Genomic DNA, 71,041 nt, shown 5'->3' on the forward strand with positions numbered 1-71,041 from the left:
TGGCATTAGTTGTAATCTCTCTTCTTTCATTCATGATTTTATCTATTTGGGTTCTCTCTCTTTTCTTTTTGAGAAGTCTAGCTAGGGGTTTATCCAGTTTGTTTATTCTTTCAAAAAAAAAAACTCTTAGATTCATTGCTCTGTAATACTGTGTTTTTTTTTTATTCTATATTATTTCTGCTCTAATCTTTATTTTTTCTCTTCTCCTGTTGGCTTTGGGCTTTCTTTGCTGCTCTGCTACTAATTCCCTTAGGTGTGAGGCTAGGTTTGTATTTGGGATTTTTCTTATTTCTTGAGATAGGCCTGGATTGCAACGTATTTACCTCTTAGCACTGCCTTTGCTGCATCCCAAAGGGTTTGGACTGTCATGTTTTCATTTTCATTTTTTGTGACCCAGTATGTGATCTATCTTGGAGAATGTTCCATGTGCACTCAAGAATGTGTATTTGGCTGCTCTTGGATGAAAGGTTCTGAATATATCTATCAAGTCCATCTGGTCCAGTGTACCATTCAAGGCCACTGTTTCTTTATGATTTCCTGCCTAGAGGATCTGTCCATTGTTGTAAGTGGAGTATTAAAGTCACCTACAATTACGGTATTCATATCAATAAGATTACTTGTTTGTGATTAATTGATTTATATATTTGGGTGCTCTCAAGTTGGGGGCATAAACATTTACAGTTGGATGGATAGACCCCGTAACTATGATATAATGCCCTTCTTCATCTCTTGTTACAGTCTTCAGTTTAAAACCTAGTTTGGGGGCGCCTGGGTGGCGCAGTCGGTTAAGCGTCCGACTTCAGCCAGGTCACGATCTCGCGGTCCGTGAGTTCGAGCCCCGCGTCGGGCTCTGGGCTGATGGCTCGGAGCCTGGAGCCTGTTTCCGATTCTGTGTCTCCCTCTCTCTCTGCCCCTCCCCCGTTCATGCTCTGTCTCTCTCTGTCCCAAAAATAAATAAAAACGTTGAAAAAAAAAATTAAAAAAAAAAAAACAAAAAAAACCTAGTTTGTCTGATATAAGTATGCCTACTCCAGCATTCTTTTGACTTCTAGTAGAATGATAGATGGTGTTTCATCCCCTTACTTCAATCTGAAGGTGTCCTCAGGTCTAAAATGAGTCTCTTGTAGACAGCATATAGGTGGATCTTTTTTTTTTTAATCCATTCTGATACCCTATGTTTTTTGATTGGAGCATTGAGTCCATGCACATTCAAAGTTATTACTGAACGATAGGGACTTAATGTCACTGTGTTATCTGTGGGTTTCATGTTTGTGGTGATGTCTCTGGTCCTTTGTAGTCTTTACAGCATTCCACTCAGAGTGTCCTTTAGGATCTCTTGCAAGGCTGGTTTAGTGGTAATGAACTCCTTCAGTTCTTGTCTGGGAAAGCCTTAATCTCTCCTTCTATTCTAAATGATGGCCTTGCTGGATAAAGGATTCTTGGCTGTATATTTTTCCTATTCAGCACATTGAATATTTCCTGGCAGTCCCTTCTGGCTTGCCAAGTTTCAGTGGACAGGTCTGCTACTACCTTTATGTGTCTATCCTTATAGGTTAAGGCCTGTTTTTCCCCAACTGCTTCCAGAATTCTCTTTATCTTTGTTTTTGCCAGTTTAGCTATGTTATGCCGTGTTGAAGACCTATTTTTGTTGATTCTGAAGAATTCTCTGTGCCTCCTGGATTGGGATTTATGCTCCCTTACCCAGATTAGGTTAGTTCCCAACTATAATTTGTTCAAGTAAACCTTTTGCCCCTTTCTCTCTCTCCTTCTTCTTCTGAACTCCTATGATATGGGTATTATTACATTTCACTGAATCAGTTAGTTCTCTAATTCTCCCTTCATGGTCTAGCATTTTCTTATCTTTTTCTCAGCTTCATCATTTTCCATACTTCATCTTCTATTTCACTTATTCTCCCCTCTGATTCCTCCATCCTTGCTGTCATTGCATTGTTTATTTTGCACCTCATTTACAACATTTCTTAATTTGTCGTGACTATGCCTTAGTTCCTTGATCTCTGCAGCAATAAATTCTCTGCTGTCTTCTATGCTTTTTCAAGCCCAGCTATTAATCTTATGACTATTATTCTAAATTCTTGATCAGTTATATTGTTTTTATCTGTTTTGAGCAATTCTCTAGCTGCCATTTCTTCCCGGAATTTTTAGTGAGAGTTACGTTTTGTCATTTGGGCTAGTTTTCTATCCTTCATGTGTTTTAATAGCTTGTTATGTGTCCTGCACCTACAAGCACTACTATATTAAAAAGGGGTCATACACTGTCCAGGGCCTGACCCTTCAGGAGGTGTTTTTGGAGTGTGTTGCGTGCTGTTGTTGTGACTCTGGTTGCTTTCTCTTCTTACTCATAGTGGCGGTTTGGATCTTCCACCAGTTGTGGTTTGACTTGTTCATTGAAGTAACCCTGGAAAAATTTTAAAAAGGAGGGTGGTGGTGGAAGAAGCCTTATCTCATAGAAAGAGAGAAATGATGGTGGTGAGGAAAAGAAAAGAAAACAAAAATTGACCAGGCAGAGAATCAGAGAAACTACATGGTTTAATCCAGAGAGAGAGAAGAAAATAAAGGAGATACAGAATACGTGTAAAAAGACTAGATTAAAAGTGTCTGCTTAAACAAATGGACAACCAGAAAAGAGAACGGAAGAAATGAGGAAGAAAGAAATGAGGAAGAAATGTGTGTGTGTGTGTGTATAGACACATACATATACATATATACACATATATATGTACACACACACACACATATACATGATATATGTGTATACATATAATAAAAATATATATGTATATAATCTATAATAAGAATTGACCAATAATCATATCAGAAAATGCAAAACCACTGGACCAATATATGACAGTGCCTTGGAGTCAGTGGCTGTGCTGGTCTGGAGGAGAGGCTGTCTGATTTGTCAGCATCAATCCCGCTCTTGTAGATACGCAGTTACCAGGCATGGAGGGGCACAATTTGTAGAGGTGAGTCCCGCCTCCACTGTGGGCCTGCTGTCCCTTCCCTGAAGCCCCACCTTGTTGGATGGGGAGAAAAATGGTGAAACCCCAGTCTCTCCTTCCCGGACTGGGTGTCCCAGACCACTCTGTTCAGGTAGTTCTCACAGTGCTGCGGGGGCACAAACAGGCCAGTTTGTCCCACTCCACAGTCTCCCACACCTCCCAGGCACTCGGCTGGGATTCAAACCCTGATGTCTTAAGGGATCCCACTCCACAAGCCCCGGTTCTGGGGTCGTGCCACTCCACCCAGCCAGATGACAAAGGGCTTCTGGCTGGTGGGCACCTGCAGGGTCTTTTGTCCTTGGAGGCTATATACCTTCTTCCCACAGCACTCAAGGGACAGGACTCCTCTCTCTGACTGCACCTCTGAGCTGGCTACTGAGCCCAGGGCTGGGCTCTGCCTCCCCCTTCCCCCAGGGCACGTGTGTAGGGCAGCAGACCCCAGTCCAGAGAAAGCCCTGCAACCCTGGATTGTGTTAGGAATTTGTTCCTTCTCTGTTTCTGTTCCCTAGTTTATGGTCTGGACGTTTTTCTTTTGTCCAAATACAATCCTACACAGTCTCTTCCTTTTGTCTCTCCACCGAAGGGGATTCCTCCCCTCCATGCCTACACTGTCCATTTTCTCTCTCCCAATTCACAGTCATGCACCTATGGCCTGCCAAGCTATCCTCATGGGCCCCTGGAGATGTTTTTGTCACTCTGTAGCCTGGAATTCCAAGTCTTCTGGCCTCAATACTGCTATGTTTGAGGGACAAGGGAACTTTGGGTCCCCCTAATTCTCCACCATGTTGACTCCTCCCCCTGTAGGGTAATACTTAATTATGGTGGTGACCAATGTCACGCTTACCTTGTTTCTAGCATCAGTGGAAACATTTCTGACTACTCATCATTAAGCATATTTGCTCTTTTGTATCCCCTTTATCCAGTTAAGAAAATTATCTTCCATTCTTATTTTGTTATTTTGTACTTTCTACTTAACCCATCAATTACTTAAAAGTGAATTTTAGGGGCACCTGGGTGGCTCAATCAGTTAAGCACCTGACTCTTGGTTTCAGCTCAGGTCATGATCTCACAGTTTGTGTGTCCAAGCCTTGTGTCAGACTCTGCACTGACAGCATGGAGCTGGCTTGCGATTCTCTCTTCCTCTCTCAAAATAAATAAAAATAAACTTTAAAAAATAAAAGTGAATTTTAAGAGTGATTGTGTTTGTGGTAACTTTTTAAAAAGGCATTATTATAGTTAGTAATTAATATTTTAGAAATTGTTAAGACGTCACCTGTGGCCAAAAACTAGGGAAATTTTTTCAGTATTTTCTGTACTTATACAGAATATCTTGGGCGTTGCACCTGCAGTAACAGAGGCTCTGAGGAAGGCTGAGATTTACCTGCTGACAGGAATCAGAGGTGCTGCTAAGGCCCTCATGCTCCCCGGCAGCATCAGCCCTCAAAGGGAAAGAAGCCTCAGAACTTGGATTTAGAGTACCTGGGAGCAGGAGACACTTCCTGTGTTTCCCCCAGGCTGTGGCATCACACCTCATAGATGTTGCTTTTCCCTGAGGAGCCCATCTGCCAGACTCAACACATGGTTTCTCCAAGAGTCTCCTGTGCTCGAGTTAGGGCAACTCTCTCCCTAAGCCTCCCGCACCACAGAGCTGTCCTTGGGCAGGGCCACCACACCCAGACGTGACACCATTTAATGCTGCTGCCAGCACACATGAGGCCCTGGTGGGCTGCCTTCCCTAAGAACTGACCACACTGCTTCCCCAGCTATCATATGTCCACGCCTCTCGGGTGGCTTGTACCCTCACCAGTCCCTTATCGGACCTCCCCTCTTTTGCCAACATTCCAACCCCTTTCCCGTGTCTTCAGCAAAAACTCCTCTATCTCAACTTACCTGAATCTTCCCTTTATCTTCTGAACAGCTATTTCCTTTCTTGCTGTGTCATGTGTGTGTGTTTTTCAGCGAATTTTTTGCCTCCTCTCCCTTCCCCCATGGCTGTAAGCAGGATGCACTAGGACCGCTGAACACCTGGTAGGACTGTGATGGGACAAACAGAGACTTCTGACTTCAAGCTGACAAAGACTTTGGGTTTCCAAATGCCCACCTTATGTAAGGTATTCACACGAGGGGAGGCTGAGCAAAAGATATATGGGGATCCACTGCCCTGTTTTTGCAACTTTTCTGTAAATGTAGAATTATCCCCCAAAAAACCTTAGATTTTAAAAGGGGGGGGGACACAGATCTTCTCCTCTTGGGTAAATAACTGCATCTGGGCTTATATGGGACACAGGTGCTATGTTGGGTATAAAGTGCAAGTACTGGGCAAGGGGGTATCGGTACTGGACAGCTGAAGTGGCAGGCTGCGGTAGCGAGCTCTTCATCCTCATTGTCTGTTTCTCAGGAACTTTTCCTAGTTTTGAAGAATTTCTCACAGTGTGAGTCTGGACTGGGAGCTGCTCTATTGAAGCTTAAAGGGTCAGACTCTCCCATCCTGGCCTGGATGGTGGGGGCTTGCGGCAAAGTCAGAAAATCACACTCACATCCTGGTGTTCCTAGCCTTGAAGTCACCCTTCCCCAGAAGCAGCTGGTAAGTTTTCAGACGGTGTCAGTGCCACAGATGCAGTGGCAGCAGCGTGCAAGTGTTGGGGAAAACAGGGACGGTAGGCCAGACACTGCTGGAACAGGCCCTGCTTCCTATGGTTCCAGATCTGTTTCTCCAGCCCCCCCCCCACTGACCCGGCACACTTCTCTATCTCCTTCCAGTAAATTGCTTTCTTGGTGTTAGTTCGCTAGCTTTCTGTCCCTGCTGCCTGTAGCTGAGAACCCCAGTGACCCACCCACCAAAGCAGCCAGGGCCTCCCTGTGGACCAACTCCAGGGATGCCATCTGTGCAAGACACAGAATGGCATCCCTAGAGCTGGGCAGCGTGGTGCCACACAACCATTTATTAACGTGTGCCTGAAGCACATAACAGAATGGGGGGGAAAACCATTTCCTTACTTCGTTACATATCTAACAACAAAATAATCATGGTACAAGCCCAGCCCCTTGTACTTGGGCCTTCTGGCATCCGCTCCTCTCTACCCCTTACTATCTGAACAAGCTCAGGCAGGTGGCGTGGCAGCTGGACAACAGGCCAATAACGGGTTACTCTCCCATTACTGGTCCTGTTCCTCATGTGAAAAACAGAGACATCATACCTCTTTAACTGGTTCGTGAGGATTAAAAAAAAGTCACATAGCACAGTGCCTGGTCCATAACAGGTATCTGAGAATTGCTCATTTCTGTCTCAATGGTGGTAAGTCATCATTTAGTCTGTATGTAGACAAGCTCTTCACCAAAGTGAGATTATCTTCAATTGATGCAGTCATCTGAGCCACGCTGCACTTTGAAGCAATAGGACCTCAGAATACTCGTCCCAATGTTTCTGGCTTCCACACCTACAATGCTCATACTGTCGCCTTCCACATGGGTGAATCCACTGCGAAAGGAAGGGACAGGTTGCACGTTAACTTGAGGAAGAGACATGTGGTTAAGTAGCTAAGCCTTTACACAGAGAATGGAGTGCAACGTCCTGACCGTCTCCAGCCAGCGCACCCCATCTGTGTTGAGACCTGTGTTCACTCTAACAGATAGCAAGATGATCACAGTCCGGAGTGGGGATAACAGCTTGGGGCCCTCCTGACAGTAGCTGCCTGAATCACAACGATTCCAGCTGGTCTAGAAACATCTCCTGATAGAGAAGAACTGGTATCTAATCCAATCTTGGCGGGGTAGAGTCATTTCCCTGGAAGTGAGAATCAGCCCATCAATCCCTGACCAGTCTCAGTGAAAGATAAATGCAGGAGCTAATGGGGCCATCATTTTCTACAGTGTTCTCTTCACCTAGAAAGACCAGACAGTGCTGCTCTGAGCATGACAGAGAATGAGCCGGTGAGAGAACCAAACCAACCGAACCACAGAAGGGATTGGAGTTTCCTGCAGAAGCTGTTTCTGGCTATAGATTGCTTCTAAAAACACTGCCACTCTGACTTTTATGAAATGCCTTTTAGCTTGGAGTAAATTCCACACTCACTTACTGAGTTTAAGTAGCAACTGAAGTTCTACTTAACTTAGAAATTAGTATCAAGAATGCAAGGTGGCATCTCCAGACTCAGAAAACTGCAGCATTGGACAGTCTACACTGGGGCTGGGCAGGAAGCAGGCAGCATAGTCAGTCAGCCAGTGGTCCTCACGGTTTGTTGGCAAGAAAAGTCGAACCAGCATCTGCTTCCTTTCTTATTCTCTTTAGAGAATTCCTTAGTCTTTTTTCGTCCATTGATTTTTAGTAAGTGTGCAGAGCTGTGCAACCATCACCACTATCCAGTTTGGATTTCCATCACTCAGAGGATCCGTGGGGCGCGTTGGCAGTGAATCCCCTCCCACGCCCAGCCCCAGGCAGCCTTGTTTCTACAGACTCGTCTTTTCTAGAAGGGTCATGTAAATGGAATCACACAACGTGGTCTCACACATCTGGCTTCTTTCATGTAGCACGTTTTTGTGGTTCACCCACGGTGTCCGTGTCAAAAAGCTGTTCCCTGTCACTGTAGAGTCAGATTCCCGACTGAATCTATCCATTTACCAGCAGGTGGGCACTCACAGTATTTGCACTGTGGGGGTATGTTGAATAAAGCTAAGAACATTCATGTACAAATCTCTGTGTAGACATAAGTTTTATTTCTCTTGGGTAGATTCCTGGGAGTATGCAACTAGGTTGCTGGTAAATTTATATTTAACATACTTGTCTTCCCTGTTTTCTGTAGAGAATCAGTAGGTATTCACAGATGATAACATTTTGGGAAACTGAAAAGCTCTCAGGAAGTACTGGTTATGTCTTGCAGCATTCAAAAGATGCTGGAAAAAATTTATGGGGAACAGCATGAAACAAGATGGCAGGATTTCTTGTTGTCAAATGAAGCTCCCCAAGAGAAATTACCACTCAACTAAGGATTTCCTGAGGAATCTGTTTTCAATTAGGAATGGGGCATAATTCATTATCATGATTCATTCCAGGGTCCTGATTAAAGCACATTTTTTATTTTTATTTTTTAATTTATATTTATTTTCTAATTTTTTAAATATTTACTTATTTTTAAATTTTTTTTAATGTTTATTTGTTTTGAAGGGGAGAGAGGGAGATGGAGCATGAGTGGGGGAGGGGCAGAGAGAGAGGGAGATACAGAATCCAAAGCAGGCTCCAGGATTCGAGCTGTCAGCACAGAGCCCAACATGGGGCTCGAACCCACAAGCCGTGAGATCATGACCTGAGCCGAAATTGGACACTTACCACTGAGCCACCCAGGTGCCCCAACATTTATTTATTTTTGAGAGAGAGAGACAGAGCACAAGTGGGGAAGGGGCAGAGAGAGAGAGGGAGACACGGAATCTGAAGCAGCCTCGAGGCTCTGAGCTGTCAGCTGGTGCAGGGCTCAAACCCACCAACTGCGAGATCATGGCCTGAGCCAAAGTCGGATGCTCAACCAACTGAGCCACCCAGGTACCCCTAAAGCACATTTTTAAAAAGATATTTCTTAGTGTCCTACTTACTTGTCACATTGAGAATGGTGTCATTTCAGTGAAGGATGTATTCACCATTCTACATCCATGTAATTCAGTGTGTAAAAACACATATGACAAAGAAGATTCTAAGAGTGCTACGTGCTCAGCATGAAGGAACAGGGTCATGTCAGTGAATGGATGTGTTGTGTAATGCATGGGTATGTGTTTTAAAAGACGTGCAAAAAAGAAATTTCTAAAAGTGCCACTTGCCTGCTAAGTTGAGAACAGTGTTATTTCAGTGAGAGGCTGTTCTAACCACTCAGTAATGATGTAGAGAATTCTTTAAAGACGCGTACAGAAAAGAGAGGACAAAAAGTGTATTTTGCGGCTGACATGGGAGCACAATGCCTGGCAGGCAGCCTCCCCACCCAGCCTCTTTTCAGCGACCATGAGGACAAGTGTGTGTGCTGTGTGTCCCTCAGAAGACAGAGGCTTTCCTGCCGCTGCAGAAGGAAGCCATCACCGACAGTCCGAGTGTTTGCGGCCTATAAATCGGGACTTCCCCCACCTGAGAGGCTTGTCGCAAAGGCCTCTGGTCACTCGCAGACTCAGCACCACAAGGCCGCAAGACCCCCACGCTGAGGGCAGGGGCCTGAAGGGGTAACAGCACTGGGGCATTAACTAGCAAAAATACAGCACCTACAGATGTGAACGTGGCCTCGAACTTCAAAGGAATTTGAGGAGGAATCCTGAGTGAAGAAGCAAATGTGAAGATGCCAAGTCCTTCTCAGAATGAGAGCGTCTGGTGGAGGGGGGGCGGGGGGGCGCAGTGGGCCTGGGTGGCTCAGTCGGTTGAGTGTCCAACTCTTGCTTTCACCTCAGGCCATGATCTCACGATTTCATGGGATGGAGTCCTGCATCAGGCTCTGTGCTGACAGCACGGAGCCTGCTTGGGATTCTCTCTCTCTCTCACTGCCCCTCCTCCACTCATTCATACTCTCTTTCTCAAAATAGATAAATCAACTTTAAAAAACAATAAGAAAGAGAGCATCAGGCTGTCTAGTACAGTTTGTTTAGAAATTTAAGAGAGAGGGTTAAAACCGACTTACAGGCCAGTTGTCATTAAGATTTAAGTTGACTCTCTAGTTAATTCTTTACCGTATCAGAAAGTTGAGTTGTTTACTAAAAATGAAGATTCTTCTGTGTTAATTAGGAGTTTGCTTTAATAATTATCTTCGAATGACAACTAACTGAAAACTCAGAAACGAAGTAGGTTATAGAAATCTAGTTTTTAAAATATTTGGTTTTGGGCTTAGTGTCTTTTCATTTACGAAGGTAAGATGTTTGCCCCAGGAGGTCGCATTTACCCCAGACCTCATACCAAGTAACTGATGGCTGTCAGCGCTCTTGTCATGAGCAGGCCAGGGGAGTAAGATCCACGGCCTGTCTACTTTGCAGAACTCACTGTGGCAAGAAGAAACATAAGTGATTCCAAACACTACTTTTAGAACCCAAAGCAAAACTGCCTTCTTCGGGACTTTCACCATCTCACCCCCACTGACTCCACCACCACCCGTACGTGGTATATGGTTTCAGAATCACGTGAGAGCTGGACTGCAGGGCGGTGCTGGGCCCCCCTGGGCCTCACCACACGTCCCTGGGGGACTGTGAGCAAAGTATCCACATCCCAGAGCCTCTGTTTCATCTGGAAAAGTGGGTAACACCAACTTCAGGTGGTGGCTTTGTACATTAGAGGAGATAATGTACGTGATGCTTAGCATCTTTTTTTTTTTTTTAAGCAGAGTAGGAAATAGCATCTGAGCAGTGACTTGCCTCGGGTGCCCAGACAGTGAGGGAATGGCGGAGCTAAGACCCAAGCCGCAGTCTCACCCTTTCCAGTGGCCATCTTACAGATGCCGCTGGCAGGCTGGGTGAGGCCACTGTGAAGGAAAGTGGAAGCAGTTACCTGGCCCATCTGTGGGAGCCCCCAAGCAGGTGATAGCAGCTCTTGAGGACGGGAGGCTTCGTTTCTTTATTCCACACATAGACTCGCAGGGATAGGTCAAAGGAAGCGGTGATGACTCGGCTCTGGTCCTTGAAATGAAAAGCCAGGTGAGGTGGGGCCACGGGCTCTTCAGGTGGGGGTGCAACACAGGCAAGCCCACACTCACCACCCACATGGACGTGATGGGCCTCTGGTGGTCCTGGAAGGCTGCCAGCTGCACCCCGTGGATGGTGAAGAGCGCCAGCTCCGACCCGGACACCAGCAGGATCACCTGAGAGCCGTGGCCCTTCATGAGGTGAGGAGGTGTCATGGAGTTGGGCAGGAGGAAACTTGCCATCTGTTGTACTTTGTGAAAGAAAAACACACAGACTGTCATCTTGTGATAGCAGCTGGGGGTCCGGAGCACACGGGCCTCACCGAATGTGCCGTGCATGGCACTGAAAAGAGCGGCACTTTTGTGGTCACGCCTACGTTCAATCCCAACCCAAGCGTTTACCCCCTGGAGCCTCCCGTTCACCAGCTCTCCAACACCGATGCCAACACCCTAGTTACGGGCGCTACAAAGATTTGAGGCAATATGCATGTGGAAGTGACAATATCTGCACACATACCCTCCAGGGAATGGGGCCCCCCGCGCTTCCCCATCTACGGCAGGGTGAGGTAAGAAGTGGCTACATGAGAACTATGACATTCACAACATCTGTGAAAAACTGCTGTTGACAATACTATCTTTTACACTGGGTGGCATTCCTCATTTAAAAACAATTAATTGGATCATTTCCTTATGGTGTTTAGCACCAGGAAAAAAATTACCTCTTTTTTTTTTTTAACGTTTATGTATTTTTGAGAGAGAGAGAGAGAGAGAGAGAGAGAGAGCAAGCATGAGCAGGGGAGGGGCAGAGAGAGAGGGAGACACAGAATCTGAAACAGGCTCCAGGCTCTGAGCTGTCAGCACAGAGCCCGATGCGGGGCTCAAACCCATGAACTGTGAGATCACGACCTGAGCCAAAGCTGGACGCTCAACCAACTGAGCCACCCAGGCACCCCAAAAATTACCTTTCTTGAAGAATTCATGCTTGTATCAGACAAGGGATTATATTACACATCCCATTTCCCTTTTTTCCTCGGGTGCTAGGAAGCTCAGAGTAAAGTTTATTGTCAAATGATGATATGAAAACAAATGAACATAATATAAAAGAAAAAATGCTAAGGGCCACAGGGCTGGCCAGGCACAGTGACGTGTGGTTTGGGAGACAGAGAAGGCAGAAAAGGAGATGACTGTGGGTCTTATTTGCCTGCTGGCCTAGGAGCTCCTTGGGGAAGAAATGGTTGTGGCTTTTAGTCACCTCTGTGCACACTGAGGACTGAGAAGAGTGCATTTGTCAGAGTTGTGACAAGACAGCGAGGAGGCGAGACTACGTGGCCAGCGGTTACTGTCTGGCTTCCAGGGCCACAGAGAGGGCCCTGCCCACAGCAAGTGCTCAGCCACTCGGCCAGTACATACGATCACAAACAACAAAACAATTGTTGGGCCACTGTATTCACTGAGAGGGAAGAAAAGTGGCCCGAAGGAAACCTGAGCAATCTGTGCTTGAAGCACCACAGCACAACGGTGACAGTCCTGGTACGGGGATCCTTACCCACGACGTCTACTCCTTCCCGTGACTGCTTGGTCCTGAGCTCGTAGGTGGTGATGACCAGCTGCATGCCGTTGTCATTTCTGTGCGTCACCATCAGCCTGGCTGTCTCGTCAGGGGCCCAGCAGGCTCTGGAGGTCAGCCAGGTGGGTAGAGTGGTGGAGACGGGAGGCTCATCCTCCACCAGACACAGCAGGGAGCGAGTGTGGAACACCTGGGGAAACACCATCACGTGGCCCATGCTGCTGACAACCACCCAGGAGCGCCGCAGACCACACCCAGTGACCTCACTCTGTCTCGCGGGGTCGCCGGAACCACCTGTGCACCCCCAGACTGCTGGGACCAGCCCGTCTGGTCTGGCGGGAAACGCCTTGCCCCCAGTCCCACGTTGGTCAGTGTACCAGGACAACCGAATCAACGACTCTGGTGGTTTGGGGCAGCGCCTGTCCCTGTCTTGCCTCTGCTCTCCTGTCCTATCTGCTTGCAGTCTGCTTCAGATGTCTCCTCTGTCCCTGGACCATCCCGTCAAGGTGCCGGTGCTGTTGGCGGGCTTGGTCCTGCACCGGAAGCCACCCTCCTAGACGCATCCACAAGCCTGGGCACAGGCCCCACCACCTCACGTGCACGAAGCCAGGCCCCCCGAGCAAGGGACACAGCCCACCACTGACCTTCGGGCCCAGGTCTGAGTTCTGGGTTGAAGCAAACACCCACTGGCAGTCAGGAGAGCAGAGGAGACTGGTGGGGCTGCTCGGGAACACGCGCGTCCTGGACCGCAGCTGCAGCTGGGGCACCGTGAGCGCATACAGGAAGCCCTCGGCACAGGCCACCTGCAAGGCAAGGGCCACGGTCGGCACGTGGCCTCACCCCAGGGCAGAGGTCAGCTGCCTGCCCGCCTCCCTGCTGAGGCAATGCCACCTCCTCGCACCAGAAACAGGAACGTCCGAACAGGAGGTAAGCCTCCAGAGGGAACCCTCCGCCGGCTCTTTGCAGCCTCCGGGCAGGACCTCCAGTGATTCTTCTCTGTGTGACTCAGGCGCCGTCTGCAGACGGCCTTTCTGCCTGTAATACTCCCCGGAACTATTTCTTGTCAGAGGAGACTTCCCACGACCTTCCACTTTCCCTCACTGCGGTGGAAATGTGAGCTGTTCACAATTCTGGCCACTGCAGCACCGAGCACTCCTGTGCATAAGCTTTGTGCACCGACACGAGGATTTCCTCCTGCGAGATCCCGAGAGCGGCTTTATTAGGTCAAAGAGCATCAGACTGAAAGAAAACCAACAAGCTTTTCAAAAAAGATCAACCTGGGGTGCCTGGACGGTTCAGTCGGTTGAGCACGTGACTCTTGATTTCAGTTCAGGTCATGATGCCGGGGTGGTGGGATTGAGCCACACTCAGTGTGGAGCCTGATTAGGCTCTTTCTCTCTCTCCCTCTGCCCCTTCCCCACTCATGCTTTCTCTCTCTTTCAAAGTAAATAAACATTTGTTTTTTAAAGCTCAATCTGGGGCACCTGGGTGGCTCAGTTGGTTAAACATCCGACTCTTGATTTCAGCTCAGGTCATGATCTCACGGTTTGTGGGTTCAAGCCCACATTGGGCCGACAGTGCACAAAGCCTGCTTGGAATTCTCTCTCTCCTCTCTCTCTGCCCCTCACCCTGCTCACATGTGTGCTCTCGCTCTCTCTCTCTTCACAAGATAAACTTAAAAATTTTTTGAAAAGAGCTCAATCTATGTTCTTATGCATGTACAAAAAAATACCTTTTTCTCATCCAACTTATTACAATGCTAATCTTTGAAAATGTTTGCTCACCTAATAAGTGAAAATAAAAGCCTCAACCTTTTTTTTCTATTTTTAACTTTTTTTCCTCAAATTTTTGAAAAGCCTCATCCTAATGTCACTTTCTTACCAGTTAGCAATTACATATTATTGACCATTTGTGCTGTTTTTTTCACCTACACTCTATGCTTCATATCATCTGCTACCGGTGCTTTGTTAAAGAAGATACAGTGTTTACTCACAACTTTTCATGGATCTTAATGTTATTCTCTGGTTCAGATGTTTTGGTAATCTGAACAGAATTTTAGGTAAATCAAACCTATGTAATTTTTCTTGACTCAAAACCATTTATGTATTTCCAGATACCTTTATACTCTTGCCTTCTGCATTAGTTTTTAATTATTTTAAATATATTTCTACTGAATGACATGGGAATAACTTGTTTTCTCTTCCTGACCAAGTCTTCAGTTTCTCAAATAGCTTCTCCTTCACCTATGGTTTATTTTTTTTTAATTTATTTTTTTAAAATTAACATTAGGTGCAACAATGGTTTCAGGAGTAGAATCCAGTGATTCATCGCCTACACATTACACGCAGTGCTCATCCCTGCAAGTGTCCTCCTTATTGCCCCTTGCCCATTTAGCCCATCCTCCCACCCACAAACCCTCCAGCAGCCCTGTTTGTTCTCTGTATTTAAGAGTCTCTTATGGATTTCCCCCTCTGTTTTTATATTATTTTTGCTTTCCTTCCCTTATGTTCATTTGTGTTGTATCTTAAATTCTACATGAGTGAAGGCATATTTGTCTTTCTCTAATTGTGCTTAGCATAATACACTCTAGTCCCATTCACATTGTTGCAAATGGCAAGATCTCATTCTTTTTGATTGCCGAGTAATACTCCATTGTCATACATATACCACATCTTTATCCATTCATCTGTCAATGGGCATTTGGGCTTTTTCCATACTTTGTTATTGTTGATAGCACTGCTATAAACTTTGGGGTGCATGTGCCCCTTCAAAACAGCACTCCTGTATGTGGGTCGTAGGGTAGTTCTATTTTTCATTTTTTGAGGAACCTCCATACTGTTTTCCAGAGTGGCTGTACCCGTTTGCAATCCCACCAGCAGTGCAAAAGGGTTTCTCTTTCTCCACATCCTTACCAACATCTGTTGTTGCCTGAGTTGTTAATTTTAACCATTCTGACAGGTGTGAGCTGGTATCTCATTGTGGTTTTGATTTGTATTTCCCTGATGATGAGTGATGTTGAGCATTTTGTCAGCTGGCCATCTGTATGTCTTCTTTGGAGAAGTGTCTATTCATGTCTTTTGCCCATTTCTTCACTGGATTATTTGTTTTTTGGGTGTTGAGTTTGGTAAATTCTTTATAGATTTTGGATACTAACCCTTAATCTGATATGTCATTTGCAAATATCTTCTCGGTTTTTGCAAACCATTCCATTGGTTGCCTCTTAGTTTTGCTGACTGTTTCCTTTGCCGTACAGAAGCTTTTTATCTTGATGAGGTCCAAATAGTTCATTTTTGCTTTTGTTTCCCTTGCCTCCAAAGACATGTCAGGTAAGAAGCTGCTGCAGCCGAGGTCAAAGAGGTTGTTGCCTGCTTTCTCCTCGAGGATTTTGATGGCTTCCGGTCTTACATTGAGGTCTTTCATCCATTTTGAATTTATTTTCTGTATGGTGTAAAAAAGTGGTCCAGGTTCATTCTTCTGCATGTGGCTGTCGAGTTTTCCCAGCACCACTTGCTGAGGAGACTCTCTTTATTCCACTGGATATTCTTTCCTGCTTTGTCAAAGATTAGTTGGTCATATGTTTGTGGATCCAATTCTGGGTTCTCTATTCTGTTCCTTAGATCTATGTGTCTGTTTTTGTGCCAGTACCATATTGTCTTGATGACTACAGCTTTGTAATACAGCTTCAAATCTGGAATTATGATGCCTCCAGCTTTGGTTTTCTTTTTCAGGATTGCTTTGGCTTATTCGGAGCCTTTTCTGGTTCCATACAAATTTTAGGATTGTTTGTTCTAGCTCTGTGATGAATGCTGGTGTTATTTTGGTAGGGATTGCATTGAATATGTAGATTGCTTTGGGTAGTTTTGACATTTTAACAATATTTGTTCTTCCAATCCATGAACATGGAATGTATTCCTTTTTTTTTTTTTTTTTTTTTTTTTTTTGGTGCCTTCTTCAATATATTTCAGAAGCTTTCTATAGTTATAAGTGTACAGATTTTTCACCTCTTTGGTTAGGTTCATTCCTAGGTATTTTATAGTTTTGGTGCAATTGTAAATGGAATCAGTTCCTTGATATCTCTTTCTGTTGCTTCATTATTGGTGTATAGAAATGCAACCAATTTCTGTACATTGATTTTATATCCTGCGACTTTGCTGAATTCATGGATCACTTCTAGCAGTTTTTTTTGGTGGAATATTTTGGGTTTTCCACATACAGTATCATGTCTTCTGCAAAGAGTGTAAGTTTTGACTCCCTCCTTGCCGATTTGCATGCCTTTTATTTTTTGTTGTTGTTGTCGTCTGATTGCTGAGGCTAGGATTTCCAACACTATGTTGAATAAGAATGCCAAGAGTGGACAGTGTTGTGACTTTATGCGGAAGCTCTCAGTTTCTCCCCATTGAGGATGACATTAGCGGTGAACCTTTCACATATGGCTTTTATGATCTTGAGGTATGATCCTTCTACCCCTACTGTCTTAAAGGTTTTAATCAAGAAAGGATGGGGTATTTTGTCAAATGCTTTCTCTTCATCTATTTAGAGGATCGTGTGGTTCTTATTCTTTCCTTAATGTGATGTATCTCATGGATTGATTTGCAGATATTGCCTTGCATCCCAGGAATAAATTCCACTTGATCATGGTGAATAACCCTTTAAATGTATTGATGGATCCAACTGGCTAGTATCTTGTTGAGATTTTTTGCATCCATGTTCATGAGGGAATTGGTCTGTAGTTCTCCTTTTTTTTTTTTTTTCAAAAAAATTTTTTTAACATTTTTGGGACAGAGAGAGACAGAGCATGAACGGGGGAGGGGCAGAGAGAGAGGGAGACCCAGAATCGGAAGCAAGCTCCAGGCTCTGAGCCATCAGCCCAGAGCCTGACACGGGGCTCGAACTCACGGACCGTGAGATCGTGACCTGAGCTGAAGTCTGACACTTAACCAACTGAGCCACCCAGGCGCCCCACTAATTCAATTTCTTTGCTGGTTATGGGTCTGTTCAAATTTTCTATTCCTTCCTGTTTCAGTTTTGATAGTTTATATGTTTCTAGGAATTTTCCCATTTCTTCCAGATTGCCCATTTTATTGGCATATAACTGCTCATAATATTCTCTTATTACTGTTTGTATTTCTGCTGTGTTGGTTGTGATCTCTCCTCTTTCATTCTTGATTTTATTTATTTGGGTCTTTTCCTTTTTCTTTGTGATCAAACTGGATAGGGGTTTATCAATTTTGTTAATTCTTTCAGAGAACCAAAGAACCAGCTCCTGGTTTCATTCAACTGTTCTGTTTTTTTTTTTTTTTTTTTTCTGGTTTCAATACCATTGATTTCTACTCTAATCTTTATTATTTCCTGACTTCTGCTGCCTTTGGGCTTTATTTGCTATTGTTTTTCCAGTCCTTTAAGGTGTAAGGTTAGGTTGTGTGTCTGACACCTTTCTTCCTTCTTTAGGAAGGCCTAGATTGCTCTATACTTCCCTCTTATGACTGCCTTTGCTACTTCCCAGAGGTTTTTGATTTCCTCTTTAATTTCATGGTTAACTCATTCATTCTTTAGTAGGATGTTCTTGAATCTCCAGGTATTCGTGGTTTTCCAAACTTTTTCTTGTGGTTTATTTCGAGTTTCATAATATTGTGGTCTGAAAATATGGATGGTATGATCTCGATCTTTCTGTACTTGTTGAGGGCTGATTTGTGTCCCAGTATGTGATCTACTGTGAAGAATGTTCCATGTGTACTTGAGAAGAATGTGCTTTTAGGATGAAATGTTCTATTATCTATTAAGTACATCCGGTCCGGTGTGCCACTCAAAGCCATTGTTTCCTTATTGATTTTCTGCTTACATGATCTGTCCTTTGCTGTAAGTGGGGTGTTGAAGTCCCCTATTATTATGGTATCACTATCAATGAGTTTCTTTATGTTTGTGATTAATGGATTTATATATTTGGGTGCTTCCACTTGGGGGCATAAATGTTTACAATTATTAGATCTTCGTGGATAGACCCCTTAATTATGATATAATGCCCTTCTTCATCTCTTGTTACAGTCTTTATTTTAAAATCTAAATTGTCTGATAGAAGCATGGCTACTCCAGCTTTCTTTTGTCGACCATTAGAATGATAGATGGTTCTCCACCCCCCTACTTTGAACCTGAAGGTTATCTTCAGGTCTAAAATGGGTCTCTTGGAAACAGCATATAGATGGATCTTGTTTTGTTACCCATTCTGTTACCCTGTGTCTTTTGATTGGAGCGTTTAGTCCACTGACATTTAGAGTGAGAACTGAAAGATATGAATTTAGTGCCATTATGTTGCCTGTAGAGTTAGAGTTTCTGGTGATGTTCTCTGGTCCTTTCTAGTCTTTGTTGCTTTTGGTCTTTTTAGTTTTGTTTCATCTTTCTCCACTCAGAGAGTCCCTTTTAAAATTTCTTGCAGGGCTGGTTTAGTGGTCATAAACTCCTTTAGTTTTTGTCTGGGAAACTCTTTATTTCTCCTTCTATTTTGAATGAATCCAGCCTTGCTGGATAAAGAATTCTTGACTGCATATTTCTCCGATTAAGCACACTGAATATATCCTGCCACTCCTTTTTGGCCTTCTAAGTTTCTGTGTGTAGGTCTGCTGTGAACCTGATCTGTCTTCCCTTATAGGTTAAGGATTTTTTCCCCTTGCTGCTTTCATAATTCTTTCCTTGTCTGTGTTTTTTGTGAATTTAACTATGATATGCCTTGTTGATGGTCAGTGTTTGCTGAATCTAGTGGAAGTTCTCTGTGCTTCTTGGATTTTGATGTCTGTGTCTTTCACCAGATTAGGAAAGTTTTCTGCTATAATTCTAACATAAACCTTCTATCCTTTTTCTCTCTCCATCTTCTGGGACTCCTATGATTCAGATGTTACTCCTTTTTAATGAGTCACTGAGTTCTCTAATTCTTATATTGTGCTCTTTTGCCTTAGTTTCCCTTTTTTTTGGCTTCATTATTCTCCAGAATTTTGTCTTCTATATTGCTGATTCTCTGCCCTGATTTGTCCATCCTTGCCACCATGGCATCTATTTGAGATTGTATCTCAGTTACAGCATTTTAAATTTTGTCCTGACTAGATTTTACTTCTTTTATCTCTGCAGTAAGGGATTCTATGCTTTTTTCAACCCCACCTAGTATTCTTTTATCGTGATTCTAAATTCTAGTTCAGACATCTTATATTTGTGTTGATTGTCATTTCTTCCTGTTCTTTTTGGGTGAATTCCTTCATTTTGTCATTTTGGAGGAAGAAAAAAGGTTAATAAATAAAAATTAAAAACTAAAAATTAAAAACAACACAAAAAATCAAATAATGGAAACTAGATCCTAGGTGTGTTTTAGTCTGGTTGTTGAAAGAAGCTTGATGTAATAGAGAAAAAAAGGGAAAGAAAAAAAAGAAAATTAAAAGAAAAGGTAAGAAAAAGTTTAAAAATTAAAAAATATATATAATAAAATAGAATAAAAAGAAAGTGAAATAGAATTTTAAAATTTAGCAAAAATAAAAAACACAGTAAAAAGAACTTTAAAAGAGAAAAAAAGAAAAGAAAAATAAAATTTTCTCTTTCTGTATCCAAGAAAAAGGAGAAAAAAAATTTAAACAAGACAGGAGCAAAAAGAAACAAAAGAAACAAAAGATGAACCAGCAAACAGATTGAAACCCAAATGAAGTTCCATCCAGTTTCCCTAGAAATAAAACGATGAAGCACTCTATAGTCTGTACACTAAGCAGGCAGAGTGACTTGTGCTGGTCTTCTAGGGGGATGTGCCTGGAGGGTACAGTTGGGCGGGGTTTGGTGTAATGGCTCCATTCTCCATTAGATGTCACTGCTTAGCTTACTGAGGTGGATCAGCGTGGTGTACATGTGTATGTGTGTGTGCGCGCGCGCGTGAGTGGGGTGGGGTGGAAATGGCTTCACCTAGCTTCCTAGCCTCTGGCACAAGAACTTTGTGCTCTCACCGACTGGTAATCAAGCCCCCTGCTTTGTCTCAGGCTTCTGTCCACTCCCCACTTCTATCCTGTCCGTGTTCAAGCTGTCAGCCTGCCGGGTGCCCCTCCCTTCCAAGTTTTAGCTCAGATGGGGCTGTATCTCCAAACCCCTCACTTCAGAGAACCCTAAGGCTTGGATGCCCCCTGCACTCTGGGGGAGGGTCTCGCTGAGCAATGGCCGGGTGCCAGCTTGCCCCAGAAAATGTTCAGCAATCACACTGCAGCAAGAGGTTGAGAGATTGTGACAGATCACGACACACAGCATCAGGTTTCACCACACTGTGGCACCTCTGTCCCAATACCAGCAAACATGGCTGCTCTCCAGGGTCGGCTGGGACTTTTGCCTGTGGGGAGGCTGTATGGCCTCTACCAAATGCCCTCCAAGCAGGGGAACCGCTTCTCATGTGGCCCACAGACCGCTTGGACCGCACTGCCTGCTCCTGGAGATTCATTCCTCACCAGAGCACTGCCAGATATTGAGCCCCAGAATTTTCAACTCTATGCTCCACCGTTTATAGAATCCTAATGGTAGTGAAACCCTCTCCTTTCTTCCCATGAATGTCTTTGGGGAACAGATTTATTGTTCAATCCTTTGTAAGAATTTCCACTCTTTCTCTTTCTCGCCAGCTGCTTTCAGGGAAGTGCTTTTCCTGCACGATCCTGGTGTGCCACACTCTCCCCCCTTCCCTTTCTCTGCCCTCTCTGCAAAAACAGCTCCTTACCCTCCACGGATTTTTCTCTCCCAGTTCACCTCTCCACCTCACATACCTGCCAAGTTCTGTGGCTCAAGTTATGCAGATGTTGTGTTAATCCTCAGATAAAATTTCCTAGGTGTGCAAAATGGTTTGGTGTTGATCTGGCTGCATTTCAGGGATGAGACAAGCTGAGAACGTCTATGCTGCTCCGCCATCTTGGAAAAAAGCCTTCACCTACTGTTTTAAAAGGACATCTTTCCACAGGCATTTACACATGGAACCCTCTCAGGACTTTGTATTCTGTTCAACTTACATAAAGATACCTATTCCTACTGGCCAAGAAAACACAAAAACTTCACAATGTGCAGAAAATGGCAGGCAACATTCAAAGTCATTAGAAGGAAGAGAAAGTAAGTGAGAAGCAAAACTTTTTAGCTGCTTCCCCAAAGAACAACTAGGAACCAAGATACCGGTAGCCACACCCCAACATGAATCAAATTATCATAAAATAAGCATGTACAGACATGAAAGAACACCCTGAATCAGACATTTTACACTCAGACCGAAATGGACAAAAAGCCAAGATGTGAAATAAGAGTTAAATTAATTCAGGAAAGATTATGAAGAAAAAACTATCTTAAGAACAGCGATATGCCTAAGGGAGAATACATTCTACTGGACCCATAAGGACACTAAAGGGAAGAAGGAAAATGGGCAAGAGAACAAAGACGGAATAAAGAGTTAAGATGCATCCAAGAGCAGGTGTCCAAGAAGACAGGCAAAGACGACCTAGTAAAAAGACAAGTGAAGCTCCTGCAGGAAAAGCAAACAATTAACAGACGAATACTTAAAACTCATGTACAATGAAATTTTCTGCAAATAAAACCTGAATCCATATACTGAAAGAGTACATATGTTCCTGGAAAATTCAACTCCAGACAGTCACCACAGACATCTCACAACAAAACTACTCCCCTTTAAATATTTCAAAAATCATATGGGTCTTTGATTTAAAAGTCCCAAGTGTCTAACAAGGAAAAGTCAAGGTCGGAGTAGACTTTTCAACAGACACATACACAGTGAAATAATATTTTTACAAAATTCAAGACAAGTATGAGCCAGGGATTTAAGGCCCATCCAGGCCATCCTTCAGGCCTCCAGGCTACAGAAAAGCAGTGTCAGGCCCACTGGGATCTGCACAAGGATGCATCCACGAGACTTCCTTGGGGATCTACTAGAGAATGGGTCCCACCAGATCACAAGATACAGGGAAAATGTCACCAGAACTGGTGTGGCTACTACATACAGTACTACATAATGGATCTTCAAAAGTGGGAAGACAAAGGCGAAGTATCAAAGTAGAATAAGTTCACCGACTGCCATGGGAGGTAAGTGGTATCATTTAAAGCCAACAAAATAGTACATAGGCTTGAATAGAGAAAATGGAGACAGAAAGTATTAAGACAAAGGTAACCACCCCCACAAAAATACAAACCTTTCTAAATAACATAAGATATCACCACTACCCAAAAACATGTAAAAATGGGAAAACATATTCAGAGAAAGGAGCTCAGGGATGGTCCACATCACACCCTAAATGTGACATAAAACAAAAGCTGAGATCAGGCACATAAGTTACACTGTTCAATATAAATGGCTTAACTCACTTTGTTAGAATAAAAAGATGATCAGATTGATGAACAAAAGAAAACATGGCTGAATATTCAAGAGGCTCAATCAAAACAGAAAGTTTAACCATGATGGAAGGGTAATGGTGTGCCAGGCACACACAAATCCTTGGAAAGCAGGTGAAGTGGTCCTGATACCAGAAAAGGAAGGACTCAGGCCCAAAGTAGGAAATGCAACAACAGACACTTCCCCACACTGTGAAAATAAACAAAAGGAAACCTCATTTAGAATGGAGTCCAGGGCACCTGGGTAGCTCAGTTGGTTGAGTGTCAACTCTTGGTTTCAGTTCGGGTCGTGATCTTACAGTTTGTGAGTTCGAGCCCTGCACTGGGCTCTGTGCTGACAACATGGGAGCCTGCTTGGGGTTCTCTCCCCTCCCTCTAGCTCTCTGCCCCTCCCCCACTCGTGCTCCCTCTCTCTCAAAAAAAATAAACTTAAAAAAAATAATAATAAAATAAGATGGGAGTCAGGAGGTGGGCACTGGGAGTGCCCATGCCAAACACTGGTGGTTACTTGTAGACCCAACAAGAAGAGAAGGAGCTCACAGGTGGATGCTACTGTACTACCCCAGCAGGAGGGAGGAAGGTTCCTTCCTCACCAGTACAGCCTAGCCAATGAGAGGCAGTCACAGCTCAGCCAATGAGAAGCCACTCCACTTCCGGCTCCCAGTTTACTCCAACAGACTTTTAGTTTACAACAGCTCCTCCCTATTCCCCCTTTCCTCTATAAAAGAGCCTCTCTCTCCTTTATTTTCTGGACTCAGCTATAGTTTTGCCATGACCACCTTGTCTTAAATTGCAATTCCCTGCTATTCCCAAATAAACCCATTTTTGCTAATAAAATAACTGGAACTTTTATTTTCAAAGTTAACAATATTAAGGGCTGTAATTCACAACAAAGAAATAAAACCTATTACACCTATTAAAGAAACACCCCCAATAACCTTTATTAAGCAGATACAAGGAGAAACAGAGTGAAACACAAGAATACTTAAATATTTATGGGGCGCCTGGGTGGCTCAGTCAGTTAAGCATCCGACTTCGGCTCAGGTCATGATCTCACGGTTCGTGAGTTCGAGCCCCGCATCGGGCTCTGTGCTTGACAGCTCGGAGCCTGGAGCCTGCTTCAGATTCTGTGTCTCCCTCTCTCTCTGGCCCTTCCCCTCTCAAGTTCTGTCTCTGTCTCTCTCTCAAAAATAAATAAACATTAAAAAATAATAAATAAATAAATATTTATGAATATATTGTGACTTTTTGAGAGGGGGGGGAAGAGAGAGAGAGAGAGAGGAAGGGACAGAGAAAGAAAACCCCAAGCAGGCTCCATGCCCAGCACAAAGCCCCACATGGGGCTTGATCCCACAACTGTGAGATAATGACCTGAACTGAAATCAAGAGTCAGTTGTTTAACTGACTGAGCCACCCAGGTGCCCCAGAATTAAATATATTATTATATAAAAATAAATAGTAACAATGCTCGCAGTCTAAGGCAGGCCAAGTAGACAAGCAGTAAATAAATATAAGACCTAACAATATAATTAATGACAGAATTTGGATCTTTGCGTCATAATAACGGAGACTACCCCTTCCCTGCAAGCACACACAAACTTTCACAGAACTTGAATATATCGTCACAAAGAAATCTCAGTAAATTCTATATGGTAAAGTAATACAACAGTCCCTGATCACAATGAAATGAAATGAAACTAGAAATTAATGGAAATATTAAATAAAATAGACAAGGTGCCAGCTAAAATAAGCACAAAAAAATGGGAAAAATCACATATATACAGAAAGAAATGACAAGGGGAAACAAATGTTCAAACAGAGGAAATTTAAGGGAAGAATCTCTAAAGAGCATTCTAGACAACTGTATGCATAAAAAAGTTGAAAGCCTAGATACAGTGGGTAGTTTAATACAATATATTAAAATTTGATCTTAGCAGAGAAAGAAAAGCTTGAACAGACCAATTTCCATAGAAGACACTGAGAAAACTGTTTTAAAACTTCCCCACAAAAAAAAGCACCCAGCACCAAATAATGTCAAAAATAAATTCTACCAAACTGAAAAACCATATAATCCCAATGTAACTTAAATTGTTCCAGGGCATTAAAAAAGAATAAAAACGTGCAGATTCCTCAAATGAAGTATAGCATTTATATGTAAACCTGATAAAGGAAGCTACAAAAAACTAAAGACCTACTTCACATAGATCCAAAATCCAACTAAAATACTAGCATTTAAAAAGCACTTTAAAAAGAAATATATGGGGTGCGTGGGTGGCTCAATCGGTTAAGTCTCCAACTTTGGTTTGGGTCATGATCTCGCAGTTAGTGAGCTTGAGCCCAGCGATGGGCTCTGTGCTGGCAGCTCAGAGCCTGGAGCCTGCTTTAGATTCTGTGTCTCCCTCTCTCTTTGTCCCTCTCCCACTCGTGCTCTCTCTCAAAAAAAAAAAAAAAAAAAAATATATATATATATATATATATATTAAAAAAAGGAAATATGTGATTTAATACTTTAAAATCTAAAAACATCACCATAATAAACCTAAGAAGAAAAGTCCTGTAATTACATCTGCATGCTGAAAAAGCCTTTCACAAAATTCTACACCTTATCATGATTTTTAAAAACTAATAGTGAAGTTGGTGGGAATGCAAACTGGTGCAGCCGCTCTGGAAAACAGTATGGAGGTTCCTCAAAAAATTAAAAATAGAATTACCCCAGGGGCGCCTGGGTGGCTTGGTCGGTTGGGCGGCCGACTTCGGCTCAGGTCATGATCTTGCGGTCCGTGAGTTCAAGCCCCGCGTCGGGCTCTGGGCTGACAGCTCAGAGCCTGGAGCCTGTTTCGGATTCTGTGTCTCCCTCTCACTCTGCCCCTCCCCTGTTCATGCTCTCTGTCTCAAAGATAAATAAACGTTAAAAAAAAAAAAAAAAACAGAATTACCCCACAACCCAGCAATAGCACTACTAGGAACTTATCAAAGGATACAAGAGTGCTGCCTCATAGAGATACACGTACCCCAATGTTTATAGCAGCACTATCAGCAATAGCTAACTCATGGCAAGAGGCCAAATTCATCAACTGATGAAAGGATAAAGATGTGGTTTGTATATAATGGGATACTACTTGGCAATGAGAAAGAATGAAATCTTGCCATTAGCAACAACAGGGATGGAATTGGAGGGTATTATGCTAAGTGAAATTAGTCAGAAAAAGAGATATTATGTTTTCATTCATATGTGGAATTAGAGAAACTTAACAGAAGACCACAGGGGAAGGGAAGGAAAAATAACTTACAGAGAGGGAGGCAAACCATAAGAGACCTTTAGATACAGAGAACAAACTGAGGGTTGATGGGGGTGGGGGAAATGGGTGATGGGCATTGAGGAGGTCACTTGTTGGGAGGAGCACTGGGTGTTGCATGTAAGTGATGAATCATGGGAATCTATTCCCAAAGCCAAGACTACACTGTTTATACCGTATGTTAGCTAACTTGACAATGAATTATTTTTAAAAATACGCTTTTATATAGTTTTTAAAAACCTTAAACTCTGAAAGACTGTTTTATTTGATACTTGGTGCCTGGTAATTAATTTGTAATGGTTATTTCTATTATCTAAAAGGTGTAAATATCTGGAGAGTTTTCTTTTTTTTTTAATTTTTTTTTCAACGTTTTTTATTTATTTTTGGGAGAGAGAGAGACAGAGCATGAACGGGGGAGGGGCAGAGAGAGAGGGAGACACAGAATCCGAAGCAGGCTCCAGGCTCGGAGCCATCAGCCCAGAGCCCGACGAGGGGCTCGAACTCACGGACCGCGAGATCGTGATCTGGCTGAAGTCGGACGCTTAACCGACTGCGCCACCCAGGCGCCCCCAGAGTTTTCAAACCAGAAACTGTCGCTTCTCTCTTCCACTCACATGCACATCTAATAAAACTCATGGACTCTTTTTGAGAAAAAACAAAACAAAACCAATAGTGAAATAGTCATTGATGGCTTTTTCATTAACATCATTCCTGAAGCCAGCATCCCCCTCCCCCAGAGCGAAGCTCTCCAGGTCGGCCCACTGTGCTCAGCTACATGGAGAAATGGCCACCAGTGCCAGCACTAATTAACATTTCCTGGAAGTATTAGCCAGAGCAGTCAGAGAAAAGAAAGCCGGATGCCGAAGGCTTGAAAAAAAGAAGTATCTCTACTTTTGGATGATAAAGTATTTACCTAAAAAAATGAAGAGAATCCACTCATGCTCTGTCTCTCAAGAATGAATAAATGTTAAAAAAAAATTGGAAAAAAAAGGGGGTGCCTGGGTGTCTCAGTCAGTTGAGTGTCCGACTTCAGATCAGGTCATGGTCTCGCAGCTCCTGAGTTCAAGCCCCGTGTCGGGCTCTGTGCTGATATCTTGGAGCCTGGAACCTGTTTCCGATTCTGTGTCTCCCTCTCTCTCTGCCCCTTCCCCACTCATGCTCTGTCTCTCTCTGTCTCTCAAGAATGAATAAACGTTATAAATTAAGAGAATCAATTATAAAATAAATGCAAATAGGAGAATTCAATAAGATGACAGAATATAAAACGAACAACAACATGGGAATGCGAGCTGGTGCAGCCACTCTGGAAAACAGGATGGAGGTTCCTCAAAAAACTAAAAATAGAACTACCCTTATGACCCAGCAATTGCACTACTAGGCATTTATCCACAGGATACAGGTGTGCTGTTTCGAAGGGACACTTGCACCCCCATGTTTATAGCAGCACTACCGACAATAGCCAAAGTATGGAAAGAGCCCAAATGTCCATCGATGGATGAATGGATAAAGAAGATGTGGTATATATATACAATGGAGTATTACTCGGCAACCAAAAAGGATGAAATCTTGCCATTTGCAACTACATGGATGGAACTAGAGGGTATTATGCTAAGTGAAATTAGAGAAAGACAAAAATCATATGACTTCACTCATATGAGGACTTTAAGGGACAAAAACATGAACATAAAGGAAGGGAAACAAAAATAATATGAAAACAGGGAGGGGGACAAAACAGAAGAGACTCATAAATATGGACAACAAACTGAGGGTTACTGGAGGGGTTGTGGGAGGGGGGATGGGCTAAATGGGTGAAGGACACTAAGGAATCTACTCCTGAAATCATTGTTGCACATATGCTAATTTGGATGTAAATTTTAAAAAATAAAAAAATAAAATTAAAAAAAAAAAAAAGAACAACAGCAGCCTTCATTTAAACAAACACCACCTGGTTAGAAAACAATAGGACAGAAAATACTCTCACATATCAGTGGAACAAAAACAATAAAATACTTTGGAATAAAGTTAACAACAAGAAATGTGCTAAACTAATCTGAGGAAAAATATAAATCACTTCTGAAGAACAAAAAAGCAAACCTGAATTAATGGAAATACATCGTTTATTCTTGGACAGACTTTGCATCATAAAGATGTCCATTTTCTCCATGTTGGTATTTAAACTGAACTTGGTATCAATGAAAACATCATTTTCTTTCTAGGAGATAGAAAGTTCATATGAAAAATAAACATGAAAGTAGCTAAGGAAACCTCGAAAAAATAAAAGGGGAAGCAGACTTACGAGATATCACAACCATAATCCAGTTCTGCAATATCTCCATCATCTAAAAAGTTGTGTCCTTTGTCAGTCCCTTCCATACCTAAGGACCACCAGTCTGCTGACAGTACAGATTATTCTCTTGGGACTGGACTTTCCAGAAATAGAATCCTACAGTATATCCATACTCTGTTGTAGCTGGCTTCTTTCGCTTGGCACGTTTCTGAGTTTCATCCACGTTGCTGCACAGATCCACAACCTTGTTCTTTTTCCATGCTGAGTAATATTCCACTGTACACATATACCATTTTTATAAATCCATTCACCTGTTGATAAGCACTTGGGGTGCATCCAATTTGGCTATTATTACTAAAACTCCTACAAATACTTGTGTACAAGTCTTTTTGTGTAAAGATTTTTGTATCTCGTGGGTAAATACCTAAAAGAGAAAACTGCTGGAAAATATGGTAAGCATTTTTTAATACTAAAATAATTGTCAAACAATTCTCCAAAGTGTTGTGCCACATCTTTGTAAACACGTGTTTAATTTCAGCTCTTTAGGACAATATGGTGCTGGATCTCACCATGGTTCTAAGTTGCATCTCACTGATGACTGATGGAGCTTCTCTCTCCATGTGCTAATGGCTGTTTATATTCTTTTGTGAAGTGTTCAAATCTTCTGCCTAGTTTAAAAGTGGGGCTGTCTCCTACCTACTGAGTGATAACAGCTCTTTATATATTCTAGACAAAGTCCTGAGACAGTTTGCATTATTATAAATTTTTTCTCCTAAGTTTTGCCTTTTGCTGAACAATGCTTTCAAAGAGCAAAACTTCTCAACTTGATGAAGTGCAATTTATTTTTTTCTTATACAGTCAGTGCTTTTTGTGTCCTAAGAAATCTTTACCTAGGAAAATTTTCTAGTCCACCAAAAAAAAAAACCTATTAAAATTAAAAAACAAGCTTAGTAAGGCTGCTAGATACAAAATATACAAAATTCAAATGTATTCCCATGTATGTTAATATAGAAATAATTTTTAGGGGCGCCTGGGTGGCGCAGTCGGTTAAGCGTCCGACTTCAGCCAGGTCACGATCTCGCGGTCCGTGAGTTCGAGCCCCGCGTCAGGCTCTGGGCTGATGGCTCAGAGCCTGGAGCCTGTTTCCGATTCTGTGTCTCCCTCTCTCTCTGCCCCTTCCCCGTTCATGCTCTGTCTCTCTCTGTCCCAAAAATAAATAAATGTTGAAAAAAAAAAATTAAAAAAAAAAAAAAAGAAATAATTTTTATGTGTGCTATAGTATGTAAAGCAATTTATAAATGCAAAACTATGCATTTATAAATTATTTACACATTTCCATATATTTCTATATATGCTATATTCTAGCAAGGACAAATTGGAAAATTATTTTTTTAAACAATAACATTTAAAATAGTATAAAATACAAATAAGTAATTTTAATAAAATATATGCAAGCCCTCTTCACTTAAAACTACAAAACTTTGTTAAGAGACATAAGTAAAGTCCCCTCTAAATGGATATGTTTTGGGGCGCCTGGGTGCCCCAGTCGGTTAAGTGTCTGACTTCAACTTGGGTCATGATCTCACAGCTCGTAGGTTCAAGCCCCGTGTCGGGCCTGTGCTGACAGCTCAGAGCCTGGAGCCTGCTTCGGATTCTGTGTCTCCCTCTCTCTCTGCCCCTCCCCCACTTGTGCTCTGTCTCTCTTTTGCTCTCTCTCTCTCAAAAATAAACATTAAAAAAAACCTTTATAAGTAAATAGAGACATATATGCCTTATTTATGACTTAGATTACATATTTAGATGTCAGCTGTCCCCAAATCAATCTATAGATTCAAGGTCATCAAAATCTCAGTAAGCAGTTTAATAGAAATTGACAAGCTGTCTTGAAATTTTTTACAGAGATCTAATTTTGAAATAAGAAAATGCTAGAGGGGGCGCCTGGGTGGCTCAGTCAGTTGGGCACCAGACTTCAGCTCAGGCCATGATCTCGTGGCTCATGAGTTCAAGCCCCGTGTCAGGCTCTGTGATAACAGTTCAGAACCTGGAGCCTGCTTCGGATACTGTGTCCCCGTCTCTCTCTGCCCCTCCCCTGCTCACGCTCTGTCCCTCTCATTCTCTGAAAAATAAACATTAAAAAAGAAAGAAAGAAAGAAGCTGCTAGAGATCATGACTTACTTTAACGAGAGCCTGTGTCTTTCTCAAAGACAGACACACAGAGCAGTGGAAATCGATTCACACATGATGTTGGTATACTGACAAACAAAAGTGCTGATGTAATTCAGTGAAGAAAGGATGGCCTTTCCTACATGTTCCGGATATCCACTTGTAAATAAAAATGAACCTCAATGCTGACCTTGCACACACATATAATTTAACTTTAAACGATCTACATGTTGCACTTCCAAGTAATCCTTGGGTAAGAGAAGTCACACAAAGCTGAGTCTAGGTGCCAGGGTTTCACCTGGGGGCCCACTAGGGTTGGTGGCAGCTCAGTCCCTTGTGGCTGCAGGCAGAACTGAAGTCTCCCTGGTGGTGAGGGGTGGGGCGTTCCCGGTTCCCAGGCCCCCCCCAACATGGCAGCCAATGACCGGTTCACGTTGAGTTGCCCCCCAGGGCTCCAGCCTCTGACTTCTTCTGTGTCCAGCCAGAGAAAACTCTCTGCCTTCAAAGCACTCATGGGATTTCAGTGGGCCCACCCAGATCATTTTCCTTTAGCTGTGTAACAAACTTCTCATAATGCCTGTAGATTTGACCAGTCTCCTTGAAATCCCACAAATTTTGTTCTATATAGTTCAGGCCAATTTTGAGGTGCATCCAAAATTAGCTTTGCTGTATCTTCCTAGGAGGCTGATCTAATTATTATTGCAAAGCGTCCCTGAATATCTAGCAATGACTTTTATCTTGAAGTCTTCTGGCCTAACATTAACAGCTTATCAGCCTGCTTTTGGTTAGCATCTCCAGTGCGTGTCCTCTTCTCAGCCTTTTCATTCCAAACGTCCTTAAGTGCTTTTTTTTGTTTTTTGGGTTTTTTAAAAGATTTTATTTTTAATAAATCTCCACACCCAATATGGGGCTTGAACCTACAACCCTGATATCAAGAGTCGCACGCTCTACCAAATGAGCCAGGCAGGGGCCCCAAAGTGTTCCATTTTAGAGCCTTATATTAACTTCTTAGGGCTGCGATAACAAATCAGGTGGCTTAAAAAATATATATATATATATATATATATTTTTTTTAATTCTCTCATGGTTTTAGAGGCTAGAAGCCCAAAATCAAGGTGCTGGCAGGGCCCTTTCCTTCTAAAGACTCTAGGGCTTTCCTTGACTTGTCTGCCTCAGTGTGCACAGGGCTTTCTCTGTGTGTCTGTGTCTTCTCCTCCCTTTATGACAGCCCAACCTAAATCCAGGATGATTTTACCTGAGATCCTTAACCAGACACCATTTCCAAATAAGGTCACATTCTAAGGCTCTGTGTAGACATGAATTTGGGGGGTGGTGAGTGGGGATACCCTTTACCATCCTCTCCCGGTACATGTACAGAATCTCCAAATCTGAGCCAAATCTCAGTAGGGAATTGACCCTGCCCCATCCTCCTACAGGGCAACCCAAAAAACACGAGTGCTTGTGGCCAAAGCCTGCTGTCCACACAACAACCCGTCCAGCGAATGCTGCCGGCCGCATCTGGGCCCTGTGGTGTGGCTGGTGCTCAGAGGGTCTGAGCCCCCGACTTCCCAGGGAGGCGTTATGTCTTGGGGATGTGGGGGCAGCACCTTGCAGGCTCAGCACAGCCACAGAAGCCTCCCTGTTGACCTAAAAATGGCATCCTCAGGACCCAGGCAGGCCTGGGTCATGTTGGGCTTTCCCTCTGCACAAGGAAGGAGCTTCCTGTTGTCCTCAGACCCGTGTCACACGCAAGGACCCTGGAGAAGGCCACCCTCTAGATAAACAGGAAAGAGCGATCCCGCAGTGCACAGGCCGCACTGCTGCCATCGCACGCGAAGGGCCCACCAGCGCAGCCCACCTGCTAACGGGAACATCCCTGATAAATGTGGACCTAACTTCGGGCGGTCACCTTAGCCCGGGAGGCCCCAGGTAAGGACCAGCCACAGATGCACATTTACGCTCTCGGGCCATTGCCAGCGCTGCAGCCATGTGGCCAGAGACAAAGCGCCTCGTCCAAAATTCTCCCTCTTGGTGAAGACCTCGGGAACCCTGGACTCCCCGCCCCCCCCCCCAAGACATAAATGGCCATCACACATGTCTCCGCACATAGCAGACACCGCCGCCCCTCTGGAGACCCAGACATACCAACAGCGACCAAGGTACTCACTTCACTTCTCAAATACACAACACTCGAGCTCCCGAACGAACCTTATGAGCCTCATGGGGCACCGCACAAATGGCTGGCTCACACAAGCCCTGGTTCAAGGAGATAAAATCTGCACGTTTCAGCCATCGGCCCGAAGACAGAATTACAGTAAAGTCATCGGAAGGGAAGCGTACTGGAGTCCGACTCCGCCCTTGACGTTTGGTTGCTGACAGCTTCCGGGCCTGCTGGTCCCCGGCTCTGTTCCCAGTCAGGCCGAGCGGATAGAGAGCACCTGCCGAGAATTCGACCCACAGAAACCCGGCCCCTGCGCACTAGCCCTCCCCCCGCCTACTCCACCCACAGGAAGAGTAAGCCAGTCACTTGCTGGCCTCCAGCCATTCAGACCAGCCTCCTGGGAGCCACTGTCCCCAAAAGCAGATTGTTATATGGCAGACTACCTCTTCATATCCTCTTGGGGCTCATGTGGCTTCGTCAGGCTTGATAGGCCGAATTTGGTGCCAGAGTTGATCCTACCCCTTTTCCTTTCACGATTTAAAGGTTACACGCTCCTCCATTTCTCTCTGCTACATGCGGCCTTGCCTAACAGGCGTCCCTGCCCATCAGCACATGACTCAGCCCGGCCAATTCAAGGATCTTGGGCTGTTTAGTGCTTCCTAACCTTCTCCTAATGTAAATGCTGACATCACAAATTTCTTTTCTGCACCTAAGTTTAAAATCCACAAGACATGGGTACTGCTGTTCTACAGTCGGTACCCTCAGATCTCCTTGCCTCCACCAGTGCTGTTCATCAACGTCTCCCGACACCCTGGGATACCAGCTTTGCTCATCTTCCTTCTGCTTCTAGTCCCACGCGTGTCCTTCTCACTGGTGGTGTGGCTGGTGCTAATTCTCCATTTTATCTGACATGCCTTCATTCCCCTTCATTCCTAAAGGACACTTTCTCTTCTAGAATTCCTGGCCGGCAATTATTTCTTCCAAGATACCATTCTACTGTCTCTGAGGTCCCATAGTTGCTGTTAACAAGTCAGAGGCCGAAGGCAGTCTACGTCCCCAGGCTGCTTTCCTGGCCCTTGGATAATCTTCACTCTGACGGGCCCGTGTGCTTTCTTGGTACTTGGATAATCTCAGTTCACTCTGACAGGCCCGTGTGCAGATCTATTTTGGTTTATCCCCCTTGGGGTTCACAGGCCTTCTTGATTCCAGAGATTAAAGTCCTTAGTCTGCTTTAGGAAAACGTCTGCCGTCACCTCTTCAAATGTTGCCTTTGACCCATGTACTCCCTCACCTGCTCCTGCTACCAAATACCAGAATTTGTCATGGGTCTTCCTCTATGGCCTTGCTACTCAAAGTGTCGTCTGCGGACAGGCAGTACCAATACTACCAAGAAGCTTGATAAAAAGTCAGAATTTAGTCACCCCCAGGGACTCACCGAATCGGAATCTGCATTTAAACAACATCTCGGTGGTTCACAACCCACCAAAGCCTGAGGAGCACTATCTACATCTCCTCCCCTCTCTTCCCATTCACCTCACTCGACATCCCCATGTCACTCCAGGTAACCTCTGTTATGAACTTTTCACTGATGCAGAAAACACATAGACAGAAAAGTGCACAAAACACAAATATAGCACTCCATACATTGTTACAAAGCAAATATTCACACTGTTACAAAGCAAACATTCACTACGCCATGCAAGTAAGAAACAGGATGTTGCCAGAGGCCCACAAGCTTCCCTATGCCCCCCATCTTAGAGTGATTCCACTGTCCACCCTGCTATGACCCCCAACCTCCGAGCTAACCTTTGTGCCGCATTTCTCTGTTCTGGAATTGCTGCTTGGCTCTTTTCTAAATCTGTTGCGTCATTTTTCATAGTTCTGAGCTCTCTGTTCAAAGTCACCTCCCTGGACACAGAGGCCACAGCTGTCTCAGTGTGCAGCAACTGCAGCGTCTGAAACCCTGTGGCTCTCCCGACGTCACCCGCGGTTCACCCAGCCACCGTGGCTGGTACTAGTTCCTCTCTCGTGGTCCCCTTAGCTCTAAGTGTGTGCTGAATGCTACATTTGCAAACGGAAATAACATGAGGTCTCAGTGGTGTTATCCTGGCCCAGAAAGGATTTTTGCAAACTCCTCCCAGGTGGCCGGGGTGCCAGGCTGCAGCCAGGGTGGGCAACTGCCAACCTTCACACCCTCTTCTTGGGCCGTACCACTTGACAACCCCCAAGTAAAAGGGGAGGCACGGGGCCTGACCCTCAGTGGCCCCGCACCCCAACTCGTCCCCTCAGCTCTCAAAGGTCTGTGGCCTCTCGGCTGCCTGGGGAAAGCGTCTCCAGGGCAAAGCAGCCACAGCGTTGGGCTCAGCACTTGGTCTCCGCCGCATCTCCCGAACCTCGGTCCAGACCCTTTTGTTGCACCTAGCTCTCTGCTCTCCACTACCGTGTGCGCTCTAACTTCTCCAACTGCCCTTCGCAGACAAGTAACTGGGCATCACACCGTCTACCACTCCCAGGGACAGCCCATGGCCTCCTCATTTGCGTGACAGATTCTCAAACGCATCTGGGGATACCAATCACATTTACTCTGAAGTCTTCAACAACTGCAGAGTGGTTTATGAGAAATCTGTTTCACTAGACATTACTGGTTTTGTTTGCTGAGCTTAGTCCCTTTCCATTTGATTCCGTGCGCACGTAAAGCTGCTCCAGGATACCCGCTCCTCCTGATATTTGGGACACCAGCCTGCCCGTCCTTTCCAGGGCCTCCTCCCCACAGGTGGGGACACTGCCTCCAGCCAAGAGCCACTTCGTCCACCTGCCACCGTAAACCCACTTTCCTGGTTTCTTCTCACCAAACCCTCCCGATGCCTGAGTCACTTCTAAATGGACATCCTGGTAACAGTAGCCTTTGGTGTCCTGGGCAAACGCTCGTGTTTTGTCAAACGTGCCTCAGCTTCTCCTGAGTTGGACCATAGCTGGGACTTGAAACAAGGGAAGGAAGGGTAAGAATGCAGAAGAGAGAAGGAACTGCAGGGAGAAGAAAGAACACAAGCAAGGTCAGGAGGCAGAAAGCAAGGGCACAGGCAGCCCACGACCCGGTCTCACTGACGCCTGGGGACCGGCAGAGGGGGGCCAGGGAGACCGGCTGTGCGGACAGCAGGATCACTGCCTGGTCTGCCACAGCGAGCACCCAGCTCCAGGCGCCCCCCATCACAGTGTCCACGACCCCGGGGGACGGCTAGGGCACGCAGAGGCTCCTGAGAGCCAGTCACTCACCAGCAGGAAAGGGCCCTGTGGATGCTCGCAGGCCTGCAATGCAGACGAGGATGTAGGCAGGCGGAAGGAGGCCTGCTCCCATCCGTTCTCCGCTCCCCAAACCTTGACGAGGCCCCGCTCATCCACGGTGATGGCCAGCTGGAGCCGAGGGAAGGTCACCACGTTCACCAGAGCAGCGGGCTGCAGAGGGCTTGACCAGATCTCTGTGCCCTGGGCAACAACAAAAGGAACATAGCAGCTTACTTGAGGGCTGTTCGCTTCACAGATGTACTGTTTTTGTTCATTCAACAAGCATTCCCTAGTGCGCACAGGGGGCGCACAGGGGGCGCACAGGGGGGAAGAGCAGGGTCCCCACCCTCACGGGATCCACGCAGCAAAGAGCACAACACGGACGTTGGAGAGCAGTGGCTAAACTGAGGTGTGTGGAAATTCCCCAGGGCTGAGAGGCACCACCGGCACTGGGGGGCGGGGAGCCAGGCGTGCACACGGTGGTTACCCAGCTCCACTGAGGAAGGCCGGCCAGGGAGCGCAGCCTGGGCCACGACGGCTGCACAGAGAGAACCTCTCGCCTGTCCTCAGGCAGCCCCATTTAGATCGGCTCACTCAGGCTCGCAGGTATGAATCTTCACAGGGCGTGTCTGTGCTGCCCCGCGCAGAACACCCCCTTTCCTATGGCGTGCCCTGGCCGAGGCCCGAGCTGGGTGATTCCACAGCCTCTCCCAGGACTGTACAACTGGAATCGGTGGTAAAGAGTCAGTGCCAATAGGCCCAGGGTACTTGAAGGGGGGCAGAGAACCATCCACTAACCACTGTCCCAGTGTCCCAGGGCTGCCCCCGGGCTTCCTTTCCAGTGCCGGGTCATCACGACCTTGTTCTAGCACGTGTTCATTGCACCACGATCTGCATCTCTTTCCAACCAGATGTCTGACTCCTCTATGGGTTGCTTTCTCAGCTGATTTCTGTTGCTCAAGCAGCAAGGTGATGACCACCATCCACCAGCAAGAGCTCGGCGAGCAGGAGCTGGGCACCAGTGATGGGGGAAGGGCAGGGGGTGTTGAGGAACACAGCGTCAGTGAAGAAGGCACGAGACTCCTGGTTGCAGGAGGTCAGGGGGACGGATTGCAGGAACGCGCCAGGGACCGCAGGCCACACGCCTGCCACAGGAAGGAAGGGGGCTCTGCTGGTGGCACCAAGACTGATGCCAGAAAAGGACCAGCTCAAACCCTAGAATTCTCCGGGGGCAGTGGATACAACCGGATGGACAGCCAGATCAGACACCAGTATCACCCGTCAAAAATGTGGTCCCAACAGATCAGGAGTATTTATTCGCTTCCGGAAAAGCAAAATGTTAGTTCGCCTCTTGGCTTGGTGTGAACAGCTTTTACACAATGGTTGTAATACTAAGAGTACACATTATTATGTGGGGACGGGAAGGTTATCCTGTGTGGATGTAGGAGGAGGAAAGAGGGGTCGTCTTCTACAAGAGATTTGCTCGTGCACAGTACTGAGGTTGTGCAACCAGGCAGAATGTGCACAGACCGCTCTGGAACAGGCCCATGATGGAAACACAGACCACACGCAAGTACAACCTGGCCCACTGCCCGTATTTGTATTTTGGTGGAAAAAAAAAAAATCAAAGGAATACTTCACGACACATGGAAACACGTGCACCTGTCCGTCAGCCGCATCACGAGCTCAGCCAGAACACAGCGTAGCTCTCTTTGCTCTCCGCTCCTGCAGGACAGAGCTGAGTGGTTGCAACGGGACCACAGGGCTCTTTCCAGAAAATTTCGGCTGAGCCTGCACCAAAGCACTCTCCTCCCTTTTTTTTTTTTTAATGTTTTTATTCCTTTTTGAGACAGAGAGAGACAGAACACGAGCAGGGGAAGGGCAGACACAGAATCCAAAGCAGGCTCCAGGCTCTGAGCTGTCAGCACAGAGCCCGACACGGGGCTCGAACTCACAGACTGTGAGATCATGACCTGAGCCGAAGTCGGACGCTTAACCGACTGAGCCACCCAGGTGCCCCTAAAAAAAATTTTTTTAACGTTTATTTATTTTTGAGAGAGAAAGAGAGACAGAAAATGAGCAGGGGAGGGGAAGAGAGAGAGGGAGACACAGAAACCGAAGCAGGCTCCAGGCTCTGAGCTGTCAGCACAGAGCCCGACGCGGGGCTCGAACTCACGAACCGCGAGATCATGACCTGAGCCGGAGTCGGACGCTTAACCGACTGAGCCACCCAGGCGCCCGCCCCTTTCAAGTCGAGAAGCATGTATCTGGGCAGTGCTGGGCCCTCCCAGCTGCCGGGTCTCCTGCCGCGTCCTGGCCTGGGTCCACACACCTTGGCTAGGGGTCTGCAGCTGAGGCGGGTCCTCAGAGAAGGCACAAGGAGGCAGGGAGCCCCCCGCACCGGCACACGCAGGGCCCTCCCACGAAATGACCCTAGAAACCAAGCACGAGAAACAGGAATCCACCAACAACCACCGAAAACCTGACCATAGAGCAGAGAGAAAGGACACAAATGACTCTGGACCCTTTAAACAAAACAGAACAACAGGGGATAAGAATGGGGACCTGGAAACGAGAGAAGTTTCTGTAAAGTAGGCAGACAACATGTCCTCCGAAGCATGCAGATGGAGAAACTGAGTCTACTGACATAAACACTGGTGAACTGAACTGGGAACCGGTTCAGACAGCACTTGAACAGTGGTCACCTCTGGGAAGAGCTGCTGAGAAGAGGCAGGGAGAACTATTTCACTCATGAAACATCTCCTAGTCCTAACCTTCCCAAACCCTCAACTGTTTCACTTTCATGATTCAAAAGCAAAATAAATTGTAACTAACCACAGCCCATCCCCAAAGTCCCCCCACCCAGCACCACCCGCCTCTGTCCCCAGACCCTGCCCCAGCCCCCTGGCCCTCATGATCTGGCGAGAGCCCAGCTAAGGCTTTTGAGGCTCACTCACCACCAGGAGCCTTGGGTGGCCTCTCAAGTGTCCCCATGTGGCCAAATGTGGTGCACACCCACACTTACCAGACTCTAACGTGACGTGTGGGCAGAGCAGTGACCCCACGGCTAGCATGGGGGTGCAAAGACGCAGCTCCCAGTGGTCTGCTTCCCTCGCACACTGACAAGGAAGTTTGCTGAGCGTCAGGATGCCCTGTTCACAGGGGCCAGGGGGGCCGGGGGAGCCCCTCTGCTCTCGGTGCACGAGGCTCCCATGAGCAGGACCGGGCACTTCCAGCAGACCTGACCAACGGGGACATGAGCAGGCTCCCTACCTGATGTAGCAAGGACCTGGAAAATCGTGAGCTGATCTGTAGTTATCCAGGAAAAAGTCCTTTATAGGAGGTTGGGTTCTGTCTACATGCACAGAACCCATGGATTTACAGGGAACCACATGATTCAAGACTCCGAGACACCTTCCCTCTTGGTCTCGGACTGACGGTCTATAAAATCATGATGATAACAATGCACATATTGCTTGGCTGCTGTGAGAACCACGTGAGAAAATAAGACCAGGAAGCTTTTTAACTGTGACAACCAACCGTGAAAACACCGATCGTGTTATCAAGGTCTCAACGCTTAATTGGTATACGAGGGTAACTAAAAGTGGCAATTGTCTGGGAAAAACCACCCAGATTGGGCACTGGCTCCAAAGTAGACGCCGCAGGTCCGGGACTGGCACTGAGGCAGGTGGCCACCTCTCCGGGCAGACAGCACAGAGTCAAAGGCAGATCAGGCTCCATCTGCGATCAGACCTGAGTTCCGAGTGTGACCAGGTCTCCTGCAGCTCAGAGTTCTCGTCCGTACCACGGGGATCCCACCACCTCCAAGCTGGCCAGGAGGGTTAAATAGCTGGCAAAAGGGAAAGACCTCACTAAGACCCAGCGGGTCACACCCTGGCCCCTCCGCAGGCTCACCTCCTGCACATCCCAGGCACGGACGGTGCTGTCCGAGGACACGGTGCACACCATGGACTTCTCTTGCCCATCAAACCGGCACTCCTTGGTTGAGATGTAAGCCAGCTCGTCGATCTCCCCTGGAAGAGAACACAGACTGGCCTTGAATGCATACACAGATGCCTGGGATATGGACACTCAGACTGGGGAAAGACAGGCAGGACACTCCTTCCTCTTGCATTCTCAGAAGCACACAGGTGCTCGTTAGGGGTGAGCAGTGGACAGAAAGAACTAGGGCTTCACACCCTGGACTGCCCCTGTCCACCACCCACAAAGCCACAAACAAGTGCCTAATATCTCACTTTCTTTCTTTCTACTCTGAGATAAATGTAACAATTCCTTCTTCACAGGATTACCGCAGGCACCAAGTGACATGGAGCAAATACAGAACGCAGCAGGGCACGTACTCATCAAGTGTCGCCTTCCTGCTCAATGGCTGAACACCAAGTCCCACGACACTCGACCAGGAGGAGTGAGCAGTGGGAAAGCACACAGGACTACATTCCCCACCATACCTGTGTGCCCGGCAATGGCTTTGCAGATGAAGTCCTTCTCTGGCCGCCCACATTCCATTCGGAACTCCAGCTCGGATCGGCAGAGATAGTACTCTTTCCATGTTTGTGTGCCCAAGGTCATCTGGGAGGTTTTACATGATGACCAGCGTCTCAGACACAGCTGCCTGGAAAACAGACCCATGATCCCAGGCAGGACATGACACACGTTAGAAGAAGGTACTGTGGTGTCGACAGGTCTAGCTTTGATTCCTGGCTATACCATCCAGTAGCTTAGACAACTCACTCTGCCTACCTATGCCTTAACTGTCCCCACCGTAAAATGGGGAAAGCAAGGAAGTGACAATGAGCAAGCGCTCACCACCATCAGGTGTCAGTGTTTCTTGTGTATTAGCCAGTTTTCCTGACACCCCCATGAAGTCTACCTGATCCCTTTGTACACGACAGGGAACTTTAACAATTGACCCAAGGCCAAGGGCATGCAGCTTTGGTCATGCAACTGCCATTCAAGAGTATTTCTTGAAGTCTCCAACTCTTACTGCTGAATTGCCTATTTCTCCTCTCAGTTCTGTCAGCCCTTCGTGTATTTTGCTGTTGTTATTAGGTGCGTATATGTTTATAATTTTTTGATCTTTGTGGATAGACTTATCATGAAATGGCATTCTTTCTCTAGTAATGCTTTTTTGTCTTAAAGTCTATTTTGTCTGATATTAGCATGGCCATTCCAGCTTTCCCTTGGTTACTGTTGCATGGTATATCTGTTTCCATTCTTTTAATTTCAATTTATCTATGTCCTTGAATCTGAAGTATGTCTCTTGTAGACAGCATAAAGTTGAATATTGTTTATCCTTTCTAACAACCTCTTTCTATTGGAGTGTACATTAAATACACTTAATGTAATCAATGATAAGACACAATTTATGTGTTATTTGGCTACTTATTTCTGTAAGTTTGATGCATTTTCTCTACTATTGCCTTATTCTTTTGTGTTAAATATTTTCTTTTTTAATTATTTTTATTTTTGTGAAAGAGTGAGAGAACAGGTGCAAGTGAGAGAGGTGGGGAAAGGGAGGGACAGAATCCCAAGCAGGCTCCACACTTAGCCCAGAGCCTGATGCAGGGCTCAATCTCAGGACTGTGAGATCATGACCTGAGCTGACATCGAGAGTCAGATGCTTAACCAACTGAGCCACCCAGGCACCCCTTAAATATTTTGATATACTATTTTAATTCCCTTGTCATTTCTTCTATCATGTTTTTTGAGTTCTTAGTGGTTGCCTTGAGGATTAATCTAGTTTTAATTAATATCAATTTAATTTTTCTTTTTTTTTTTTTTCCCGAGCAGGGGAGGGGCAGAGAGGAATCCCAAGCAGGCAGGCTCCATGATGTCAGTGCAGAGCCCAACACTGGGCTTGAAGCCACAAGCCATGAGATCATGACCTGAGCTGAAATCAGGAGTCAGATGCATAACCTACTGAACCACCCAGGTGCCCCAACAGCAACTTAATTTCAACATTATTCAAAAACTTTGCTCTTTTGTAGCGTCATTTCCTACTCCTCTCAACTGTGCCGCTACATCTACAAATTACATTTTACATGTTAAATATACACGAATAGAGACTTACAGTTGTTTTATGCAGTTGTCTTTTAATACAGGAAAAAAAAGACTTACAAATAAGAAATATATTTATACTGCCTTTTCTATATGCCTATAGAGTTACTTCACTAGTGTTTTTTTTTTTTATTTTTTTTAATGTGGATTCAACTTCCTGCCTAATGTTCTTTCATTTCAATATGAAAGATTCCCTTTAGGATTTCTTGTAGGACAAGCATATAGCAACAAACCCTCTGAGCTTTTTGCTAATCTGAAAAGGTCCTCATTTTCTTCTTCATTTTTCTAGACATACAATTCTTAGTAACAAGCTTTTCTTCCTATACCTTCAATATGTCATCCCATTACCTTCTGGGCTTCATGGTTTTTAATGAGAAATCAACTGGTCATCTCATGGGGGTTCCCTTCTACATGATGAGTTGCCTCTCTCTTGCTGCTTTCAAGATTCTAGGTCTTCAGCTCTCCTTTGATTACAATGGGTCCTTTTAAATATTTTATTTTTAAAAGCAATCTGTACACCAAATGTGGGGCTTGAACTCATCACTCCAAGATCAAGAGTTGCATGCTCTACTGATCGAGCCATCTAGGTGTCCCTCAAATGTGTCTTGATGTGACACTCTTTGAGTTTATCCTACTTGCAGCTAATTGAGCTTTTGCATGTATAAATTAACATTTTTCATCAAATTTGGGAAGTTTCCACACCTTATTTCTTTAAATATTTTATTCCTTCTCCCTTTCTCCTCTCATTCTGGGACTCTTGTTATACAATGTTGGCATGCTTGATGGTGGCCCACAGGTTTCTTAGGCACTGGTGACTTTTCTTCCTTCTTCATATTCATTCTATTCTTCAGATAATCTCCACCAACCTATCTTCAAATTCACTGATTCTATCTTCTATCTGCTCAAATCCTGAGTTTTTAAAATTAAAAAGGTCGGGGTGTCTGGGTGGCTCAGTTGGTTAGGAGTCCAACTTCAGCTCAGGTCATGATCTCGTGGTTCACAAGTTCAGGCCTTGCATCGGGCTCTGTGCTGACAGCTCAAAGCCTGGAGCCTGCTTTGGATTCTGTGTCTCCCTCTCTCTGTCCCTCCCCTGCTCACACTCTGTCTCTATCTCAAAAATAAATACAACACTTAAAAAACTTAAAAAGGTCAATAGTATACTTTTCTACTCTATAATTTCTATTTAGTTATTTTTATAATGATTCTTCACTGATATGCTCTATTGGATGAGACGTTGTCCTACTCTAGTTCTTTGTACATTGTTTCTTCTAGTTCTTTGAACATAATAAAAATAGCTGATTTAAAGTCTTCATCTAGTAGGTCCAAGGCCTGGTCTTTCTCAAAGACAGTTTCTGTTGTTTGCTTTGTTTCCTGTGTAGAAGCTATACCTTATTACTCTGCATGACTCGTAACTTTTGTTGAAAACTGAACATTTTAAATAATGTGGAACTCTGGAAATCTGACCCCACCCCTAGATTTGTTGTTCTACCTCCTTACTGTTATTATTGTTTGTTTAGTGATGTTTCTGAATAAATTCTGAAAAGCCTGCATTCTTTGTTACCTGTGGCCACTGAACTCTCGCCCAGTTAAATTAGTGCTCACTAATGATTGGACAGGGATTTCCCAAACAACTAGAACCACCAATTCTCCCAGTCATCACCAAAGGGCTTCTGTGCACGTTGGGGCATGCACTCAACACCCAGTAAGGTAGTTGACCACTCTGCCCTAGACTTAACTTCCTACTTGCACAGAACCTCAGGGTTAGCCAAACATGTGAGTGTAGAGCCTTCCTAGGTCTTCCCTGAGTTTGTGCACAGCCCTGTTACACGTGCCTGGGCTTTTTAGGAATGTGACAGCTTTTCAAAGTCCAAGTCCCTAAAGATGTCACGTCCTCAGCTTTTCCTTTTAAACTTTTTGGTTAGCCTACTTGTTTGCCCAACTGCTGTCCATCAGCTCTGACAATCACAAATTTCATCAATTGTCTGTTATTATTTGGACAAAGGACCCAAAGAAAAGTCTTTTCATACTGGGTGAACTCGAAGTCAGACCAAATAAAAACAGTCTGCCCATGGGGTCTTCCAAGAAATACCAGATAGGTCAAATAACGACAATTTTCCAGGAACAAAAATCCAATCCCATCCTTCTCCCTCCAGTGACTGCCAGGCTCCTGGTCTGTGATTGTGCGCTGATAACATTCAAGGCTAACACAGAACTGGAGGGCTTTATGGGAACAGGGCAAGAAAACCTGGTGTTCTAAGATTCAAATATTTTTTCTTGAACAAACACTTCCTAAGCTACTACAAGTCTCTTGTTAATTTCCAGAGTCCTGAAAAAGTTGATTTTGACAATTTGTGTCAGTTTCCTCGTTGCTTTTAGGGAGGAGAAAAACTTCAAATCCACCATTTCCCAAGAGCCTGCATTCTGTGCTTCCGTGTGACTACTGTCAATTCTCTGACAGCACCTCTCTCATGAGACTTTTCAGGAGAGAAATGTTAGCTCAGCCACACTGTAGAGAACTACAGAATCCCCACCCGGTCTGCGGGCACCAGAGCAAGTGAGACATGGCTTCTGCCGAGGGCACTCTCGGCCAGTGGTTGGATGGCGGATGAGCAGAACAAAAGTGCGGGGGAGAAACGTGGCGCTTCAGGAGGGGCAACATGTGGAGCTATGGGAACTGAGCACCAAGAGCGGATGTCCAGCCAGGAGGGGACTGGGGAGGCTTCACGGGCAGAGGCTTCCAGCATTTACAGTCCCCACGGCTGAGGTGGCATCCTGCGGCTCCAGCCCGGCACTCCTACCTCACGGAGAACACAAGGTCAGGTGGGAAATGCGGGGCTCACGGTCCGTGGCCTCAACAAGTACCACACCCAGTCCTCATGGCCTCTCCACTCACCGAGTACCTCCACGCCAGGCCTGTACCAGGCACTAGGGACCTTCTAACACACAGAGAAGGATCCACCGCCCGCGCTCCGAACGGGTTTTACTGTGTTTGCTGGAACTCTAGTCCTTCTATCAGAAGCACCATATTGGCAGCCTGTGGGCAGAATGGACCCCCAGATTATTCTGTTTGGCTTGCACAGGATTAGCCCAGTGAACTAGCTGCCGACACTTAAAACTCTTGAGTTTTCACATAAAAATCAGGAAAAGGCAGGTGGTCTGGGTATGCTGAACCTAAATTCCCGTCGTACAGAATGGGTCTGGAGCCACATGAAGCTGAGCCCTTCACACGAGAACAAGCCCTTGGCTTCACCGTCTCTTTTCTCTTCTGGGTGGTGAGACCGAGACACCTCAAACCACCACTCCTGTTGTTGGCTTTGAGTTGAAATAAGAAGACAGGGAAATTTCTTGGACCCGCACCTCAATGTGAAGAGTGTGAAAACAAAAGCTAGACCAAGAAAATAATGTGGCTTAACAAAAAGAGGAGAAGGCACATTTCTTTGTGGAAGTTAAGTCTATTTCTACATATTACACACTCAAAACTTAAGCAGGACCTATGAGCAATATTGAGAAATGAAAAAGTGATTTGACAAAAATGAAGGCAGACCATCAAAAAGGTTGAAGTATGAAGATGAATAAATTATGTGATAAGCCTCTGAACTGCAATATATCAAGTGAAAAAAATACTGATACCAAGACTTTTCAGATAGCAACTAATAACAAAATAATCTATTATACACAACAGAAACTATGTACCTTAAACAAAAGCAAATATTTGCAATTTTATTTCTTCCAACGTTTATTTATTTTTGGGACAGAGAGAGACAGAGCATGAACGGGGGAGGGGCAGAGAGAGAGGGAGACACAGAATCGGAAACAGGCTCCAGGCTCTGAGCCATCACCCCAGAGCCCGACGCGGGGCTCGAACTCACGGACCGCGAGATCGTGACCTGGCTGAAGTCGGACGCTTAACCGACTGCGCCACCCAGGCGCCCCTGCAATTTTATTTCTAACCAGAACCTAACGCTTACTGTATTGAAGAAACAGAATGTAAAAGGTCCTGAGGCATTAAAAAAAGGACCTTGCAGCATTTCCAACTAAAATTACACAATACAGGGGCATCTGGGTGGCTCAGTTGGTTAAGGGGCCAACTCTTAATTTCAGTTCGGGTCATGCTCTCATGGTTCATGAGATCGAGCCCCACTTGGACCCTGTGCTGACAGCACGGAGCCTGCTTGGGATTCTCTCCCTCCCTCTCTCTGCCGCTCCCTAGCTCGCAGTCTTGTTCTCTCACTCTGAAAATAAATAAACTTTAAAAAATTAAAAAATAAAAGAAACAAAATAAAATTATACAATACATATTAAAAATACATGACCAGTTAACTACATTAATTTACTGTGTCCATGAGAATTTCTAACGGGCCTGGAGAACTTTGGGGCCCGGTACTCATAAGACACAGCATCAGAAATGACATGCATGTGACCACAGATGACAATGCTCCTGAAATGCTGTTGTCCCAGCTCCAGAAACATAAACTCAGTGTTTTTTGTTTTGTGTGTGTGTGTGTGTTTTTTAAGTTTGAGACAGAGAGAAAGAGAGAGAGAGAGAGAGAGAGCGCGCGCACATGAGCAGGGGAGGTGCAGAGAGAGAGAATCCGAAGCCTGATGTGGAGCTTGAATTCAAGAACTGTGAGATCATGACCTCAGCCAAAACCAAGAGTCAGACGCTTAATGGACTGAGCCACCCAGACGCCCCTAAACCCAGGGTTTTTATAAGAACGCAGTCCAAGGATACAATCTTGAGGAATGACTTTATGCTAAAAGTTCAGCACCAATTATGAAACAGTGATGAACTGAAACCACTCTGTGACTTGGTTTGCAAACGCCAAACCATCTACCCAAGGCACCTGGAGGCACAACGTGGTAACACACACGTACGTGCAGAGGTCAGGTGACAAGCCGCAGAAGACAGTTTCTGAGCTGTGGGAAGGAACTCACTCCCGTCACTCAAATTCCTTCCTGGCTTCTCAGCAGAGACAAGAACAAAGAGCAGGGTTAGGGCTGCCTTCCTACCTATTCCAAGGTGGGAATACGGCTCTGCGAGCACTTCCACAAATACACCAACCCAGGAGTCAATCCATTTATTTCCCAGGACACAATGTCATTGAGAATCACATTTGGGAAGACAAAAAATCTTGTCCACTCCCCTACAGAGAAATCAACGTCCAGAACTGAATGTTCTCTCCAGAGACATTCCCCAAAGTGCAGAGATGAAGACTGGAATCTGATAAAAGCTCTCTTCAAGACTAACTGAAGAGATCAGCCTCATTTTTCTAACAAACATTAGCAATAAGAAGTGGATGAGAGGGGCGCCTGGGTGGCGCAGTCGGGTAAGCGTCCGACTTCAGCCAGGTCACGATCTCGCGGTCCGCGAGTTCGAGCCCCGCGTCGGGCTCTGGGCTGATGGCTCAGAGCCTGGAGCCTGTTTCCGATTCTGTGTCTCCCTCTCTCTCTGCCCCTCCCCCGTTCATGCTCTGTCTCTCTCTATCCCAAAAATAAATAAATGTTGGAAAAAAAAAAAAAAAAAAGAAGTGGATGAGAAGCAACAGATGCCACAGAACACCGAACACGGCAGTGGCAGGCCTGACATCCAGAATCCTCAAGGACCACAACTGCAACATTACCCTGAAAGCAAAACCCATCAAGCAGAGATTCCCTCCAAGTGTGGAAGATTCTTTGTGTGTGAACAGCTGTTTTCCATCATAAGTGGCTAAAACTAAACACAGCTCCTAGTGGACGGCCAAGGCCACAGCCTGTCTTATGTTCAGCAAGAGAGAGAAGATGTGAGACTCCTCTCTTGGGTCAAAAGGAGTCAGGTTCCAAAGGAAAAAAGAATAAGAAAAAAACAATAAATTAACGATTAAGATATTTTTTATTTTCAACTTTAATTTTTTAAATTTTGAAAAATCCTAATACCATATGCGTTCATACACAGCTATGTTGTTACACCAAAGATGAGTTAAAATAAAAGTGATTTGGGGGCGCCTGGGTGGCTCAGTCGGTTGAGCGTCTGACTTTGGCTCAGGTCATGATCTCACAGTTCCTGAGTTCAAGCCCCGCATCGGGCTCTGTGCTGACAGCTCGGAGCCTGGAGCGTGCTTCATATTCTGTGTCTCCCTCTCTCTCCGCCCCTCCCCTGCTCGCACTCTGTGTGTCTCTCTCTCAAAAATAAACAAACATTTAAGAAAATTTAAAAATAAAAAAATAAAAGTGGTTTGTTGATTTGTCTTCTATCAGCTGGCCACATGCATCTGCTGTACACATCTGCCCAAGTTTGGTACTCCTGATGCATGTCAATCTCCCATCCAATTAATAAAATCTCTTATATTTCGATATACTATAAAAAAAAGTATTCACTACATGCATGACAGGAGTAGTTCCCCACTGACAGGTGCTACGGATTGTCCTTTCTGATGTACTCAGTAGAGCCAGACACACGGTGCTCAAAACACTTACACGCTACACCCCTCACCTTCGCAGGACCCTCTCCTGCCCACGTTTGGCTCTTCCTTCACTTACCTCCACAGTTCCTTGGTCCCTGAAACCTCATTCCAGACCTAGAACAAGAGGACAGAGAAGTCTGGTCAGTCTGTATGCAGTTGGCACCTAGCCTGCCAGGCACCGTAGACGGGACAGAGAGCTAGATCAGACTCAGTGCCTGTGGGCAAGAAAACTCACCCTGGGGAATCAGACATATGTGGACGGCCCAATAAAAACAATCAAGAGTGAGAAAGGAGAGTATAACAATGTCGGTGGAGCTGAGGGGCTCAGAAGTGATTACTGACAAAATCTCCAACAGCTGAAGCATTCCAGGGAGAGAGAAAACTACTGGAGCAAAGACTGTGAAGTGAGAAAAAACCAGTGAGCATTCTGCCTTAAGTGGAGTAAAGCGTTCTGGGGAAAGGAGCTGGAAATCTGCTTAGAGCCAACTCGCAAAGTCGTAATGGCAAAACCAGTGAGAAGCCACTTGGCAATTGTGAATGGAGGAGTGGCGGGGTAGCCTGTTTAGTTAGATCACTGGCTCCTTCGAGAAGGAAGAATTGGAAATGAGGGCAGGGCAACAGGCTCCAGAAAGGCTGCCGCAGCAGAGTAACTACAGGCACTGGCCTGGAGGGTGTCCCAGAGACGCCAAGATGGTAGAACAGCCGTCTTGGGAGACGGTCAGCCCTGCTCCCATAAACCGCCCCCTGCAGAAGTATTTGAGAGAGGCTCGGGATCAGTCAGTCCTGGGAGGGAACCAGAGTGTCATGCCTGCCCTCACCCAGACCCACAGCTGCGTCCTGGGACGCCCTGGCCTCTCCAGCCAGGCCAGCGTGGATCCCGGAGCCCACACAGCTTCCGAGGGAACCACTCTGGAGAGCTGTCTGTGGTCCAGACGCACTGAAGGCCCCCATCCCAGAACCTGGCTGGCCAGTCCCTGGCAGAAGCACACGGCATCCTCGCAGCCCGGGCCCCGCTCACACAGCCCTTGCTCACCTGCCGGATCAAAGTGCCTCGGTCTTCTTGGCAGGAATGTAAAGTTTATAATTTGCAGAAATCAAGCCAAGACAGTCAAGAGGATTTACGCATTTTCCTTTTATGGAGTTCCCAGTTCAAAACCTAACTGAGACCTTATTTCCCAAACACAGGGTATGATGTGCAATATAATCTGAAAAATCTGAAAAATAAATACTACCCACCCAGGGGACCCCTCTGTTAGATGCTGGCCTTCACGACAACACAGTGAGGCAAGGATAACTGACTTCATCTTACCCAGCAGGGAAACCATGTCCCAGAGAAGCCCGTGCTGCCCAAGGGTACAAGTCGCCCTCCTTCCTCACTCTGCCCCTGCGCCATCGCTCGCCTGCTGCAGTGATCCAGTCCCAGCCCTGTATGGGACCAGCTGGGTGGGACTGTCTCTTTATTGGTAAAAAAGGGGATGAAAACCCGGTATTTTACCTGACACATTTTAAATATAGTCATGGAATTCAAACACGAATCTGTTTATTGATCTTTGTGTAAAACGATATGATAATGTGTGACAATTAATAAGGAAAATCTTCAGGAGGGCCGCCTCGGTGGCTCAGGCAGTTAAATGTCTGCCTTGGGCTCAGGTCATGATCTCATGGTCTGGGAGTTCAACCCCACACCGGGCCCTCTACTGTCAGCACAGAGCCCGCTTCAGGTCTCTGTCTGCCCCTTCCCCCTCCCGCTCTCTCTCAAAAATATACATAAACCTTAAAAACGAAAAAAGAAAAAGAAAATTCTCTGGAGGCCAGCAGGGGGGCTCTCAGGCCACAGCCCTGGTCAGTTGCAGACCCGGCACCTTGCAAACCAATGCTAGTTTAGCTACTCCTTCACTGCCTCAGAGGGAGTAAGATTTCTGCCCACCCCACCTCCCAACAGCCCAGCAAAGGAGACTGTCACAGCCCAGCCAGGGAGAAGCCACCGCACTTCCAGTCCCCAGTTGACTGCAACGGACTTTTAGTTCTCAACAGCCCTTCCTCTGTAAAAGAGCCTCTCCAGCTTTCTTCTCTGGACTCGCCCATTGTTTTGCCAGGCCCCGCTGGGCTTGGGTTGCAATTCTCCGTTATTCCCAAACAAACCCATTTTTGCCGGTAAGATAACTGGCAGTTTTCTATCTGAGGTTAACAAATGTATTTTAGGTTCCTTTATGAAATTCCCTGACTCGACAAGTATTTACAAAGGGCACGCTGGGTGCCAGAGACAGGATGCTGGCTGTCAGGCACGAATCCAGCGGAGGGAAAGCGGACATGAACTACGTACACTACACCAGCAGTTAAGCTGTGCGGAGCCCTAGGAGGAGCCCGCGCAGGTGCACACGGGGCGGATGACAGCCAGGACCCAGGCGTGCGGGCGCCCTGACCCCAGGGGACTCACCACTCACAGGAAACTCTTGGCTTCCCAGACAAGACCCGGAGGGAAATTATGGAATGTTCCAGAAGAGGTGGGAGGGGCAAGGAAACAGGCCCCCCAAGCCCATCCAGGCAGTGAAAGCTGATGGCAGGGGGGCCGCAGCAGACCAGCGAGCAGGGCTCTGGGAGTCCCCGGGGCGGCGGCTCGCAACACCCACACAAGCCTCCAGGTCACCACCCCGGCCTCAGCGCGCTAGGCCCACCACGGAATTGGCCGCCGGACGCCGCCCCCCAAACGGGGAAACTGAGGCCCAGAAAAGGGCCAGCCTTGGACACGCAGGAACCATAAAGCCAGTCCTGCCTCCCGGACAGGGCGCGCTACCTTGTCCACCTGGGCGGCGCAGAGCAGGTCTCGGGCCTCCAGGAAGGAGAAAACGTGCAGGAGCTCATGGAACCCAAGTTTCGGCTCCATCTCGCCCGCACCGCCCAGCCTCCGCCCTCCGGCCACGCCTTCCACGCGCTTCTGGCCTTCCGGCCAAACCCCGCCCATCTCGCCACGCTTCCGCCCCGAGGGCCAAACCCCGCCCATCACGCCGTGCTTCTGGCCCGCAGGCCGAGGAGCACGCCAAGATGCTTCCTTCCGCTCCGGACGGCCAAACCCCGCCCATCCCACCCCACTTCCGCCCCGCGGACTACACCCACCCAGTGCTCAATGCTTCCGTTCTGTTGGGTCAATCCTCTGCCAGCCTGCCAGCCCTCCGCCTTAAGCTGGAGCCAGTCGGCCCCGCTCCTCCCTGACCTTCCACTTGCCTCTGACCACCCCTTGGCTCTCGCTCTGACCTTCACCCCTGCACTGACCCTCACGTTGGACATTGCGGTGGTCTCGAACCCAGCCCCTCCCAAGCCCTTGCTCTGGCCTTTGACTTCACCTTTGACCTGTCCTCCATTTCGGACCCTTGCCGCTCTCAACCTGGCCTTTGACATGGGCCACTCATTTACCAGATTCGGGCCTGCCCCTGGTCCTGACACTCACCCTTGACCCTGACCCTCCTCCAACCTCGCCCAGCTCACAACCCTCAACCTTGCCATCCACACTATCCTGAATCCCTACCCTCACCTGACCCTGACACTCACTGTGACCATCACTGGGATCTTCACCCTGGCCTCACCTTTGCTTTCACAGTGACCCTCAGCCTCACTCTGAACTTGACATTCAAGGTGAGGTCAGGTTCAAGGGCAAGTTTAGAGTGTCCTGTGAATGCAGTTGGTGGAGGGCCAGTGATCCAGACGTGGGTACAGGCTCAAATTTATACGGAGCTGAGAGCTCCCAGAAATTAGCTAGACTGGAGCTGGGCATCGACAGATGTGGCTAGACAAACAGGCAGAGGACAGATCCCTAAAACATCAGACCTCTCCCTGAAAGCAACGCTGTGTCTATTGTTTTGTGTTTCCCCAGAAGCTTGGAGGCAATGCCTGGCAGTGTCACCTGTGCTCAGGGCTGACACGGGTTTAGCCACATGAAGAACAAAATGCACATTTTAAGAGTAAGAGATTGCTAAGGATATGTTTGTTTCTCTGGTCCGTTTTTAACTCTTCCTGAACCAGGACTGCACTGTCTCAACAGGCCCTATGAAAAGTCTTAGGTCTAACGGTGAGTCCTTCCCTGGTTTTTCTCTTCTGCCTTCTCTTAACCCTTTCATTTCTGTGTAGATTATAGAATCAGCTGATCAAAATTTATTAAGCAAGCAAACAAGAGCCAACTGGGCTTAAGTATTCGGATTTACTGAATTAACAAATGACTTCCAAGAATGCCTATCTCCTCACTTGCTCTGTACCTGAGTAAGGAGGTGGCACGTCTGGTCCTGGCTCACCCTTGTCCTCAGGGTAGAGATGCTGGTAAGCGGCTTGACCCCGATCGGTCCCCAACCTGAGCCATCCTGGGGCTTGAATTCTGCCACTGCACCTCCAAATGGGAGCCCCACTGCATGAAGCCCCCAGGACCGGAGGAGCCGTGAGTGGAGCCGCATTCCTGGTGACCACAGAGAAACAAGGGCCAGGAAACGATGCCCGCCACCTTGGCCACTTCCCTCGGTAGGAATGGAGGGGGGCTGACACCAGGCAGAACTACCTGGGCTTTTTACAATAAATCTCCAAAGTGAACTAGCTTTCAATGCCTCTGAAAACAAAATCAAACAAAGCTGCCCTCCCACTCGTGTTCCCGCGTGAGGACACCTCACACTCTCCGCTCCCCTAGATGGCTCTACCGAGGCCATCCCTGACCGGGAAGGCAGGGCCTGGACAACCAGCACCACGGCAGCCACAGCCACGGAGCTCACGGTCTCCCTCTGATGGGTCAGTTGGCAGCACGCACACGGGAGGCCAATGGCACCGGCTGTAGGTCCCCTCTGCTGGAGCCGCATGTCCTCATCCCCAGCCTGGGAGCAGACCAGGTGAGGGGTGGACCTAGTGAGGCTGTGTGGAGGCCACAGGAGGTCGGGTCAGGCTCAGCAGAGAAACAAGAAGCCCAGGGGGCTCTGGGGGACAGGACGGCAGGGCGGGCCCAGCGTCAGCCCTCCGGGATGAAGGGCCGAATCAGCTCCGGGTTCAACAGTGACTCTTCGAGGGGCCGGTCCACGTGGAAGTCATGGACGTGGGGGGGGCCCGGGGGGGCCTTGGGGGTGGGTCCCCCTGGGCGCTGGGGAATCGGCAGCTCCGAGGGGTGGGCAGGCAGGGGGGCCGTGAAGAAGTACGGATGCAGGAGGGCCTGCGGGCGGCAAGCAAGGGACAGAAGGCAATGAGTCACCTCCCCGTCCCAACCTCAGCTCACCTGCCTCCGAGGGAGGGTGGAGCACTGCCCTGCAAGGCTCGTTCCCACACCTGCTCCGCAGCATCTCCACGTGCTCAGCACCTGAACACCGTTACAGGTTCTCGGGAGCCAGCAGGGGGCAGAACACAGAGCCTCCCCGTGAGCCTTCCCCAAGTCAGGGGTATGGGTGACAGACAAGACAGAGGAGAAAGGGACAGGGAGCGTCAGATGACTAGTGCTGTGTCAGAGCGACAGCGGAGGTTGAGGGGACCAGAGAGGCTGCGGGCCTGCAGAGCAGTGCGGGCGAGCTCCAGGGAGGGGTGCCGGAGCAGAGATCCCAGAGGCGCACAGTTAAGGCCTGAGGACACACAGCAGGCCCGGGGGGAGAGTGGCCAGGAGGGTCACAGAGGTGATGTCCCCCAGCATGTGATTGCTCAAAGAGGGAGCCACAGGAGAGCCCTGCTGGGGTCTGAGCTGGCCTGCAGGGGTGGGTGCCCTGAAGAGACACAGCAGGATCTGAGAGGCAGTGGCGTAGACAGGGAGGCAGGCAGGTGGCCTTGGTCCAGCAGCCTTGGTCCGCTGAGATGGCTCACCAGGGGCCTGCTAGTGCTGGGGCGGGCAGGGCATGGGGACGCCCGAGAGAGGCTCCCACGTCAGCCCATGGTCCTGCCTCTCCTTCCCAGCCACACAACCCCCTTCCAGGTCCCCCTCGCCGGACCTCTGCCCATCATTTCTCCCTGAAAAACGCCTCCCCAAGCTTAAACTGGCACCCCCCCCCCCAGCGTCAGTCCCACCTGCCCACCCCCAGGGCCCAGGAAGATGCCAGGTGTGTGCAGATGCAGAGTAAATATCCACTGGAGGGCTGAGGCAGCCGGTCACCCACAACCCAGGCGCGCTCTCCGGCAAGGTGGCCATGTCTTTTACTGGGGTCCCCACCTGCCCGTGGCCCCCGGGTTCTGGTGCCAGCCTGTCACAGGGCCCCGAGTGAGGAGGGTCAGGGAAACGGGGTCACCCTACCTGGGAGGCTGAGACGCGCTGGCGCGGAGGGTAGAGGAGGAACAGCCCCAGCAGGTCCAGGGCCTGGGGAGACGCGTCGGGCAGCACCTCCTCCAGGGGCACAGGCGCCTGCTCCTTGAAGGAGATCTTGTTGTAGTCGGGCAGCTCCGTGATCTCCTAGGACCATGGTCATCAGTCCGTGCGGCCGTGGCCCACCTGCTCACCGGTCATCCCACCCCCCACCCCCCCACGTCTCAGGCATGTGCACAAAGTGCCAGTGTGCCGGCAGGAGGGGAGGGACAGGACCCGGCTTCCTGCATCCAGCAGGGCAGGATGGGAGGAGCCGCCAAGAGAGGCCAGAACAGTGGTCTGGGGGGAGGGGGGGAGGGGGCCAGGGAGGTGTGGAGCCACAAGAGAAAAGGCACAGAGGGTGGTCCTTGCTGTTGGGGGGAAGGGAAGACACCTGCCCCCACCCGTTCCCCGCTGGGAACCCCTGCAAACCGGCCAGACTTGAGGACTGGGGGTGCCCAGGATTCGAAGCACACAGCAAAGCTGCTCGATGTCATTCTCCCCAGGGAAGAGAGGGGATCCGTTCAGCAATTCCCCCAGGATGCAGCCCACAGCCCTGCAGACACAGACCCGGACAGCTCAGAGATCTCCCCTCACCGGTTCGGTCGCCTCGCACTATGACACAGATCTCCCCACACTGCACCCACACCCCATACTAGGGCCAAGGAACCACAGAATAGCACAGCGGCTTCGTACCTGAGGCTACAGACTCGTACACAAAACCCACAAGCCTAGAACACAGACCAGGTCCCCCTCGCCAACAGCTCACTGGCCTCAGCCCTAGAAAGCATAGCAACCCCCTCAGTGGTTCTGAGACTTCTCAGAGCCTCAGTTTCTGGGACACGCAGCCACCGTCTCTCACTCCTCACTTTCCGGGACAGACCTCCAAAATTGCCCCTAAATCTCAAGTGCCTAGGCATGGACAAACCATCCTACCCAAATAAAGGCTCAGAGCCTTCACACCCAGGCATATAACCACCCCCTGCCTACCAGATTAGAGGATCCATGCCTTGAGCCTCAACTACCTCCCTGACTCCAGCCCAGATGCTTCCCGCTCCCATCACACCTGACCCCCACCCAAGTGAAAACTGACCCCAAACTCCTCAGAGACTCCCCAACGAGGGAACACACCCCCAAGGCAACCTAGAGCTCACAGCACGAAGACGCCCCCAAATGGCTTAGCAACCCCACATTCCCCCGTGCCCAGCCCACAGAAGTCTCACCACAGGTCGACGCCCTGGTCATACTGGCGGGCACCATACAGGAGCTCCGGGGCTCGATACCACCTGGGAGGAGGGGGTGGGCACAGCCAGCTCGCTCGTCTGACGGAGGCTGCCCAGAAAGGTCACCCCCGCCCCACATCAGCCCCACAAGCAATGTCTGAACAGAAGGTCCAGAAGCATCCCAGCCCGGTGAGAAGGTTGGGGCCTGTCCTCTGCCAAGTCCTGCCTGGGAACTGGCCCTCCCTACCTGGTGGCCACCTGGTGTGTGTAGAGGCGGCTGCCATCTGGGGAGAAGACCCGGGCCAGGCCAAAGTCTGCTATCTTGAGCTGGCCTGAGGCACTGATGAGCAGGTTGGCCGGTTTCAGGTCCTGAAGACGCCAAAGGGGGCATCAGTTCCTCCACACCCCTGGAGGACCTTGGGGCAGGAGGGTGTGGCAGGCTAAGCACCCGGGGCAGCCCAGGCCCCACTCTCTCCAGGGCCACTGAGTCTGTGGTGTGGCCACACCACGGGTCTTGCCCCTCTGACCCCTCTTCGAGGGCTGGCCCGCAGGTCCCGCCGCAGCCCGTGCTGACACTGACCCGATGCACGATGTTGTTGGCGTGGCAGAATGCCACACCCTTGAGCAGCATCTGCAGGTAGCTCTTGACCTGTGCCTGGCCCAGGGGCCTCTGGGCGTGGCGCACCACCTCGGCCAGATCCGACAGCATGAACTCGAAGGCCAGCACAAAGCCTGCGCCGTGCGGGAACACGGCCTTCAGCTGCACCACCTGCAGGCAGGCATCCGGTCAGCCCTGGGACCCACATCACTCAGACCCGCTGGGGGACCCCGGCCCCGCCCCAGACAGAGGACCAGGCGGGTGGGTGATGTGAGACCTGAGCTCAGAACCAGGGATGCGGAACCCCCAGTTGTTCCCCTCTCCAGAGAGAAGATGGTCTCCATCTAACACTCCACTCACTCACTCAGGGAAGAGGAGGTGGGAAGGTCACCCAGGGCAGTGACTGGGCTTCCCCCCAGCCCAGGAACTGGAAAACCACCTGCAGTGTCCCCCCCTACCCCCTGCCCCTCACTCACACACACACAAACACACACAGGGCACAGGTCTCCTGTGGGCTCCTCTAGGGCCATGAAACCCCAGCACCAGGAGAGCTGGACACATGTCACATACACTTCCCAAGGGACCACGGGTCAGCGGGGCCAGGCTGCACAACACGGAGCAGGAGCAAGGCCTGGCAGGGCCTGTGCTGTGCTCACAGCACAGGGAGACAGACGACCGAGCGAGCCAACGGCTGGGGTGTCCCGGTTCTGACGAGGACAGACAGAGTAAATAGGGCGAGGGGAGTCGGTAAGGCAGGGATGCGGGAAGGAGCACAGACAGAGGAGCACCAAGCACAAAGCCCTGGGGGCAGAGGGGACAGTGAGGCGGCAGGAGGGACACGGGCATGTAGGGTCCTTTACGGGAAGGACGTTTGCCCTGTGCTGAGGCCCGGACGGTACCCGTCACGGGACGCTTCAGAGGTCATGTAGGATGAAGAGGGGCTGCAGCTCTCGGTGTGAAGAAAAGCCAGTGGGCTTTTCCAGCAGGGAAGTGAAGGGTTTCATCCACACTTTTGGACGGTGGGGAGGGGAGCACCAGCAAGGACACGGCGTGGTCATTCGGGTCGGAGATGAGGGCAGCCTGGGCTCCACGCTGGGGCATCTGAAGGTGGGACCTCCAGGGCTGCTGACTCACAGGTGGAGGGCCCGTGTCACCCTCCCATGTATGGGCTGTGTGTGCAAGCCCGTGGACCTTTTTTTTGTTTAATTTTCTTAATGTTTGTTTATTTTTGAGGGGAGGGGGAGGAGCAGAGAGATGGAGACAGAGGGTCTGAAGTAGGCTCTAAGCCGAGAGCAGCAAGCCCGTATGTGGGGCTTGAACTCACAAACCGTTAGATCACGACCTGAGCGAAGTCAGACACTCAACCGACTGAGCCACCCAGGTGCCCTGAGCCCGTGGACTTTTATTGCTGGTTTTCAGAATTTGAAGATAGCACCCAATCATTCCCCAGGTCACACACATATACTCAAACACACAGAATTATAAAGAAAAAACAACAGAAGAAAAACCCTATCACCTACAATCAAACTTACAGCACATTCTAACCGACTTTACAACAGATGGGGTACGTACAATCCCACACTCACATATAGGCACACATGTTTGTACAAAACTAGGACACAGAGTTTATGTGTTTTACAAGCAGTTTACAAAGTGCTTCTGTTACATAGCCAACATGTCATGGACATCTCCAGAGGATAACAAGCAAGTCAGAGCATGACAGGATACACCAGTCACCTCCCAGGGATGAGAGACAGCACCGTGAAGAGCAACGGGGCTGGGGGGAAGTGCCCCTCCTCGCGTGCCCACAGCGCCTCCCAGCCCCATGGACCAAGCCACGTGGGCCCTGCAGCCTCTGTCCATCTCCCCTGCAGCCCTTAAATCATCAGAAGTCCGCTCGGGGCCAACGCCCAGCACAGGGTAGGGCCCATGAGAGGACCCAAGGTTAGAACGTCCTCGATCAGACCCTGACCAAAGCCTCCCGGGACCCGCCGAGCGCCCACAAGCTGGCAGAGGGGAGATCCTGAAATGGGCCTGGCTGAGCAGCGGAGAACTCAGAATGACAAATACCTGAAACAGTTAACCCAGCCTGTGACCAGAACAGAAGCTCAATGGGTGGCAGTGATCGTTATCATTAAAAATCACTAAATGCTTTATGGAAAGAAGTCAGTGAAGAAGAGAATGAGTAAGGGAAGAAAATCAGTGGGTGAGAGGGATGAGTGAGGAGTGAAGTCGGTGGGTGGATGAGGTGGACAAGGGAAGGAGAGGCCCTCCAACCCCAGCCCCACTCACGTGCTGATTGTCCTCGATCTCCTGCAGGGCTTTGATCTCCCGCAAGGCCTGGTTGGGGATGCCATCCTCCAGCCGCCGCAGGGCCACTTTCTTGAGGGCCACGATCTCCCCAGTCTGTGCAGGACAGAACGCAGACACTGCCACCCATCCCATCCCAGGTGGGAAAGGGGCCGCGGGGACGGAAAAGGCGCCACCTGGGTGGGACGCAGTGGCCCAGGGGCCTCGTGGGGTGGGAAGGGAGGGAAATCAGGTACAGCCCGGGACCAGCTGTCCCAGCGCCGCGCAAACAGCTAAGAGGCTTTCAGGCCACGCTCCTCGGGCACTCGCGGCATAGCTGCTGTGGCCTCGCGGGTGGGTGGGAAGCTTGCAACCCGGACAGCCCCCACTGATGGGGGCCAAAGTGGTGGGCGCACACCACGAAGCGGGGCGAGGAGGCAGGCGCAGCGGTGCACACGCGGGCAGGGGAAACGGGGGCGGGAGGTGGGGGGGAGCGTCCCTCGGCCAGGAACGGCTGCAGGCGGCGATCCCACGGCCCCGCTCACCTCCACGTGCTTGGCCTTGAAGACGATGCCGTGCGCGCCCTCCCCGATGCGGCCCAGGATGCAGTACTGGTCCATGCAGACCCTCCGCACGCCCCGCCCCTCCCCGCTGGAGCGACGCGGTTGCCTAGCAACGGGCTGCTTCCGGGAGCCGGACCGGGCGGCCGACCGGAGCTGGGGACGGTGCCCGGGCGTCGTCTGCGCCTTCTCCGGTTCCCCGCGGTCCGGCCGCAGCGCGCTTCATTCGGGGGAAGCCATCGTGCGCGGAGGCTGCCAGCGCCGGGGCGGGGGAACAATGGCGGACGGCTTCCTCTGCCCGCAGCTTCTGGACGTCACGTGACGTGCGACGCCAGGGCACGCAGAGGGGGCGGGGCCGCGTGGTCGTGATAGGCGGGGACCGGGGCGGGGCTACGCGTCTGGGGCGGGGACTCCAGGTGACTGGGCGGGGCCAACTCCTCCCCAGCCGGCCAGGGTTCCCCAACCCTAGCTGGAGATGCCAGCTTCAAGCTTCCTCAGGAGTCAGTGAGGAAGGCAGCCCGGTTCAGGACCAAGTTGTGGAAGGAGCATCAACGGGGCCTCCCTTCTGGATGGTCAGCTGGGACCTTTTAAAAAGTTCGAACTCTGACCAGGAAGCCCAAGTCTGAGGCTTCTCATGAGGAAACATTAGGAGGAAATGGCAGTGAGCGATTTTAAAGAAGTGTATACAAAGGATTTTGACAAAAAACACAAGTTGCGAAGTTAAACTTCGGAAAAGATGCGCGATCTCACCACGATAAAATAAATGCGAAATAATCTACAATTTTCCACCTATCAAATGGCTAAAGATCCCAGGTGTCTGACTTCGGCTCAGGCCATGATCTCGCCGTTCGTGGGTTCGGCCCCCGGTTGGGCTCTGTGCTGACAGCTCAGAACCTGGAGCCTGCTTGGGATTCTGTGTCTCCGTCTTTCTGCCCCTACCCCACTCGTGCTCTGTCTCTTTGTCTCTGTCTCTCTCTCTCTCAAAAGTAAGTAAACATTTAAAAAATTAAATAATAGGGGCGCCTGGGTGGCGCAGTCGGTTAAGCGTCCGACTTCAGCCAGGTCACGATCTCGCGGTCCGTGAGTTCGAGCCCCGCATCAGGCTCTGGGCTGATGGCTCAGAGCCTGGAGCCTGTTTCCGATTCTGTGTCTCCCTCTCTCTGCCCTTCCCCCATTCATGCTCTGTCTTTCTCTGTCCCAAAAATAAATAAACGTTGAAAAAAAAATTAAAAAATTAAATAATAATAATAAATAAATAAAAGGCCAGGGCTATGGGAAAACAGGAACTCTTACCCCTTTGCTTGTGGGAGTGTAATTTGGTGATGCTGATCAAATGACAGATGCATACCAGATGCATATCCCCTTGCACCCAGCAAGTCCACTTCTAGAAATTCCCCCAACAGATGTACCACACACATGTAAAACGGCATGTGCAAAGTTACTCATTGTAGCATTGTTGGAAGAGCAAAAACTGGGAACGTTCCAGATGTCCATCAGTAGGAGACTAAGTGGCGGTATACCCTTCCAGTGGAATATGTGGCCTCAAAAATGAATGCCGATGCTTGTTTATGTGCAGTAATAGGAAGACTTCTAACATACATTGCTTAGCTAAAAAGGCAAGATGCAGAACAGAACATACAGTGTGCCACTAGCTATGTAAAGAAAAACATGTAACTAATGCTTGTTCGTCCATTATAAGGTTTCTGCAAAGATACTCAAGATTTCATGACTGCAGTTACCTGGTGGAGGGACTGGAAGGATTGGTAGGAGGTGAACTTTTCACTGGGCCTTTTTGTATTCTTTCCGTTTGGAACCATATCATTTATTAATTTTCAAAAAATGTTTTCTGGCTCAGAAGTTCAGTTCCACTTTTTTTTTTTTTTAATTTTTTTTTCAACGTTGTATTTATTTTTGGGACAGAGAGAGACAGAGCATGAACGGGGGGAGGGGCAGAGAGAGAGGGAGACACAGAATCGGAAGCAGGCCCCAGGCTCTGAGCCATCAGCCCAGAGCCCGACGCGGGGCTCGAACTCACGGACCGCGAGATCGTGACCTGGCTGAAGTCGGACGCTTAACCGACTGCGCCACCCAGGCGCCCCTCCACTTTTCTTTTAACAATTGCAGAAGAATGCCTTGATCTCCAAAGATGTTCATGCTGCTTAATGATAGCAGAGGCCGTGGCAGATGGTAAATAAGTAATGGGAGTGACTTAGAACGGAATACTTTATAGCTATCACAAAGGGTGAGGATAAATACAGTGTGGCATGGGAAAAGGATGGTTTTCAAAAAATAGGACAGAGTCATTTGAAAAGTCATATGAAGAAAAAAATGTACACACCATACACAAAAATTCATTCCAGGTGTACTGCAAAACTAAATATGAAATGTAAGCAATGAAGCTTGTAGATGAAAACAAAATATCTTAATGACTTTGGGTTAGGTAGAAATTTTATTTGTTTACTTATTAGCAGTTTTTCACTTCATTATTGCTCAAAGTCCATGGTCTACATCATTCTTGGTGTACATTCTATGAATTTTGACAAATGCATAATGGCACGTACCCACCATTATGGTATTATATTATAGCATATAGTTTCACTGCCCTAGAAATCCCCTGAGTTCATCCTACTCATATCCTTTCCCCTCACCCCTGGCAAGCACCAAACTTTTTACTGTCTCTACAGTTTAGGCTTTTCCAGAAGGTCACGGAGTTGGAATCACACAGTATGTAGCCTTTTCAGAGTGGCTTCTTTCACTCAGTAATATGCATTTAATTTTCCTTTACGTCTTTATGTCTTTTCATGGTTTGATAGCTCAATTTTTATTTTGTTATTTCAAAATTATTTTAATTTAGAAATACAAAACATCTGGAGGAAAAAAATGATAGAAAAACCCAAAACATACAGGCAAATTTTTACTCCATGAGCTTCTTCAATTCTCACTTGTCTACCAATCCCCAAGATGAAAAACTCTTCTTAAAAGATATTCAGCCACCAACAATGATGTTATTGATAGGAATATGCATCGATTTCACAAAAAAAAGCCAATGAATCCTATTATAGCATATCTTATTGCTGTTGCCATGACAATCTTCTGGAATTCTTTCCTGTCGGGTGTAGTGCATCTTTTAACCAGTCAAACTGAGCCCTTCACAAACTGCCGACTTGGCTTTATGCACTCCATTACCTGATCCATGGTGCCTGCCTGCCAACACCTCAGTTGCCAAGGACGTGTACACAAAAGTGGACGAGCTCATCTCTTTTTAGCACGTCAGTAATATCCCATCGTCGGGGTAGACCAAGGTTTACTTATCCAATCACCTACTGAAGGAAACCTATGTTGCTTTCAGGTTCTGGCAATTATGGAGTAAAGTTGCTATAAACATCCATCTGCAGATGTGGTATAGACATGAGATTCCCAGTCCTTTGGGTAGACGCCAAAACAGGAGAACAGTTGCTGAATTGAACGGTAACAGTATGTTTTTTTGTTTTGTTTTTAAATTTTTTTTAACGTTTGTTTATTTTTGAGACAGAGAGAGACAGAGCATGAACGGGGGAGGGGCAGAGAGAGAGGGAGACACAGAACCGGAAGCAGGCTCCAGGCTCCGAGCCATCAGCCCAGAGCCCGACGCGGGGCTCGAACCCACGGACCGCGAGATCGTGACCCCAGCCGAAGTCGGCCGCTTAACCGACTGAGCCACCCAGGCGCCCCTGATTTCTAGAGTTTCAAAAATGTTGTTTCTGACCATTTTTTCCAGGTTTCCTGCTGCTCTTGTGTTGGAGAGAAGTTTTGGAGGGCCTGATGAGTAAGCACACTGGCAGCAGGAAGGCAAGTCTTTCCTCCTCCGTGCTCCAGCATGGTCCACTGGCAGAGATTCATACCTATCATGACAGGAGGGAAAGGAAAGGGCCAGATCAGCTGTCCACTGTCCGGAACAGGCGAGAAGGGTGAATTTGAGGCTGAGAAGCAACAAACTGACAAATCGGCAGAAGCTGTGTGGCTACAGAAGGGGACAAAGTAGCTTGATTTCAAAACAGTGAAGATGTGGTGAAAATCCCACAATCTTATCACTCAGAAAACAGTGCTATCGTTCTTTTACATTTATGAAATTTTGTACTAACTAGGAGTATGTATTTCGTGCGTATGTATAACACATTATAGGAGATACAACAGTTAAACGGACATTTTAAGCAATTAGGATACTATTTATATGTGGATACAGTACATCATTTACATAATATTATTCATATACTGCAACATGGTTTTCTTTTCTGGATGACAGAAATTTCACAGCTATTAATTGATTTGCCTAGAGCACCATAGCTGGGTTTACAGGGTTTTTTTTCTTGTAATTTTACCATTCACTCACCTGCTACTATCTAAGGGGGATGGACAACCAAAGGGAGGAACTTGTTATTTCCAGCTGAGGAACTGGAGATAGTTCTATGAGGAAGGTGATAGAATTGACTTGCATTTGAAGGGGGGCTTTACATGCCGTGGGATAATTTGAATAAAGATTAAAGAGCCCAGGTGTGGGGGTACAGGGTCTCAAGGTGGGCTGGGAGGTGAGGGGGTAATCAAGTGTGTGGGTAAGGAATGGAAGGAAACTGAGAAACTGGTGATAGAACCAGGTGTCTAAGACTGTGACCTCTTTGGAAGGAATGTAGACTTCTTCACCTTGTAGGGGAGGCAACATGGCCCCCACCTATCTGACGTTTTCAGCTGGGGCTCTTTAACATAAAGACAGGTTAGCAAGAGAAAAACATTATATAGTGCAAGCAGCGAACATCGCATAGAGAAACCTCAAAAAGTAACTCAGAAGCAGTCTGGCTTAGCACTCCAGCTTCTGTACCATCTTCAATGAACAACAATAAATTTGCAGAGAAATGATAAGACAAGGGAGGATTTTAGGCTCCAAAGGCAGCAAACTGTGGGAAGGTAGAAACACGGAAGGAAACTACTGACATAAGGTTTTCTGCAGATTCCTCTGGTGCCATCACTGGCCTGATAAGTCTGTCTCCAGTAAAGGAGAATTTATTTCCTGCTTTTAGGCAGTAAAGAGAGAGCTTTTTCTGGGTTCGCTGCTTCTCAATATGCTTCAGCTCAAAATAATTTTTATGTTAAGGCATCAACCTTAAATATAAAAGAGCCAGTTATTTCACTAACAAAATGAGCTTATTTGGGGATAACAGAGGACTTGTAATTTGAAACATGCATGCTATGGTGAACCACAGGCAAATCAGAAGAGACAAAGGGAAGGTAAGCTTTTATTAGGTTTTAGAAAGAAATTGGGAAAGGTTGTTTTCAACAAAAGTTTACTGGGAAAGAATAGGAGTTCAAGGTTGTGGCAGTATCTCATTGACTGCAAACATTGTTTGCATTGTTGTTGGGGCAGGGAGAAATCTATCTTTCTTTCTCTTCTTTCTTTCCTTCCTCTTTCTTTCTTTCCTCTTTCTTTCTTTCTTTCTTTGAGAAGATGAGACACATTGGACCAGATGGATCTAATGGATATATTAAGAACATTCCATCCTAAAACAGTGGAACACACTTTCATTTCAAGTGCACATGGAACATTCTTCAGAATAGATCCCATGTTAGGTCACAAATCAAGTCTCAACAAATTCAGAAAGACTGAAGCCATACCATGCATCTTTTCTGACCACAATGCTATGAAACTAGAAATCTACCACAAGAAAACAGGAAAGAGGACAAATATGTGGAGGTTAAATAACATGTAACTAAACAATGAATGGGTCAACAGAGAAATCAAGAGGGAATAAAAAAATACATGAAGACAAATGAAATTGAGAACATAATGGTCCAAAATCTTTGGGATGCAGCAAAACCTGTTCTAAGAAGGAAGTATACTGCAATCCAGGCCTACCTCAAAAAGCAAGAAAAATCTCAAATAAGCAACCTACCTTACACCTCAAGGAGCTAGAAAAATAACAACAAACAAAACTCAAAGCCAGCAGAAGGAAGGAAATAATAAAGGTTAGAGTAGAAATAAATGATATAGAAACTAAGAACACAGTAGATTAGATCAATAAAACCAGAAGCTGGTTCTTGAAAAGATCAACAAAATTGATAAACCTTTAGCCAGACTCATAAAAAAGGGGCGGGGCAAGGGGAGTGAGAGAGGACTCAAATAAACAAAATAAAAAATGAAAGAGGAGGGGTGCCTGGGTGGCGCAGTCGGTTAAGCATCTGACTTCAGCCAGGTCATGATCTCGTGGTCCGTGAGTTCGAGCCCCGCGTAGGGCTCTGGGCTGATGGCTCGGAGCCTGAAGCCCGTTTCCGATTCTGTGTCTCCCTCTCTCTCTGCCCCTCCCCCGTTCATGCTCTGTCTCTCTCTGTCCCAAAAATAAATAAACGTTGAAAAAAAAAAATGAAAGAGGAGAAATAACAACCAACACCACAGAAATACAATTATAAGAGAATGTTAGGAGAAACTACATGCCAACAAATTGGGTAACCTAGAAGAAATGGATAAATTCCTACAAACATCACCTACCAAAATGGAAGCAGGAAGAAATAGAAAATTTGAGCAGACTGATTACCACCAATGAAATCGAATCAGTAATCAAAAAATTCCCAACAAACAAATTTCAGGACCAGATGGCTTCACAGGTATATTCTACCAAACATTTAAAGAAGAGTTAATTCTCATCCTTCTCAAACTATTCCAAAAAATAGAACAGGAAGGAAAGCTTCCAAATTCATTCTTAGAGGTCAGCATTACCCTGATACCAAAACCAGATAAAGACACCACTAAACAAAGAACAACAACAACAACAAAAAAAACCAGAACTACAGACCAATATTTCTGATGAACATAGATGCAAAAATCCTCAACAAAATATGAGGAAACTGAATCCAACAGTACATTAAAAACATCATTCACTGGGGCGCCTGGGTGGCGCAGTCGGTTGGGCGTCCGACTTCAGCCAGGTCACGATCTCGCGGTCCGTGAGTTCGAGCCCCGCGTCAGGCTCTGGGCTGATGGCTCAGAGCCTGGAGCCTGTTTCCGATTCTGTGTCTCCCTCTCTCTCTGCCCCTCCCCCGTTCATGCTCTGTCTCTCTCTGTCCCAAAAATAAAATAAACATTGAAAAAAAAAAAATTTAAAAAAAAAAAAAACATCATTCACTAGGTGGCTTAGTTGGTTAAGTATCTGACTCTTGATTTCAGCTCAGGTCTTGATCTCAGGGCCAAGCCTCATGTTGGGCTTCATGCTGGGAATGGAGCCTACTTTAAAAAAGAAAAAAAAAAAAACTTTGGGGTTGCCTGGCTGGCTCAGTGGATGAAGCATGTGACTCTTGATCTCAGTGTTGTAAGTTAGAGCCCCATATTGGGTGTAGAGATTACTAAAATCAATCAATCAGTCCATCAATCATTCACTACAATGAAGTGGAATTTGTTCCTGGGTTGCAAGGGTAGTTCAATATTCACAAATCAATGTGATACATTGCATCAATAAGAGAAGGATAAAAATCATATAGTCATTTCAATAGATGCATAAAAAACATCTGGCAAAGTACAACATCCATTCATGATAAAAATCCTCAATAAAGTAGGCTTAGAGAGAACATACTTCAACATAATAAATGCCCTATATAAAAAACCCAGAGCTAACATCATCCTCAATGGAGAAAAACTGAAAACTTTCCCTCTATGTCAGGGACAAGACAAAGATGTCCACTCTTGCCACTTTTATTCAACATAGTACTGGAAGCCCTAGCCACAGCAATCAGACAAGAAAAAGAAATAAAAGGAATCCAAATTGGTAAGGAAGAGGTAAAACTTTCACTGTTGGCAGATAACATACACACACACACACACACACACACACATACACGCGCGCACACACACACACACACATGTATATATACAGAGAAAGAGAGAGAAAAGAGTCCATGAAAAAACTGTTAGAACTGATAAATGAATTCAATAAAGTCACAGGATACAAAATCAACATACAGAATTCTGTTACATTTCTGTACACTAATGATGAAGTAGCAGAAAGAGAAATTCCAATTACGATTACACCAAAAATAATAAAATACCTGGGAATAAACTTAACCAGAGAGGTGAAAGACCTGTACTCATAATAGGTGTGGGGATTAAGGAGTGCACTTGTGATGACCACTGGCTGACATATGGAAGTGTTGAATCACTATATTTTACACCTGAAGCTAACATAACACCGTATGTTAACTATACTGGAATAAAATAAAACTTAATAATAAGAAAAAGATTAAATGAGACAGTGCATGCGTAACTTTTAGCACAGTATCTGGCACTTAGTAAGAAAGCCACAGTAAAAACAAAACCTATAACATCCTGTAGAGAAAATTAACAATAAATAATAAAAAAAAAGAAGTGATAGACCCGTTGACCACACCAATCTGATGGAGAGTGAGTCAGGGTTCATCCAGTGACTACTGTTGGCTTTGAGCCTCTGCTGTAATAACAATGACACAGGGGTGGGCTTGGCACCAGGGCATAATTTGGCTCTCCCTTGTCACCAGTAGCCTCAGTTATGGCATTGGGATCATCTGTGGTGGGAGCCTTTAATTCTGGTGGACTTAGTGGTATGGCCTCTGGGGCAGTCCCTCGTGGGTAGGGGTCAGGGTCACTGGCATCTTTCAGGAACTTGGTCCTCAGGCTCTGGGGGTCTTTTAATAAAAGATTATGAATTTGGGGGTCCTTGGAAATACTGGCTGACATAGCACAGAACCAGAACGAGGTACTCTCAACAACCAGTTGGCCCTTTTGTCTCCCTCCTGCTGTACAAAATCTTTTAAAATATTTTGAGTTTCAAGACACATGAAGTTTCAAGTTTGAGTTTCTAATTCTCTATTATCCCTCATTGATTTGACCTTAGGCGTTGTCACTGGAAAGATCTGCAGTGGACCTCTCCAGTGCCCGGTCTTGTATGTGGCTGCTCCCTTCCCCAGGGTGTCCCAGTAGATGTCGCTGGAATCCGAGTCAGCCCCCGCTAGTGCAGTGCGGGTGTGGCCTCTAGACCTGCAAGAGCGAGAACAAGTGCATGAGGGGTCAGCACACACTGAGCAGTGCCTGGGCTGTTTCCTTGGGTGGTTTGCATTCGGTGAGGAGGTTGCTAAGCTCCTTGGGCATTTTAGCACCAGGTGCTATTTAGGGCCATTAGCTCTTATGCCACCTTGCCCCAGGAGTGGGACTCACCATATCTCACAGGATCAGGGGACAAGGCAGGACAGCAGGAAGGTGTGTAGCGACTGAGGGACCACAGACTATGGCCACACTTGCCTTTGCAGGAACTATGACTTCCAAAGTGAGGATGGGCTTGGAGTCCTGGTACTGCTCATCAGCACAGCCGTCACAGAAGGGGAGCCTCCCTGTCCTAAGGGCATGGTTGCCACCCTTGTCTGGTAGCCCACACTCGGGGAGGGTTGAGACTCAGTCCATTAACTAACGCAATGGACCTTGCAAAAATCTTGGCCAATTCACCTCACAGCCGTCAGCCAGGTCCCATCTTAGAATATAACACCTCGGGAGGACTTAACTCCCACGGGTGTTCATAGGTGAAGACATGTCCATGACACCTCAACCAGCTCCAACAAGCAGTGTTCCAAAATTTGGGGGGAACTCTGCCTGCCTTCCTCTGAGCTTGCAATTTGGGATGAGAAGGGTGGGGGCACACTGCACAGTCAGCACTCTGCAAAGGCAGCACGCTGCATAGATAGTAAATACTCTGCACAGGCAGCACTCTGCACAGGCAATGAGTACTCTGCACAGCCAGCACACTGCACAGTGAGTACTCTGCACAAGTAGCACTCTGCACAGGCAGCAAGTACTCTGCACAGCCAGCACTGTGCAAAGGCAGCACACTGCATAGGAAGTAAGTACTCTGCACAGGCAGTAACTGCTCTGCACAGGCAGCACACTGCGCAGACAGTAAGTACTCTGCACAGGTAGCACTTTACACAGGCAGTAAGTACTTTCCACTGGCAGCACTCTGCACAGGCAGCAAGTACTCTGCAAAGGCAGCACACTGCATAGGAAGTAAGTACTCTGCACAGCCAGCACTCAGCACAGGCAGTAAGTACTCTGCACAGCCAGCACTATGCAAAGGCAGCACACTGCGCAGATAGTAAGTACTCTGCACAGGTATCACTCTGCATAGGAAGTAAGTACTCTGCACAGGTAGTACTCTGCACAGGCAACAAGTACTCTGCATAGGCAATACTGTACAGCCCACAGTAGCATCTGAAAGCCAGAGGGTGGCGGACCCCTCTCAGATAGACTATCTCCTGGGAGAGGCTGTTGGTAAGCATTTGCAGCTAAAAGGCATTCCCCACCCCCCCAGGTCACTTGCCAGCAGATGAATCCATCCCATTCAGGAAGACAATTGCCGTGACTTAGTTAAATTAGCATTTGTAAAGAGGAGCCCCAGGTGCCACGTGGTGAGTTCTGGTTTAACAAGAACAATAAAAAGCACCACCGAGGAAATTGAAATAGAGAAGTTTATTATTCACAGGTCCTGGAGGAAGTACACGTCTCTTGGGGTCACACTGGGAGGTCAAGGTACCATCTCCAGGGGTCACACGGGGAGGTCAACGCAAAGTGCAGGCAGAGAGGCAGGACCTGGGGCTCAGGCCTTTATTAGGGTCTATGGGTGCAGTGCTTTGGGTCCCCCTCTTCTAAGGGCAGATCAGTCACCTCAAAAACAATGGGGTTTTGGTAACCTTTTGGGGTCTTATCTAAGGGACACACACAAAGAGGACCCTGAGAGGTAACAGTTTGGGGGGGTGGGGGACACTTGTTCTAAAGGGCTATTGAGGAGTCATATCCAAAGCTTACGTTTGCTTGTGACTCTGAGGGCTACCTAGGGCACGTGTTCCAGGGAGGGGTGTCAGTTCAAGGCCCCCCAGGCCACCTGGCCACACAGAATGGGTGCCGAGGCAGCAACACCGTAGAGCGCCTGACCTGAACTCTTGACATTCATAGTTCACGGTGAGCATGATGTCATCAAGGCCCATCCCTGTTGCAGCATACGGTCAAAATTTCCTCACTTTGCAGGCTGAATAATATTGCATTGGATTCCTGTACCGCCACAGATACCAACATATATTTTGTTTATCCGTTCGCCGTCTGGACTTTTGGCTGCTTCCATCTCCCAGCTCTCGTGAACATGGGTGTGCACACATCTCGTCGAGTTCCTACTTTTAATTCTTTTGAGTATATACCAAGAAATGGAATTATCGCTGGATCACATGGCAATCCTACATTTAATTTTTTGAGAAACTACCACCCCGTGTTTTCCTGGCCCTGTGGGGTTTTGTCCAGGTTCTAAGGGGTTCCTAGCCCTGTAGTAGGGGGTTCCCAGACCCTGCCGGGTAACTTGGGTGGCATTGGTCCAGCGTCTCGCAGACTGTCTGGGCCAGGCCTCTCTAGGAATACCACCGCCTCCCACCAGCATGACCCCGCTGCTCTCTTTGGTGGGAGTCTGGGAACCAGGTCTCGAGGGTTTGTTCCCTAATCTCCAGTTCCCAACCCTACATTTTGTAAAGTAAGGAGGCTGCTTTAAGACCCACTTCTAGGGTTATTACTGATTTGCCAAGCAACTTTGGGAAGGAAAATGACTGAAAGAAACTAGAGTATGTCACCCCACCACATGCCTTTGTGAAAATAAAGGACACCTCATTTAGAATGGAGCCAGGAGGCCCTGAAGGGGGCGCTCTCACACAGGAACCTCTTCCTGCATTTGCACAATCGCCAGGTGGAAGAG

At 47.3% G+C, this 71,041-nt stretch overlaps 2 protein-coding genes and 1 pseudogene across 3 annotated transcripts; all 3 read right to left on the reverse strand.

Annotated features, from left to right (window-relative positions):
* Window positions 1-4,222: 4,222 nt before the first annotated feature.
* LOC124527640 (F-box/WD repeat-containing protein 12-like) lies at window positions 4,223-51,379 on the reverse strand. Of its 2 annotated transcripts, XR_006965932.1 has the most exons (11): window positions 51,112-51,379; window positions 48,394-48,431; window positions 40,269-40,432; window positions 39,715-39,833; window positions 35,791-36,000; window positions 12,866-13,024; window positions 12,201-12,411; window positions 10,727-10,905; window positions 10,522-10,649; window positions 6,218-6,498; window positions 4,223-5,054 (listed from the first exon to the last, which is right to left on the reverse strand). XR_006965932.1 is itself a non-coding variant. In XM_047100757.1 (10 exons), exons 1-10 carry the CDS (start codon window positions 51,316-51,318, stop codon window positions 6,372-6,374), a joined length of 1,542 nt encoding a protein of 513 aa, XP_046956713.1. In that variant the 5' UTR covers window positions 51,319-51,379; the 3' UTR covers window positions 5,881-6,371. The 2 variants fall into 2 exon arrangements, 1 of the variants encoding a protein (XP_046956713.1); XM_047100757.1 differs by lacking the exon at window positions 4,223-5,054 and having other exon boundaries at window positions 5,881-6,498.
* Window positions 51,380-52,490: 1,111 nt separating this feature from the next.
* Window positions 52,491-59,563, reverse strand: CDK20 (cyclin dependent kinase 20). The gene is made up of 8 exons (XM_047100771.1): window positions 59,256-59,563; window positions 58,714-58,827; window positions 56,404-56,592; window positions 56,071-56,192; window positions 55,824-55,886; window positions 55,033-55,156; window positions 54,553-54,708; window positions 52,491-53,493 (listed from the first exon to the last, which is right to left on the reverse strand). The coding sequence occupies exons 1-8, from the start codon at window positions 59,328-59,330 to the stop codon at window positions 53,296-53,298; spliced, it is 1,041 nt and encodes a 346-aa protein (XP_046956727.1). The 5' UTR covers window positions 59,331-59,563; the 3' UTR covers window positions 52,491-53,295.
* Window positions 59,564-62,256: 2,693 nt separating this feature from the next.
* On the reverse strand, window positions 62,257-62,465 carry LOC124524818 (protein transport protein Sec61 subunit gamma-like; annotated as a pseudogene).
* Window positions 62,466-71,041: the final 8,576 nt, after the last annotated feature.

This window comes from Lynx rufus, unplaced genomic scaffold, assembly GCF_022079265.1.
Source record: "Lynx rufus isolate CCGP_SWC_20201006 ecotype Redwood Valley unplaced genomic scaffold, mLynRuf1.p SCAF_10, whole genome shotgun sequence".
NCBI lineage: Eukaryota > Metazoa > Chordata > Mammalia > Carnivora > Felidae > Lynx > Lynx rufus.

Coding starts and splice junctions, on each gene's coding strand:
- CDK20 (XM_047100771.1), bottom strand. CDS start 59,330: ATGGACCAGTACTGCATCCTGGGCCGCATCGGGGAGGGCGCGCACGGC. Junction 58,828..59,255: donor TCAAGGCCAAGCACGTGGAG/GTGAGCGGGGCC, acceptor TGTCCTGCACAG/ACTGGGGAGATCGTGGCCCT. Junction 54,709..55,032: donor CCAGTCCTCAAGTCTGGCCG/GTTTGCAGGGGT, acceptor CCATGGTCCTAG/GAGATCACGGAGCTGCCCGA.
- LOC124527640 (XM_047100757.1), bottom strand. CDS start 51,318: ATGGGCGGGGTTTGGCCCTCGGGGCGGAAGCGTGGCGAGATGGGCGGG. Junction 39,834..40,268: donor AGCCATTGCCGGGCACACAG/GTATGGTGGGGA, acceptor GTTCTCTTCCAG/GGGAGATCGACGAGCTGGCT. Junction 6,499..10,521: donor GGCTCCCACAGATGGGCCAG/GTAACTGCTTCC, acceptor TTCCTTTCGCAG/TGGATTCACCCATGTGGAAG.